The sequence below is a fragment of the Hypanus sabinus genome, unplaced genomic scaffold (genome assembly GCF_030144855.1).
Source record: "Hypanus sabinus isolate sHypSab1 unplaced genomic scaffold, sHypSab1.hap1 scaffold_125, whole genome shotgun sequence".
NCBI lineage: Eukaryota > Metazoa > Chordata > Chondrichthyes > Myliobatiformes > Dasyatidae > Hypanus > Hypanus sabinus.
The window spans coordinates 285956-358044 of record NW_026779314.1 but is presented as its reverse complement, the minus strand read 5'-3'; the positions used below and the strand labels follow the sequence as shown (position 1 = coordinate 358044).

Sequence of the window (72089 nt, the reverse complement as noted above, 5' to 3'; positions counted from 1 at the left end):
AATGAGCAAACACTGAGGGAATGTGAGTGACTTAAAAGAGCTCGGACACTGACAGTACATTATAGCAACTGGGTCTGAGAGACTTAACTGATACATTCATTCTCACCTCAACTATTCCCTACTTTATTTTGTACAGATACCATAAATTCCAGTGTATAAGCCTAGTATTAGGCCCCAAATTTTGGTCCTAAAATCAGGAGGTCGGCTGTTACAGAGGGTGCCAACTTTGGAAAAACGAATACAGGGAAGACAGGTCGGATTTATTGGTTGTTTTTGAGTCAAATTCATTCCACTCTCAATGCATGAATTCTTTGGTTTGTTTAAAATCACATCTAGTGGCTGGCGCACGGAGATCAAACCACTGGGGATGACTGCAATCTCTGTGTTTTCAGCTTTCAGTGCTGCTTTTGTCTCACCTGACAAGTGAGCTTTGAACACGTCCCAGACAAGTAGCGACTTTTCCTTCCCAAAACCTTCCGAATGTCAACGCCACACCTCTTTAACCCACTTTGTCCATCCAGCAGCGATTTTGAACGTAAACAACAACACCTCGCAGGAATTTTCTGAGTAATCTTTGTTTTTTGTCTCAAGATCGAGTCTATTCATAAATCGGGTGCACCAAATTCGCGTAGCTTTGAAATTTTCACTGACCTCATGGTGTTTTTCGTCCCATTGAACTCGTATCATTTCTCTGGTAACAATGTATCCGGATGATCGCTGGTGATTCACCCACTCTAAGAGATTTTCTTCCAGTTCTGGCCACTGGCGTGTTTTCCCGTGGTTTGCACATTTCATCTTTGGCATTTCCCTCAGCGTGTCCTCTGCCTTTCTCCACTCTCTCACTCTCTCTCGTTTACACTAAACTTCTTAGCAGCTGCAGAATTATTTGTTCCTTTGGCAAAATCAACAACCTTCAGCGTGAAGCCAGCACCATATCGCACTCGTTTTAATCTTTTGTACATGGCGGTCGCAAACTCAATACTGAATACATGTACTGATCCCGCCACCCCGTGTTATGTTTTAACGAGATTACGATCGGTGCAAAATGGTTTTGTGGGGGTAATATTTCAGAGGCTTCTTCACCATTGGTGACCTAATCCAAAAGTTTCCTCCCTGATTTATTTATTAAGAATTTGCTGATAACGCTCTTCACTGTGTAAGCCTGTTTTCTTAGCAGGTACCGGTTCACAAAAATTTCAGGTTCCGGATCCTGCAAAGCTGAGTACAGGCATTGTTTCTGGTTAAATCAAAAACCTTTATAAAAGGGGACAGCTTATACAAAGGTAACATGAAAAAGTCCCATTTTTAACCTTGAAAATGGGGGTCGGCTTATACTCCGGAATATACGGCATGTGACGTCTAAAGGACCAGTGTTTGAGTAAATGAGACTCACCAGACTTGTTCCCGACTGAATCAATGGAAACCCTGAGTCAAAAGGGTTTCTCTCTAGTCGGTGCTCTCAGTCCTCGTGCTGGTTCGCTTGCTGCTGCTCCCTCATCTTCATTCGTGGTTTGCTTCCAGTTGTGGGTATTTCTTCCAATAAATCTCTCACCGCAGGTCTAACTTTAACACGAACGATAATGAAGCATGTTAACAATACAAATGAGAACAAAATATTTCTGCTTGCTGAAATCTAAACATTGAAGACAAATATAACGGTCTCAGTGAACAAATCTGTAATTGTCCCTGACACGTCACCGAACCTGATATGGGATAGGAAGGAGTCATTGTTCAGTCATGGTAAGATATGAGATGTCGGGACAGAATTAGATGATTCGATCTATCGAGTCTGCTCCACCACTCAACCATGGCGGAGATTTATTCCAACACCATATTCCTGCCTTCCTTCTGTAACCCTGAACCTACTTAGCAATCATCAATATATTAATCTCTGTCATAAATATACCCAAATAGCAGCCTCAACCAACCTCTATGACAACAAATTCCACAGATCAGTCATCTTTTGGCTGAAATTGTTTTTCTCATCACAGTTTTGAAGGGAAGTATCTTTATTCTGAGCCTGTGCTGTCAGATCACAGACTCTCTGTCTAATGGAAACATCCTTTCCATGTCCACTGTATCCAGGCTTTCCAGCATTCGGTAGGTTTACTTAACCACACATCCCTCCGCAACTCCCACCGTCCCTCTGAACTCCATTGAGCACAGGTCCAGAACCATCAAATGCTCCTCATACATAAAGCCCATCATCCCTGAGATTATTCACGTGTACCTTGTTAGCAACAACTGCACTGAACACAATCCCAATCATAACAGACAATCAGGAGATTTAAACCATTCCAGAGTGAAAGCAATAAAAAGAAACTGGATTCACCAAAATCCCTCAAAAGTAAGGAACTGCTGTGGGGATAGCAACAAATTTAAAGATTCAGGTTCACAATCATTTGTCAGAATGGATTCAAAATTTATCATTTTTGTGCAGATCTCCAGTAACCTGAGTGTCTGTTTGATTTCCACTGTCTGACAGACAGGTGACAGCAAGGAGGAATTTGCAAACACAGTTCAAACACTGAACCCCCCCCCCCAGATCTATTTCCACTTGTTCAAACACAGAACAGCCCATTTACTCACAGCCTGTCCTTGTGAGGGATGGAATACAAACTCATTTTCTCCTCAGATTAGCTGCATTGCGTCCAAAGAAACTCCAGAAAAAAAAACACTAGATCCCAGACCAGAAACACTCGCTCAACACCTCATAAACCGGGGCAGCTTGATCCCCGGGTCCAGTTTACTTGGATCTAAACAGGGGTGCAGTGCACCTCCGGACCTCACCGGAGCAACACTCCAGCACATCTGTAAAAAACACTAGATCCCAGACCAGAAACACTCGCTCAACACCTCATAAACCGGGCAGCTTGATCCCCGGGTCCATTTTACTTGGATCTAAACAGGGGTGCCGAGCACCTCCGGAGCTCAGCGGAGCGCCACTCCAGCACCTCTGTAAAAAACACTAGATCCCAGACCAGAAATACTCGCTCAACACCTCATAAACCCGGGCAGCTTGATCCCAGGGGCCATGTTACTTGGATCTAAACAGGGGTGCAGAGCACCTCCGGACCTCACCGGAGCACCACTCCAGCACCTCTGTAAAAAACACTAGATCCCAGACCAGAAATACTCGCTCAACACCTCATAAACCCGGGCAGCTTGATCCCCGGGGCCATGTTACTTGGATCGAAACAGGGGTGCAGTGCTGCCGGAGCTCACCGGAGCACCACTCCAGCACCTCTGTAAAAAAAAAGTCAAATTAAACAAGCGGGGAATTTAACAGCGGCCGCATATTAAATAGAGGGCATTTTACAGAAGTGGGGGTTGGGGACAGGGGTTGGTGGATGGGGGGGTGGGGAATGCCACTAATAACATTAAGATAAGATGTTCGATAGTTTTTGGTGAAATCCTGGAGCCGTGACTGTGGTGGTCCGTGGATTACTCGCTAATACAAAAGTAATTTTTTCTCACTTATAACCCTATGGCTTCTAAGCAAACGACGTTACTCCACTTGCTTGGTAATTATATTTTATGATTATTAGTGAATGCAACTGTGCAATACTTTGTCATATTATTAAATTAAGTGTTATTTGTTTTATTGTACCAGTTATATACTGAAATGCAGTGATTGGCTATAATCTTGTTAATGTCTTAACTATCACCGTATTTCTGTGGAGCTCTGGAATTCATATATATTTCTTTGTTTAGAGTTTGATATTATAAAAAGCCCAATTTGTGTACGTGCTCATCACATGAATGGTGCAAGGAAGTTACCCAGTACATGAAAGGAGCAGGTACACAAATTAGGTGTGACATACAAGGGGTGATTGATAAATTCGTGGCCCAGGCGGAAGGTCGATTTCAGAAAAACTAGCAATTTTCCATTATCTGAAACAGAAATACAACAAAAGTTACTGACTTCAAACTTTCTGTATAATCACTCAAAGAGTTAAACTGCAAGTGCATGTACCATGAGCTGTATAACTTTAGCCGTTCTAACAGAGGCCACAAACTAATCAATCACCGCTCGTACAGCTAAAAGATTGGCATTGCACCCCTGCTGCAGCCGTCCGGCAGAGCTCGGGTCCGGCCCTTTCCCAAAGCAAGTGGCCCCCAATGTACAGAAATCCGCCGAGGTCAGACCCCATTCACCCCCGCTCTAGTCGGAGAACTCCCAACAGCTGGAGTCGGCACTGCGCATGCGTTTAACGAGAGGTTTTCCGCAGCACCACCGGTGGCCGGAGGTCTACACATCGTCGCCAGTGGCCGGAGGTCCCTACAGCGCCTCCTGTGATCGGAGGCGGGAGGGACAACGGAGAGGCCAAGTCTGCAGATAATACACACAAAATGCTGGTGGGACACAGCAGGCCAGACAGCATCTATATGGAGAAGCACGGTCGACATTTCGGGCCGGGACCCTCCCTCTGGACTGAGAGTGGACGGGAAATGGTCAGAGAAAAGAGGTGAGGGTTGGGGATGGGGCATGAGCTGGGGAGTGAGAGGTGGATCCAGGTGAGGGGGGAGGTGGGAAGGTGGAAACAGTGACAGGGGGGGAGGTGAGTGTTTGGTGTAACACGGGGCTGCAGAAGATGGTAATTAATTCCACAGAGGATTAACAAAGAGGTTAGAGCGTATTTGTTATAGAGAGTGCAACGAAGATTCACCAGACTGATCCCTGGAGTGGTGGGTCATCATATGGAGAAAGACTAAATGTGATAATCCTTTCACTTAGAGAATCCAGGACTGAAGTGAACACTTTGAAATGCACAACATCATAACCAGTTGAACCAGGGATCCCAGTCATTGAAAAAGGGGATGGACTGTCCCAGACTGAGCGGAGGGGGAATGTCTCCACTTTGAGGGTGGTAAATGTCTGTAAATTCCCACCACAGAGGGCGGTGAAGACTCAGTGATCGTCCTCACATAAAACAGAGTCCGGCAGATGTGTGGGGATCGAAGGGATCGAGGAAATGAGGATCGGGCAGAAACATGTGGCTGAGATGGCAGAGCAGCCGCCATCTTGTTGATGATTAGAGGGGCTGAATGGCCTCCTCCTGCTGTTTCTCACTTGATGTCTCAGTGTTCCTGTCCAGTGAGGCTGGAGGAATGTGAATAGACTGATTTAAATGAAACCTGCGCACTTCCTGTTTGGGTCTGATTTGTGTGTTGTACCGTGATGTCAATCGAGCCCATGACTTCGTGACCATAGCGGTGGAGGGAATGGGATGTTTCTGATGTAAATATTAAATAATGTGGGAAATGCGGCGGATGGGGCGGGCAGTATGTGAGGGTGAGGAGCGGAGACACTGGTTCAGGTGGGAGACCCTCCACCCGTCACCTGATCCCGTTTCCTGTTCACGTTTCTCTGCAGATCTGCAGCATCAGCGGGTCACTGCTCTACATGTACGTGTAGCTTCATCTTTCACCCATTCAGCCAAGGCAGTGAGATCCGGATCTGTCGCTTCCTGTCGTTGTGGGTGGACAATGTTCTCTTCCTGCAATACGTTCAGCATGTTTCATCCCACTGTTTCACCTGCTGAAGTGCAGCCGATGTTTCTGGATATGTGACCCATTTATGTGAGAATTTCGCCTTTTGATTTATCTGAGCTTCTCATAAATGTGTACAGTTCAGCTAAGCTTCACTGCAGAATTTACAAAGCAACAACCCAGTCAGTCAAATAGTTCCACACAATTAAAAGTTTATTACATTCTTTGTACTACATATATAATTTATCTATTTAATATGAATCAGGTTCTACTGCTGCCGCAGAGGCAACAAATTTCATGACATATGCCGGTGCTATTAAACCTGATTCTGATATTGATATGGGAGACCCTCCACCCGTCACGATCCCAGTTACCGCAGATCGTAATGCGAGGTTGAAGCCTTTTTTATTTATTTGCATTCCTCAGAAAAGGCAACTGTTAAGTTTCCTTCTGTGGTTCCAAAGCAGAAGCTCACTCTGTCTAATGTTTCCACACAATTAAAATGGGGATATTGTTTATTATCATCACGTACTGAGCTACAGTGAAAATCTTGCCTGACGTACCATCCACACAGATCAATACATTATGACAGGACATTGAGTTGATATACGACAAGACAATAACTGTAACAAAGCATTATGGCTGCAGAGAAAGTGCAGTGCAGATAGACATATGGTGCAGTGTCACGTCGAGTCCATTTTATCATTCATTTGGCTTATAGCCACAGACAGGAAGCCGACCTTGAGCCTGGTGTTACGCACTTTAAGGCTTTTGTATAGCTTCCTTGAAGGGAGAGCAGGTTTGCAGCAAGAATGTCCAGGTTGTGAGGAACTTTGAGTTCATATCCTGCTTTTCTGAGGTAGGGGGAGTGTAGGAAGAGTCAATGGAGGGGAGGCTTGTTTCTCTGATGTTCTCGGCTCTCCAAAGTTCTCTACAGTTCCTTGCAGTAAAGGGCAGAGCAGTAGCCATACCAAGGCGTGAAGTGTCGACAAGAAGCTCAGAGACCACAGCCTGCCTTGTGCAGCTGGATCCTGGTCTTCCTGTCAGATCGCCGGCAGGTGCTAAGAGTGGCCTCCCTCACTTCTGTCTCTCTGACCCTCAGCACACGTACCCCACAGGGTTGTCTCCCTGGCCCCCTTCTTTACTCTCTGTGCACCCACGACTAGTGTCGCCACTCACAGCTCCAATCTGCAAATTAAACTTGTTGACGACACTACATTGATTGGCCTAATCTCAAATAATAATTTTCAATCAATCCCCTGACAAGACTTGGTCCAAACAAACTTGCCACCCTTCTTCAGGAGATCAGTCAGCGGAAGAGCGATACCAGCAAAGTTCTTACGGAACTTACAATAATATCCAACCATTCCCAGAAACCTTCCAAGAGCCTTGTTACCAGTTGGAATAGAAACTTCAGAAAATTGCCTGGACTTTTGCCTGAACAGGAACCAATTTGCTTTGACCTACAACATTGCCAAGATAGGTCACAATGGCATAGCCATATTCACTCTTAGGTGAGTTAACTGTAAGGTTGGCCTGGGAAAGCCTGTCAAACAGCTTTTCTACTGCAGAGATACGGTCATTCCAAGTGTCTCTCCCCGTGACAACGTCATTAGTACAAGTATCTGTGTGTTCCAACCCTCGAATTACAGAATCAATCATTCTCTGGAATGTTCCTAGAGCATTTTTCATTCCAAACGGCAAAACATTGTATTCGTACAACCCAGAACGTGTCACAAACACGGAAATTTCTCTACCTCTGTCGGTCAATGGAACACACCGATACCCTTTCAACAGATCAAACTTTGTAAGAAATTTAGCCTTTCCAGCCTTATCAATGTAATCATCCAACCTAGGGATAGGATATGCATCTGTTTTTGTTACTGTATTTACCTTTCCATAATCAGTGCAAAATCTAGCAGTGTTATGCATATATAGGTGTAAAGATATATTTCACAAACTTAGCTGGTAAATGATGCAGTCTTACGCTGGTGTGGTAAGGATATTCAGTTCACGGGATTGAAGTGAGTGAGAGATTTTGCATCCAAACAGGTGTTGTCGACCCTCTTCCAATGTCCTCCAAATCTTCCAAGTTAGCCAAACATGACCAAATTAAGAGCACCGTCTTCAAGTAACAATCTACCAACCCAGGCAAGGGTTTCTAGCAGATTTCACAGGGTTGCTCTTACATGCACTAATAGTCACAGACTGATTCCTCCTAACTTATCCTCAACCCCACCCCACCCCCCCCGTGGGCATTTAAAACATCAGTGACAACTCTTCCCACTAGCCGTTGTGTGTCTGCGTGTCCTATGAAACAAACAGCAACACTCCTTTAAATACCATTGTGCTGAACACCAGCTGTCCATCATGCAGGCACTCCGCTCTATCTGTCTCTGTAACAAGCTGCTTGTTCTCGTCTCTCTCTCTCTCTTTTACAGACATGGTTCTTAGAGGCACAGTCCATAATCACAGGCCTAATAATACCATTGTTCAGCATATATTCAATTTCTTGCTCAGCCAATTTACACTTTTCTACCTTTGTGCAATATGGGTGTTGTTTAATCAGTTTGGCTGGACCGAAATCTACGTCGTGTACTGCGACCGTGGTTTGCTTGGGAACATTGGGAAATAAACCTTTAAACTTCAGAATTAATTTCTTCAGCTGTTGTTGTTGTTTTGGCTGCAGATGAGCCAACTTGTTATCAATGCTTTCTTGAACAACCGAGTTCATTAGCCTAACTGGGACCACGTTTGGCGTGTGAAATGTCTCAGATGGGTCAATTGTTTCATTGTCAGGGTTGCCAGATTCATATGTTTTGATAACAACACCCACAGATGGTGTCTGCTTGTCAAAATAAGTCTGTATCATATTTATGTGTACCACCTGTGTTGGTTTGCATCGGTCGGGTGTCTCAATAACATAATTCACGTCATTAACTTGAGAGACTATTTCATACGGTCCATTGAGTTTCGCCTTAAGTGGATTCATCCACGTTGGAAATAAAGCAAGCACCTTACCCCACACCTGGTATTTTCTTTCACAAGCCTGTTTATGAAACCAAAACTTCATTTTGCTTTGAGAAATCTATACGTTTTGTCTTGCTAGGCTACAGGACTGGTGTAGTTTGTTTTTGAACTTCAAAACATAGTCTAACAAATTAACATGTACATCCCATCAATCCACTGTTACTTTAATAAGGTCAAAGGTCCCTCACTCTCTGACCAAGTACAAGTTCAAATGGACTAAAGCCCATTAATTCCTGTACTGACTCTCTCACTGTGAACAAAAGCAATTATATTCCTTCATCTCATTATTTTCCATTTTCAACAAAGTATGTACTATTCATTGTTTTGAGGGTGGAATGAAATCTATCTAAAGCCCATTGTGATTCCGGATGGTACACAGATGATGTAATCCCTTTAGCTCCCAGTTCATAAACCACCTGCTGGAATAAACCAGATGTAAAATTACTTCCTTGATCAGACTGGATTGCTTTAGGCAAACCAAACAGAGTAAAAAAAAAACTTGGCAAGAGCCTTCGTCACAGTTTGAGCTTTAATATTCCTGAGAGGTAGTGCCTCTGGGAATCTGGATGAGGTACTCATAATAGTGAGCAAATACTGATGGCCAGCTTTAGTCTTTGGCAATGGGCCAACACAATCCACTATAACTGGAAAAGGGTTCACCGAATGCAGGTATAGGCTGGAGTGGGGCCATTGGTGTGACCTGATTAGGCTTATCCACAACTTGACAAGTATGATAGGTTCTGCAAAAGGTCATAACATCTTTCCTCAAATTAGGCCGTAAAATTCCTTCATAATCCTGTTTACAGTTTTATTCACTCCAAAATGGCCACCTAAGGGCATACTGTGGGCCAAAGTTAACATTTTTATCCTATGGACTTTAGGAACTACAACTTGGTGAACAATTGCCCATTCCTCACTCACAGGTATAGCAGGTGGCACCACTTCCTGATTAACAGTCCATCCTTGAAATAATACCCTACTTGCATTTTCTTATTATCATCATCTGAGAGAGCGGTTTCTTTTAAAACTTCAATCTCAGGGTCTCGGTTCTGTTCTGCTATAAACTCCTTTCTAGACAGGGATAAGTCTTTCTCATCAGACTTACTACCTGAATCCTGTTGAAACACTGAAGGCAGAAAAGTCCGACAGGTCAACATTACCTGAATCCCGATTTTGACTATCATGGGTATCAGAATCATGCTGCACAGAACCGTCTGCGTCGGCAGACTTTTTAGCCATACTTGGGAGTTACTACACAGGAAGAATAAATGTTAAAATCCATCTGTCGGTCATCAGTGGTTGGCTTAGTTGTCAACTGCACTGCAGGAACAACTTTATCATCTGCCAGGTCATTCCCTAACAGCAAAGTAACATCTTCCACCGGTAAACTGGAGCATAATCCAATCTGGAAACCAACCGTGACTGTAAAGTTACCTTGTGCAATGGCACAGAAGCCCCAATGCCTTTAATAAAATGCTGCTCCCAATGCCTTTAATACGATTTACCTCACCAGTGTTAGTCTCATCACCAAACGTTAGAACACTGTCTAATGTAAGTGACTGAGAAGCCCCAGTATCTCAAAGAATTTTCACTGGTACAGGGGTTGACCGTTCCTTTACTTCAGATACAAACCCATCTGACATAAAATGATCGAATCCGTTCTTAACTCGGTCAGACCTCTCAGTTCTTAACTGACCTTCAACAGAATGTTCAGAAGCCTGTCGGTTTATAGGTGCTTCAACATATTGAACATAGGCATTTGGGACTGCCTCCTTTTTTCTTTTTCTTATTCAGGATAGAACAGTTAGCCATCATATGAGCAGCTTCTTACAATAGTAACAAGTAAGACCAGAATATTTCTCCTTCAGCTGCTTCCCTTCATCCTTACTCGTGTCACTAGTCCCAGCTTTAATTTCTGGTTTACCCTGGTGATCCCTGCTACTCTTTTGGAAACTCTTATTCTGGGTAAATTTAACATTATAAGTTAAAACAAACTCATCTGCTAATCTAGCAGACTCCTGCAATGTAGCAGCATCCTTTTCATCTACGTATGTCTTTATGTCATCAGGGACACACCTTTTGAATTCTTCAATTACAACCAACTCTTTCAAGCGGTTAAAATCATCATTTATATTTTTATATGTGCACCAGCCAAAACACAAACTTCTCACAAGAAAATTCCATATAAGTCTGGTTCACAGATTTCCTTGAATTTCTAAATTTTTGCCTGTATGATTCTGGGGCCAACTCATAAGCTTTGAGCACAGCCTGTTTCACTAGGTCATAATCAGCTGCTTCATCAACTGTCAAGGCAGAATATGCTTGCTGAGCCTTCCCCTTAATTACACATTGTAAGAGAATAGGCCAACCCTTTTCTGGCCACTTTAAACTATGAGCAACCTTCTCAAAATGCTGAAAGTATTTATCAACCTCTGCCTCGTCAAGTGGAGGTACCAATTTAACTTCCCGACTGTGCTCAAACTTATCACCAGAGTCTAACACCAGACCCCTTTGCTGTAATCTGTCTATCTTCTCCAGCCGAACACCCTCTGTCTTTATGCTTCCTCCCTGTTTTTCTGCCTCTCTAGCCTCAAACTGCCTCTGCCTTTCCGCAGCCTCCATCTTTAACTTTTCTAAGTTGTATTGGAGCTCAAGTTCACTCGGTTTACTTTCAGGAAACACCTCCAACTCCTCCACTTTAAACACACCTCAGATACATAATGTTCAGCTATAATCCTCTGCATCTGTGCCTTTCTCATTGTCAATTTCACCTTAGCAAGTTTAAACCTTTTCACAATACACAACAACACGATCCTTCTGGTGTCCTCTAATGCCTCAGAAGTTGGTGCTTCCAGACATTTATCAACATCCATTGCTGCTGTTTTTGCACGCACAAATAAATCAAAAGGGATTTCCCCAATGAAATCAATAATGAATTAATCAACACGCCCTCAAATTTGTTCATATCCCAGATGCAGGCCCCAATTTTGTTATGAACAAAAATTTAGAATCTAAAGCTTTAGAAATGAACCAGCAGCAATAGACTACTTTAAAACCACTATCTTTATTAGTATCTACTTATAATAAAGTAATTTAAGCAAGATAAACAAAAGTTAACACTGTTATGTGTATATATGTGTGTAAATTGTTACGTACCCCGTAACAGGGTCACTTACCAGCAAAGATAGAGGTCCGTTGAAGTCTGATGGTACCATTTTTAACAGTATTTATTGATAAAAATACAGAAAAATAATATCAATGCAAACATACAGATAATATACGTCATCAATACTAAATCTAAAAGCGCGGGTATAATAATAATCAATAAGAAATAACTCTATTGTTGTGTAGGGGATAATGTATTGTCCGATACAAATGTAAAACTTATTCAAATTCATGCAGGCTGCAGCCTTTTGTTGGAGTCAGGAGAGAGAGAGAGATGTTTTAAACTTGCCGGCTTTCCTTTTTATGATGTCGATCCTTCGAGAGTTCCGTTTTTGAAGTCGGTCCTTTAGCTAAGCCGTTCCGTGGAAAACTCGTCATCCGGGCAAGGATGGACACACACACACACACACGAGTCACCACCGGCTGTCACTATTAAACGCTGTCACGGGATTTTTATCGTTTCTCCTGGTGCGTCTAAAGGGGTTGTTCCCCAGACCCTCTTTTATCCTTACTCACGGGGTCTCAGATGTCAATCAGGTTGGGATGATGCAATCCCTCAGCCAGCCCCCTCGGCTCATTCCCTGAGGGCTTCAAATAAATAGTACGGTACTGAATACACAGTTAGGTCTCCAAGAGACAATGGCCGTTTCCCGGGGCCAGGACATTCCAAACCCCATGTGGATTCTGCGTGTCTTTCTCTCATATCCTGGGTCTCCTGACATGAATTAATAGCGATCCTGCGATTCTCAAAAAGGAGGGGGCTACTTTGTACACTTCTGCTGCTCAGAGTTGGGGCACAGGCGTAACACCCTCTTGTTTCAAACCGTTTTAGTAATACAGAGTCTTACAGGATTTTAGAATCTAACAAAGCTTTTTTTTGCATTACAGAGTAATAAGGTTATACATTCAATTCGGCATCTAAACTGTTAACGATTACATTTTCACTTCCTTTAATAACTCAAAGTCTTATAACTTACTAAAGTCTTGTAGCATCAGACTTCAATTTAATAACCACCTGTGCTGTCTATATTTAGTTTATAGTATTTTCGCTAGTAATTCATTCGATAGTATTTTCTAGTTAGAATTAGAAGTGTTTAATATATATTCATAGCATGTAAAATATATCGGCATGCGATGACGTCACATCCGGTTTCGCCGCGACTTGTGGGAGAGTACCGGTTTGAAATTAACGCGAGGGTGGGTGCTCACCACAAGGCACACCTGAGCAGAAGTTGTTTTGCAGGCATTCGAAATCACAGTGAGAGCAACGCCTTTTCACCATATGTTAATGTGAAGAGTGAACAGTAAATGGTTAATCTTACTTCAAACTGGTTTCATTGACTGTGGTTTATCTCGACGTTGAATTCGGCGTTCCGTTACACCCGAAGGAGAACGTTACAGTGAAAAAGCGGCATTATCAGGTGTTTCAAGTGCTGCAATGTCAGCTCGATCCAGCATCAAGTCGATGGCGCCCAGCGACAAGGACAGTAGAGCGGCATCAAGTAAGTCCACCCAGGCAAGAGCCAAGGCAGAAGCCACCAGGATGCGACTGCGTTACGCCAGACAAGAAGCAGTTTTGAAAATGGAACAGGCCACCAGAGAAGCCGAAATCCAGAAGTAAAAGGCTGCCAGAGAAGCCAAAATCCAGAAGGAAAGGGCCGCCAGACAAAGTGAAGCGGCCGCCAGAGAAGCCGAAATCCGGAAGGAAAAGGCTGCCGGAGAAGCCGAAATCCGGAAGGAAAAGGCTGCCGGAGAAGCCGAAATCCAGAAGGAAAGGGCCGCCAGAGAAGCCGAAATCCAGAAGGAAAGGGCCGCCAGAGAAGCCGAAATCCGGAAGGAAAAGGCTGCCGGAGAAGCCGAAATCCAGAAGGAAATGGCAAAAATATCGACAGAGTTGCAAGTGCTGCAGCTAGAAAGAGAAGAAGAAGCTGCCAAGGCGGAAGCAGAGTACATAGAAGAAGCTGAAGGGACGCATGATCTGACCGAAGTAAGATCTACTTTAGAAAGGACCAGATTGGAACGCACAAGCGACTACGTACAATATCAAACAGACTGGCAGGCTCGTCTCCCCTCTCCATACGTATTCGATAACTTCCCCAGCTACGAGGAACCTCAGAGAGTCACGATTGCATCACATCCATACGAGGAAGACAATTTACCCTCGCGACTCCGTGATGAAGTCAAGAATGAAAGAGCTGACAACCAATACTTCTCGACACCAAACTTACAGGCTCTGGCAAATCAGTTCTGGTCTCGCTGGAGACAGGAATATCTACCTTTGTTGCAACAGAGACAAAAGTGGACAGAACCCCGCAGGAATCTTCAAGTTGGAGACTTAGTCCTGCTCAGGGACAAGCAAATCGCCCGCAACCGCTGGCCAATGGCCAGAATCACTGCCAGATTCCCTCGCGGGGATGGACATGTCAGGAAGATCGAATTGAAGACTACCGACCAAGGCGATGTGAAAATTTACCAAAGGCCAGTTACAGAAGTTATTCTACTTCTACCCAATGACTGATTAAGAGACTAAGTTTTGTACTCTGTTCATTATGACCTTACGAAGGTCAAGCGGGGAGTGTGCTGTCTTTACGACAGTTATTTAGTTTATAGTATTTTCGCTTCGTAATTCATTCGATAGTGTTTTCTAGTTAGAATTAGAAGTGTTTAAAGTATATTCATTGCATGTAAAATATATCGGCATGCGCTGACGTCACATCCGGTTTCGCCGCTTCTTGTGGGAAAGTACCGGTTTGAAATTAACGCGAGGGTGGGGGCTCACCACGAGGCACACCTGAGCAGAAGTTGTTTTGCAGGCATTAGAAATCACAGTGAGAGCAACGCTTTTTCACCATATGTTAATATGAAGAGTGAACAGTAAATGGTTAATCTTACTGCAAACTGGTTTCATTGACTGTGGTTTATCTCGACGTTGAATTCAGCGTTCCGTTACACCCGAAGGAGAACGTTACACCACCTATTTTTATTTATTTCCTTCAGTAAACAAAACTAAAGAGTTGTGATCTTAGCTTATGTGTGTACTACAAAAGTTCATGCAAAATACTAATCTTTATGTTACTATCAAAATTAACAGTCAAGCTTCCATGGGGGTTGTCTTTATTATTCACATACTTTGGCGAAATCCCTTAAAACCGGCTTCTGCTATTTAAAAATGGTGTCCCCATTAACCCTCGCCTCTTCTCCGGTTAATTTCCTCGTGGTGATCTTGGGCACCCTGGTGAAATAGGCTTTCGCCCGCTCCTTTCATAGGAGTTATTTTATCAACAATGTGTTCCAAACTTAGACCATCTTCCGAATTTCCACCCAATGCCTTAATTTTACGCAAGTTGCTAGTTTCCTCTTCAGGACCCTTCAGGCTATTAGTTTTCAGTTTAAACTCTTTGTTCAAACAACATTTCAATTTCTGCCTTTTCACACCACACTCTGGAATAACAATAGCGTGTGGGGCTCCTTTACCTTCCAACTCAACCTGTAATTGATTCACAGGCTTTGTGGTACCAAGCCGTTGTCTCTGTAGCTTGGTTGCTGCTTCTGTTATCAGTACAGCCTTTAAATTCTCTTCATTCAATATGGGAACTACACATTTCCCTTTACCTTCAATAATAATATTCAACTCACCAGCTTTGATCTCCTCATTAACTTGAAACACACCTTCGAGCACAAACACCTGGGAACTCTCACTTCCCACTATTATCAAGGTTAACCCTTTATTCACTGAACTAAGCCCATCTGACCCACAAGAACTGCATTCCTTTTCAACTGAATCAAATACCTCAGACTTTATCTGATCTCCATTACTAGGTTCAGTACCACGTGCATCCACATCTTGGACACACAGAAACGAGACATTTGCCTCTTCCAGGCTTTCAATATGCGTACCCGGTCCAAATTCTAAATTCCCCTGTTCCTCCCAGCTACTCTCTGGGCAATTCCCTTCCGGAATAAACTCAACCCCATGGGTTGAAACAACCTCATCTGCCAACTCAGCAGACTCCTTCAAGGTAAGGGTACCCTTTTCATCTAGGACTGCCCTCATTTCATCATCCGGAACACCGTTAGAATTTTCCACTTCTTCAAACAGTTCTGCCAAACCAGACAGATCATCCATGTCCAACCCTAGACATTTTAACAGCTCTGTCTGTTTCTCATCTTTATTTCGTGCCTCTAGAACTTTTCTCCTCGCTAAGGGCAGGTCTACCTCCTCTCTCTTACTCTCTTTCACTTTACTACTCTTAGTTTTACCACCCTCTAAACCCTCGTGGTACAGGGTTGGGAATAACGTCTCGGCCAACTCGATACTGGCTGGATTTAAAGTGCTCTCGTTCTCAGCTGCCTTTCTCGACATGCTGCGAGTGATCGCGTATGCGGGATAGATCTTGGAATCTGGGGCGGGGCCTCCACCGGCTGTCTCGTCAGCTTCATTGCTGACCAAACCCTACCATCGGCGAAATCATTACCCAGAAGGGCGTCCGCGTCAGTTCTCGGGAATTCTGATCGCACACCCATTTCAACTGGTCCAGAGACTAGCTCACAATTCATAATGAACCTATGCAAGGGCACCACTTCCTTCCCTTTTCCTATTCCTTTCACAGCTACCATTCCCATCTTGCGACCAAAATCCAGTACCTTAGGCTAATCAATGACAGTTCAGCCCCCGTCTCTCTCCAGATTCGCACGGGAACTGGTGGGTGTCCCTCTCTCACAGACCCGGTTCCATTTGACATACAAGTCTCAGACCCTTCTCGTACTCTGTCTACCCAGGGCTCTCTTGTCGATTTACTGATTATCACGGCACATCCAATAGGGACTGCTGCTTTCCCCTTTCCTATCTCCTTCCTCGGAGCAAAGCAGCTAGATGCAATATGTCCCCCCCTTTCCATAATTAAAATAGGTCAAGCCTGGAAATCTCTGGCTGTCTTGCCTCTCCTCCCCAATCTTACCAGTAACTGCCGGCGGGAACTCTGCCTCAGCCAGCGGGCTTTCTCTATCGTTCCCACGATCTCTCTGGGAACTTTTATTCGAGGTAAACTTTGTCTTGTGGGTTAGGGCATATTCATCTGCGAACCTAGCAAATTTGGAGATGGACGTAATAGGCTTCTCATTCAAATACATCCGGATATCCTCCGAAAAACCACTTTTAAATTCTTCAATCAGAATTACCTCCCCGAGACGCCAAAAATCCTCTTCCACTATTTCTGCTGTACACCAACAATCCAAGAGCACACCCTTCTCATAGGTAAACTCGGTATACATCTGATTCCACCCTTCCTTTAGATTTCTGAACTTTTGTCTATACGCTTCAGGTACCAATTCGTAAGTACGGAGAATGGCCGCTTTTACTTAGTCATAATTCTCCGCCTCGTCCTCCTCCATAGACAACGCCACATATGCCCGTTGTGCTTTCCCTTTTAACACACTTTGTAACAACGCCACCCACTGCTCTTTGGGCCAATTCTGATACACTGCCACCTTTTCAAAAAGCAAGAAATAACTTTCAACATCCCTTTCCTCGAATGAAGGTACTAACCTCAACTCCCGACTAACATTAAACCGCTCCTCTCGGTCTGACCCTTGAGCTCTTCGCTCTTGCCTTAACTTTTCCATATCCAAGTCATTTTGCCTCTTTCTCTGCCTCCTCATTCTCTCTCTCCTTTTCCTTTTTAGCTGCCTCCAGCTGTTTTAACTGAATTTCATGCTCTCTTTGCTTCTCAGCTCTGTCCTGCTCTTTTTTCACCTCTAACCCCTTTAGCTGGAGCTCATGCTCCCGTTTCACCTCTAACTCCTTTAGCTGGAGCGCATGCTCCCTTTGTTTGTCGGCTCTTTCTTTCTCCTTCTCAGCTCTGCCTTTCTCCTTCTCAGCTGCTTCCAGCTGCTTTAATTTAATTTCATATTCCAACCTTAATTTCTCAAACTATAATTGAGCCGTCCCACTAGCTGGTACCTTTTCAGGGATATTTTCCAATACCTCAACTGTAAACACATTCTTCACAATACAATACTGAGTTATGGCCATTCGCACCTCTGGCTTTTTCATTGACAACCTCACCTCTGCGAGATTTAGCCCCTTCGCCATATTTATCAAGTCCAATTTGGTGGCCGCCTCTAGCGGTTCCAGAGTCGGGTTTTCTATAAATTCATCCACATCCATCTTTGCTGGTTTCCCGTCTGGCTACCCGTGTACCAGATGCAAGTTTGGACTCCTTTTCCCGATTCACTGGCCTCCCAATTTGATGTCAAATCTCAAGACGAGAACCCCAAGTTGTTACGTACCCCATAACTGGGTTACTTACCAGCAAAGATAGAGAGGTCCGTTGAAGTCTGATGGTACCATTTTTAACAGTATTTATTGAAAAATATACACAAAAATAATTTCAATGCAAACATACAGATAATATACGTCGTCAATACTAATTCTAAAAGCGCGGGTATAATAATAATCAATAAGAAAAAATTCTATCGTTGTCTAGGAGATAATGTATTGTCCGATGGAAATATAAAAGTCACTCAAGTTTGTGCAGGCTGCAGCCTTTTGTTGGAGTCAAGAGAGAGAGATGTTTTAAACTTGCCGGCTTTCCTTTTTATGATGTCAATCCTTCGAGAGTTCTGTTTTTGTAGTCGGTCCTTTAGCTAAGCCGTTCCGTGGAAAACTCGTCATCCGGGCAAGGATGGACAGACGGGATTTCTATCGTTTCCCTGGTGCGTCTAAAGGGGTTGTTCCCCAGACCCTCTTTTATCGTTACTCACAGGTTCTCAGATGTCAATCAGGTTGGAATGATGCAATCTCTCAGCCAGCCCCCTCAGCTCTTTCCCTGAGGGCTTCAACTAAATAGTACGGAACTCAATACACTATTCCATCTCCAAGTGACAATGACCATTTCCCGTGGCTTTGTATCGCTGAGGGGCTGGGACATTAAAAACCCCATGTGGATTCTGCGTGTCTTTCTCTCATTTCCTGGGTCTCCTGACCTGAATTCATAGCGATCTTGCGATTCTCAAAAAGGAGGGGGCTACGTTGTACCCTTCGGCCCCTCAGAGGTTGGGGCGTAACAAAATATAACTCCCAAACTATTGAGCTTGGGGGAAACAAGGCTTGAGAGTCTTGAGATGGTAAAGTATGGAAGTTCAGTTCATCCACGGAATAGGTAACGAGAGAGAGATATTTGTAATCCAGGGTAAATGTCGAGAGAAGGCAATTACGTCGAATTCCAAAGGTTCCATTGTAGTAAAATGAGAGAACAGTTGCTGTAGATTTTATGCTTCATCGTTCCAAATCCACATACGAATTATCACCGAAAGTGACTTGTCACAAGGGGTATCATCTTCAAGTGTATTATCACACCACACCCCGCCAAGCGTTAACACAAAAGTAGTCTTCACAGGATACCTTAAATCTGATCCACACCTATGGATCAAACAAGGTGACAACCACACATTCGATGCATGGTGAATCAATACTTAACCCACACTTGTGGGCATAGGAAAGCTCTAAACAGTGACTCTTGGCCACTAGTTCCCTGGTTTCGATACTTCCATTTTTCCTCCTTTAACTCCGTCTGACTCTGAGTGTCTGATTCCTCGGTTAAAACTAAACAAGCTGTGAGTGATGTAAACAAGCTGCAAGCCAGACTGATTTGCCTTCTTAATCACTCTCTCTCTTAAAATGTATGTCCTCAGCAAGCAAAAGCAAGGGATTAATAACAATGAGAACTGACTGGTGTGCCAGTAGTTGGGATGACTGAATGAATCCTTTCCAACATTCTGAGCAGGTGAATAGCTCAGAATGTGTGAACTGACTGGTGTTTCTGTAGGGTGGATGACTGAGTGAATCCCTTCCCACAGACTGAGCAGGTGAATGGCTTCTTCCCAGTGTGAACTTTCTGGTGTCTCTGTAGGGTGGATGAATCAGTGAATCTCTTCCCTCATTCTGAGCAGATGAATGGCTTCTCCCTAGTGTGAACTCGCTGATGTCTCAGTAGGTGCGATGACCGAGTGAATGCCTTCCCGCATTCTGAGCAGGTGAATGGCTTCACCCCAGTGTGAACTCGCTGATGACTCTGCAGGTTGGATATCCGAGTGAAACCCTTCCCGCAGTCTAAGCAGGTGAACGACTTCTCCCCAGTGTGAACTCGCTGATGTCTCAGTAGGTGGGATGACAGTGTGAATCCCTGCCCACAGTCTGAGCAGGTGAACGGCTTCTCCCTAGTGTGAACTCGCTGATGTTTCAGTAGGTGGGATGACCGAGTGAATCTCTTCCCACATTCTGAGCAGGTGAATGGCTTCTCCCCAGTGTGAACTCGCTGATGACTCTGTAGGCTGGATGACCGACTGAATCCCTTCCCACATTCTGAGCAGGTGAATGGCTTCTCTCCAGTGTGAACTCGCTGATGTACCTTCAGTTGGGATGAGCAAGTGAATCCCTTCCCACATTCTGAGCAGGTGAACGGCTTCTCCCCAGTGTGAACTCGCTGGTGTATCAGTAGGTGAGATGACATAGTGAATCCCTTACCACATTCTGAGCAAGTGAACGGCTTCTCCCCAGTGTGAAGTTGCTGATGACTCCGCAGGTTACTTGACTGAGCGAATCCCTTCCCACAGACTGAGCAAGTGAACGGCTTCTTCCCAGTGTGAACTCGCTGGTGTTTCACTAGAGTCGATTCCAAAGTGAATCCCTTCCCACAGTCCGAGCAGGTGAATGGACACTCCTTGGTGTGAAATCGCTGGTGAGCCTTTAGGTCAGATGACTGAGTGAATCTCTTCCCACAGTCTGAGCAGGTGAATGGCTTCTCCCCAGTGTGAACTCGCTGGTGACACTGTAGGGTGAATAACCGTGCGAATCTCATCCCACAGTTCGAGCAAGTGAACGGCCGCTCCCCGGTGTGAACTCGCTGGTGTGTCATCAGGTTAGATGAGGAAGTGAATCCCTTCCCACAGTCTGAGCAGGTAAACGGCCTCTCCCCAGTGTGAACTCGCTGATGAACCTTCAGTTCAGCTGACTTAATGAATCCCTTCCCACAGTCTGAGCAGGTGAATGGCCTCTCTCCAGTGTGAACTCGCTGATGAACTATCAGTTCAGTTGAGTTAATGAATCCCTTCCCACAGACTGAACAGGTGAACGGCCACTCCCCAGTGTGAACCACCTGATGTACCTTCAGGTTAGATGAGAAAGTGAATCTCTTCCCACAGTCTGAGCAGGTGAACGGTTTCTCCCTGGTGTGAACTCGCTGGTGTACCTTAAGTGTCGATGAGAAAGTGAATCCCTTCCCGCATTCTGAGCAGGTGAATGGCTTCTCTCCAGTGTGAACTCGCTGATGACTCTGCAGGTTGGATAACTGAGTGAATTCCTTCCCACAGACTGAGCAGGTGAACAACTTCTCTCCAGTGTGAGATTGCTGGTGTCTCTGTAGGCTGGATGAATGAGTGAATCCCTTCCCACATTCTGAGCAGGTGAACGGTTTCTCTCCAGTGTGAACTCGCTGATGACTCAGCAGGCTGGATGACGAAATGAATTTCTTCCCACATTCTAAGCAGATGAATGGCTTCTCCCCAGTGTGAACTCGCTGATGACTCCGCAGGCTGGATGACGAAGTGAATTTCTTCCCGCATTCTAGGCAGATGAATGGCTTCTCCCCAGTGTGAACTTGCTTATGATTCTGCAGGTAGGATGACCGAGTGAATCCCTTCCCACAGACTGAGCAGGTGAATGGCTTCTCCCCAGTGTGAACTCGCTGATGTACCTTTAGGTCAGATGACCGAGTAAATCCCTTACCGCAGTCTGAGCAGGTGAATGGCTTCTCCCTTGTGTGAACTGACTGGTGAGCCATTAGGTCAGATGACCGAGTGAATCCTTCCCCAGAAATTTAGCAGATGACCAGCTTCTGACTGGTGGGTCCACAGGTGGGATGACAGACTAAATATTTTTTTTACACACAGAACAGGTGAATGACCTTGCCCAATGTGAACTTACTGATGTACCTTCAGTTGAGATGACTGACTGAATCCATTCCCACAGCCTGAGCAGAAGAATGGGCTCTCCCCTGTGTAAAATAATGGAGGTGCCAGTTGGTCAAATGACTGAGTGAATCCTGCCCCGTAGTCTGATCAGATAGGAAGGTTGATTGAATCCCTTGCTTCACCTCTTAAATATCTAGACAGAGACAGCAAAACTGGTGTGCCATGTTTGAGCTTCTGGGAGACAAATTCCTTCTCGTTTTTAACCTGTAAAAAGATTTACAAAATGCATCAACGGGAGTAGGACAACACTTCAGATGAGATTACTTGAGTTGCCAAGGTTTGATCCAGCATCACACTGTTATAGTGAGGTTCCACCCAAGTTGGACAGAGAAATCAACTTCTAACTGGGCACAGTGCTGGTATCTGGAATAACCATCAATTCCCTGATGCTCTTCTTGTTTCTATAGGAATGGGGCATTTCTGCCATCTCAAATCTGTGACCTGGCTCAGTTTGGCTCTCTCCATTGGTATTATTCCCTGTTCCTGCTGAGCTGCATGGGTGCCTGGCCACACAGTAACTGAAACATTCTCACACAAATAGTCTTTCTTAATGGGCAGCTGGAATTTTCCCATATGTATTATTAACTTAAAGTGCCACAGTTTTAATGCCTTATAAAAATTTCCTGCTGAGAAGAATAGTTGGTCCACACAGCTGTTCAATGGACACAGAGTGAATCTTTGAATTATTTCAGGCCCTTGCAGAAAAGTACCAACACAGAAACAGGCCCTTTGGACAATCTAGTTTGTGCTAAACTATTTAAACTGCCCACTCCCACAACCCTACCATTCAGGTACCTACACAAACCTCCTTAAATTCAGCTCGAATTCTCCACTTGTGTTGGCTGCTCATTCCACACCCAGATAACCATCTGTGTGAAGAAGTTTCCCCTCACATTTCCCCTTAACATTTCACCTTTCACCCTTAACCCATGGCTTCTGGTTGTAGTCGCACACCATCTCCGTGGTAAAAGCCAGCTTGCATTTAGTCTATCTATGCCCCTCTATCACAATCAAATCTCCCCTCAATCTTCTACATTCCAAGGAATAAAATCCTATCCTGTTCAATCTTTCCTTGTTACCAAAGTCGCCCAGACCTGGCAACATCCTTGTGAATTTTCTCTGAACTCTCAGAACCTCTTTTACAACTTTCATGTAGGTAGGTGACCAACACTGCACAAAATATTCCAAATTAGGCCTCACCAATACCTTCTACAAGTCAACATAACATCTACCTACTGTTGATAGTGCTTTGGTTCATGAAGGCCGATGGGCCGAAATCTTTCTTTCCATCTCTATCTAACTGTGGCACCACTTTCAATGAATTACGGACTTGTATTCCCAGGTCCCTTTCTTCTACAACACTCCTCAGTGCCCAACCAGTCAAATACAACACCTCACTCTTGTCTGCATTGAATTTCATTTTCCATTTCGCAAACCATTTTTCCAGCTGGTCCAGGTCGCACTATAAGCCATGATCATCTTCCTTGCTGTCCACTACACCCCAATCTTGTTGTCATCAACAAATTTACTGATGCAGTTAACCACAGTAATCCAGATTACTGATATAGATGACAAACAACATCAGATCCAGCACTGATCCCTATGACACACAACTGGTCAAAGGGTTCCAGTCAGAGAGGTAACCATCTGCTACCATACTCTGGCTTCTCCCAAAGACAGTGTCTCGTCCGATTTACTATCTCATCTTGAATGTTGAGTGACTGAACCTTCTTGACCAACCTCCCATATAAGACTTTGTCAAGTGCCTTGCCGAAGTCCATGTAGACAACATCCACTGCCTTGCCTTCATCCACTTCCCTGATAACTTCCTCGAGACTCTATAAGATTGGTTAGACATGACCTACCATGCACAAAGCTATGCTCTCCATCCTTAATCAGTCCACATCGATCCAAATACTTATATATCCAGTTCCTGCACATATGTTAGAATAACTTTCCCCCTACTGATGTCAAGCTTACCAAGGTACAATTTCTTAGTTTATTTTTAGAGCCTTTCTTGAACAGCAGAACAACATTGGCTGTCCTCCAATCTTCCAGTACCTCACCTGTCACTAAGGATGATTTAAATATCTGTGCTTGGGCCCCTACAACTTCTGCACTTGTCTTCCACAGGGTCCGAGGGAACAATTTGTCAGGCACTGGGGATATATTTCTGGTAATTTTCCTTCATACGGCAACAAGATTACCTCTGTAATCTGTACAGTGTCCATGAAGCTGATGCTACTTTGCCTCACATCTACAGACTCTGTGTCAATCTCCTGAGTAAATACGAATGCAGAAAAAATCTCCCCAATCTATTTTGTCTCCTCATATGGATTACCATTCTGATCTTGCAAAGGATTAATTTTTTCCCTTGCAATTTTTTGCACTTAACATATCTGCAGAATCCATGCCTTCTTTCATCAGTGTTCACTTGAATTTCCTGTATCTCATAAGTAGCCCATTTGTTCCTATCTGCCTGTATGCACCTCCTTTTTATTGATCTGGGAGTGATCAAAACACTATCAAAACAAAGGGATGATACAGCTGCATGTTGGGGGGTGGGGGTAAGTGGGGTTAAACTAAATTTGCAGGGGGAATGGATGCCTGAATAACAGAACAGATAGTGGAGGGGTTTTGAAGACAGGTGTTGTTCAGAACTCAGACAAAGTCAGGAATGAAAAACATTGAGCATGATGCAGTGAATATGCTGAGCCCTGTATATCTCAATGCAAGGTGCATGATAGGAAAGGTGGATGTGTTCAGGGAATGGATCAACACATGGAATTAAGACACTAGGATCTGGCAACTGTGGACTGGGACAGGCTGCTTTATGGCAAAGGTGTGCTTGGTCAGTGGGAGGCCTTCAAAGTGAAATTTTGAAAGTACAAAGTTGGTATGTGTTTGTCAGAATAAAAGGTAAAGATAGAAACTGCAGGGAACCTTGGATTTCAAGATATATTGAGACACTGGTGAAGCACAAAATGGAGTTGCATAACAGGGATCGGCAGGCAGGTTCTTTTGAAGTGTAAAAAATACAAGAGAACACATAAGAGATAAATCAGGATGGCTAAGAGAAGACATGAGGTTGCCCTTGCAGAAAAGATTAATCATCAAGGACTCCAGGGATAGATTAAGAGCAAAAGGATTGTAAGGCACAAAGTTGGTTCACTGTAAGACCAGAATGGCAATCCACGTATGGAACCAAAGCAGATGGGGGAGATCTTAAATATGTTTTCATCTCTATTTACTCAGGAGATAGACAAAGGTTCTATTGGAGTGTGAAAAAGCCACATTAAAATCATGGACACTGTACAGATTAAAGAAGAGATGTTATTTCACTGTTCAACATAGAACATTGAGCATTGAAATCTACATCATATTCCAGGCCATTCAGCCTACAACATTGTGCCAACCACGTAACTTACTCTAGAAACTGCCTAGAATTTCCCTAGCAAATAGCCCTCTATTTTTCTAAGCTCCATGTGCCTATCTAAGAGGCTGTTAAAACACCCTATTGTATCTGCCTCAACCACCGCTGCTGGCAGTGGATTACACGCACGCACTATTTTCTAGGTAAAAAATTTACCCTTGCCATCCCCTCGGTAGCTATTTCCAAGCACCTTAAAGCTATGCCCTCTCGTGTTAGCCATTTCAACCCTGGGGCAAAAACCTCTGACTATCCACACGATCAATGCCCTTCATCACTTTATAAACCTAAAAAAGTCTCTGAGCATTAGAAAGTAAGTTTGCTTTGAGGATCTGTTAGAATTATGAGGGTATAGATAGGGTAAATGCAAACAGCTTTTTCCGCTGAGGTTGGGTAGGATGACAACCAGAGGTCATGGGTAAGTGGGGAAGGTGAAAATTTAACGGTACCATTTGGGAAAGCTCTCTAATGAAATGGTCATGAGAGTGTAGAATGAGATGCCAGCAAAAGTGGTGAATATAAGCCCGGTTTCAACAATAAGAGAAGTTTGATAGGTACTTGGATGGTAGGGGCATGAAGGGTGATTGTCCCAGTGTAGGTAGTTGAATTAGACAGCTTAAATGTGTTCTCGGCATTGACTAGGTGGGCCAAATAGCCTGTTTCTCTACTGAACTTCTCCATGTTTCTATGACAGAGAAGCTGGCCAAACTTGTAAGGGGAAAGGTAGCAGTGACAACAGAGCAGCAATGGCTGGAGTTTCTGGGAGCAATTCGGCAGCTGAGTGATCAATGCAGCCCAATGAAGTGGAAGCATAGGAAAGGCAGGAGAACACAACCATGGCTAAAATGAGAAGCCAAAGCAACATAAAAACCAAAGAGAGAGCAAACAACCAAGAGCAAAAACTATTGGGAAGCTTTTAGAAACCAACAGAAGATGACAAAAAAAAAAGTTAGATGAGCTCGCATGGATTTATGATTTGTAGTCATTAATGAGTCTTGGTAGCACTCAACAGTCTGAGGCATTCAGAAGAATAAAATATCCGGGGCCTCAATATCTCTTGAAAACCAAGTTTCCCTGCATCAGTTACCTTTCAACTTTTATTTTGACAGACACATACAAACTCAACACCCTCAAAATTTCACTTCTGAAGGCCTCACACTTACCAAGTACTCCTTTGCCAGAAAACAGCCAGTAACAAACCACACTTATCAGATCCTTTCTGATACCATCAAAATTGACCTTTCTCCAATTTAGAACATCAATCCATGGTCCAGACCTCTCTTTTTCCATATTTACTTTTGATTCTCATGGCATTACGATCACTAATTTCTGTCATCAGCCCTGGATCATTTCCTAACAGCTTATTGCACACTTCTACGTTGGGAATCCTACGCACTGATTAAGGGCACATTTGACAAACTTTACCCCATCTAGTCCTTTTACATTATGGGAGTCCTAGTCAATATATGGAAAGTTAAAATCACTTACTGCATCAACCTTTGTTTCTTGGCATGGTCTGCAATCTCTCTAAAAACTTGTTCCTCTAAATCCCTCAGACTATTGGGTGCAACAAAGTCCCAATCATGGCTACAATATCATAATTCCCTGCCCTGAGCTCATCTGGCTTTCCTACGATGCTTCTTGCTTTATGATATACACAGCTCAGCACACTCATCGCACCATGCTCAGCCATTTGATTGCTGATTCCATCTGAGGACTGAACAACATCTGACCAAGCCTTTAAAGGCGGGAATCTGTCCCCCCAGTTTAACTCCCTACTGCTCCAATACTTACCAACTAAGTTAGCCAACATGATTAAAACAAATAACATGGATGGTCTGACAATGACCAAAATCGAATGTGACGAGCTTTAACATATTGTTGGGACCTGACTTTCAAATCCCAATCAACCCTGAAGGGAACTAATATTAAAGGTGAAGATGTTCAGTGGGAAGAAGGACACAAGAGGGCGATATCTGGGGATCAGAAATGGGAAGAAAAACCTACCAAGAGACAGGTGGGGACAACAACCCGTTTTCAAATTAACAAGCTAGGATGCTTCCTGCCGTGAGTACCATCCCTCAGGAAGAGCCCAACGGAACATTGCAAGTTGCTGGAATTCCAATTCCGTTTATGATTGATATGCCGGCAACCACAGCCACTCTCAATCAGGAAGTAATATCGGAAAATGGATTCCAGCTATCAAACACTACAATCACTCTGTCTGGGTTCGAAGGCACGGAACGCACGTATTCACATACACAGCCACTGCAGGTGGAATTCCAGGGGGATTGAGTAAAGCCAGTATTATTTGCCCCTCTAGGGACAAAGTTCCCAGTCACGTTAGAGCAGTTAAAGGAAGAGAGAACATTGTACTACTGGCCGAAGTTCCGGATTTCCTTTGGTGACAAACAGGACAGGTGGTTCCCCATACACCATGAGGGTTTGCCTTGGGTTCAAGCCAAAGAGCCTAGGGTTCCTTGCCTACACCCTGATGAAACAAGCCTCCAGCACCGAGGGAGGCTGGCCAGACTTGGCCGCATGCCAACTCTGATACTGGAAGGACTCAGGTGAAGACAGGACATCTGGTAAGACACTCTTTTAATATTGACTGAACCCAAGAGGCTGTACCCCATCTTTGCACAATTTCAGGCCATGAAATTGGCCTTGCTTGTTAATTTCTAAAACTGCCCCCCATCTGGATCACCATGAAAAGAGGACAGAGATTCCCATCCATTCTGCTATATCCCCTCAAGCCCGAGGCAATGTTTTATGAGAATGGAAGCCCTTTTGTGGATCCAGCAGGGAAACAATATTCTGGTGATGCGATAGTAACTGACAGTAAAGTAATTGAGCGGGATTCTTTTGAAACAGCCGTCTCATCCAGAAGCCTGAGCTGTTTGCTCTGACTTGTGCCTGTATCCGAACAACAGATAAAAGTGAGAACAATTACACGGACTCCCGTTATGCATTTGGAGATGTACATGACTACCGGGCTCTCTGGGAACATGGGGATTCCTGACTTGCTCTGGCCACCCCATTAGTAATGCCACCTTTGTAAACAACTTACTCACTGCTCCGCAGCTACCTTGAGTTCTGGCCATTATTAATGTGCGGCCCACACCCGCATGTCCAAACAGGTCACTAAACCCAATGCTTTAGCAGATTACACAGCGAAAAGTGCTGCACAATCCTCGATAGTTGTAGTCTCCTCGGGTTCCCATCAAGCAATCCTCCATGACTCAGGCAGAACAAGTTTGCCAGACATGCGAGAGTTACGTACTTCTCAGGGGGACACCTGTGAGGAGGAGTGCAAGCTGTGGTCCCAGATGGGGTGCCAGAAAGACCCCGACCCAGGTTTTTGGATCACCACAGTGGGACAGGTTTGTGTTCCTACACAGTTTTCACCTATATTGGTCAATTATGTACACACCTGGAAAAGGAGGGATTGGTTGCTAACCTGCACCCTGCACACCGGGTACGACTCCCTTGACCATGTTCGTGTCTACAAGTTGATGTTACTGAATTGCCTAGAGTACATTGCTATAGATACTGCTTAGTTATTATAGATGCATTTCATAGATGGATTGAAGCTATTCCAACTACCAATAATACTGTTATGACTGCTGTGAAGGTATTATTACGGGATATAATTCCCAGGTACGGCCTGCCAGAGATGCTGAGCTCTGACAATGGCCCACACTTCGTGGCGAAAGCAAGCGAAGGGGTGTGTAACAAACTAGCTATCAAGCAACAATTCCACTCTGTACACCACCCACGGGCCGCTGGCTTATTGTAAAGTGTCAATGGCGCTCTGAAGAGTAAGTTGGCCAAACTAACAGCGGAGACTGGACTCACTTGGTTGAAGGTCCTACTGTTAGACCTATTCCACATGAGGGTCACCCCACAGGGGAAATCAGTGTTGTCACCAGCTGAAATCATTTATGGGCGGCCCATGAGGACACCCTGTGGACCAAGACCTTGTGCACCATTGTTCTCAGAAAGTCTACCAGGTAAATTGGATATGCATACCCTAGGGGAAGAGATGGGGAAATGCATATGCCAACTAAACAAACTTTTCCAAGCATTACATTCACAGGTACGATTGGCTTACAAGGAAGAGAACTACCACGCAGAGAGGAGTGACTATCCCACCCAAGAACCTGGGAATTTTGACCTGACCAAGAACTGGGATTGAGGGAAACTCAGAACTCGGTGGAGAGGAGCATATTAGGTGTTACTGACCACTCCACGGCTCTGAGACTGAAGGGGCAATCTCGGTGGATATATCGAACAGACTACAAACGTGTTACTGAAGGAACTGAGTAGAAGGGCTCTCTCGGAATAAAGGAAAATGTATTGGTTGATAGTGGTGTGTCGAACCTCGAGGTTTCTTGCCATGGACTGTCATTTTAAGAGAGAGTGCCTGAGTGACGTCATCCGCCAGCTTTCTCGGCTGCTGTTTTATTCTTACTGAGGGAGAGGGAGGGGTGGAACTATTTGACTCTGCAGCGTGTTTACACTTGCTCACAGCTTGTGTTTACATAGCTTGCAGTTTGCTTTATTTAAGCAAGGACAGTCAGAGACGGACAGTCAGACGGAGAGAAAGAAAGAGGATGGAAGGTTCGAAACAAAGGACCTAGTGGCCGAAGTTCGCTGTTTGAACCCTCCTGTGCCCACAGAACAATACTGAATGTGTGATTGTCACTTTGTTTGATCCACTGGAGTGGATCTTTATGTTTGGCAGTGTCCTGTGAAGACCACTTGTGCCAACCCTTGCCTGGGGGTGGTAACTCACTGGTACAGGGTACCCCGTGACAAATCACTGTTGGTGATAATTCCTATAATCCATATGGGGATTTTGATGGAGTATCCCGTGGCTACAACTTTTGTTAACCCTTAACTGGATTTGGGTGCGTTATCTGGTGACCACTTGTGAGAAAGTTATTCTGTGGAAATCACTGTCGGTAATACTTTGTGTGTTGGATCTGGATTGAGAGTACCTTGTGGAATCTACCTGTGTGTTAACCCTTGCCTGGGTGGTAGTTCCCTTTGAAGACGGTACCCCTGTTATCAGCTAGTTTTGGTGATAATTCAAATGTGGATTTGGAACGAAGACGGATAAGATCTTCGGCGACTGTTATCCTGTTTTATCACCGTGGAACTTGTGGAATTGGAAGCAATTGCCTACTCTCGACATTCACCTTGGATTACAAATATCTCTCTTTCATCATTTATTCGGGGGATGAGCTGAACTTTCATACTTTACCATCTTCAGACTCTAAGCTTGGTATTCCCTGAGCTCAATGGTTTGGGAGTTATATTTACACATATGTATACACATAACACTGTTAACCATAGAACACTACAGCACAGTACAGGCCCTTCAGCCCTTCATGTTGTGCCGACCCATATAACCCTTAAAAAATATACTAAATCCACACTACCACATAACCCTCTATTTTTCTTTCATCCATGTGCCTGTCCAAGAGGCTCTTAAATAGCCCTAATGTTATAGCCTCCAACACCATCCCTGGCAAGTCATTCCAGGCACCCACAACCCTCTGTGTAAAAAAACTTACCACTGATGTCTCCCCTAGACTTCCCTCCCTTAATTTTGTACATATGCCCTCTGGTGTTTGCTATTGCTGCCCTGGGAAACAGAGACTGACTATCCACCCTGTCTATGCTTCTCATAATCTTGTAGACCTCTATCAAGTCCCCTCTCATTCTTCTACTCTCCAAAGTGAAAAGTCCCAGCTCTGCTAACCTTGATTCATATGACTTGTTCTCCAAACCAGGCAACATCCTGGTAAATCTCCTCTGCACCCTCTCCATAGCATCCACCTCCTTCCTATAATGAGGTGACCAGAACTGAACGTAATACTCTTAAAGTGCAGTCTCACCAGAGATTTGTAGAGTTGCAACATGACCTCTCTACTCTTGAACTCAATCCCCCTGTTAATGAAGCCTAGCATACCATAGGTCTTCTTAACCACCGTATCAACCTGTGCAGCAACCTTGAGGGATGTATGGATTTGAACCCAAAGGTCCCTTTTGATTGTTTTGATTAAGTTGTTATAGTATAAGTAGATACAAATAAAGATAGTGGTGTTAATATCAAAACCAGACTCCATGTCTGGTCTATAGCTGCTGGTTCAATTAAATTGTTACAGGTATGTAACACTGGTATTCGTGTTTATGTCTTTGAGAGGGATCACCCCAGCATCCAGGGTCCCCATGTTAACACATTTCTGTATCTCTGTCACACCGATGCCGAACAGGTAGTACTAGGGGCCTGCTGGGTTTGTGCCGAAATTCTGCAGCATAGTAAAACTATGACTCCAATGTCAGTAATCCTGCTCAACCAGAGTGAGGAACTCTCAGCCTGGGCTTTCACAAATAACGCCAGGGGAAGAGAGATGAGGAACTGGGGTCCAGTCAGAGATGACTGTGGCTGTCAGTATTCTGAGGGATGGTATCTCAGGCTCCCACCAAACACAACTTCCTAGACTGGGAAACATGCATCCTGACCATACTTGCAGGTGCCCAGCAGCGGAGAGGAACAACTGAGACTGAGTGATTTTGGATGATCCCTTTTCTCTCCTATGGAGTAGCCAGGAATCCACCAAAGATAATCAATTTGGCTACAGCACTTGAGGAGCTGGCCACAATACTGCAGGGGCTCTGACAGAAACACAGGCCCAAGAAAACAGACAATTCCACTGAAACGAGTGCAATCCAGCAAACAGTCGTACAGAATCATTTGGCTTTAGATTTTATCCTCACTGAGAAAGGGGGAACCTGTGCTATTAGTGACATAGAATGCTGCACCTATATCCCTGATGAGTCTACCAACATTACATCCCTTTCCGAGCACACTGCCAGGGAGATTGATTGCATCAAGAAAGTAGGGCAGGATTTACACAGGTTCACCGAAGGGTCGAAATGTTAGTATTTGAAGGCCTGTTTGGTAATATGTGAGGCATGATATTGCATTATGGCTTAATAGTTGTGCACATCATTGTTATATTTAATGTTGTGCACTGTTTTTATCCATTGATAAGTCAATGTTGTACACGGTTGCTTTCTCTGTGAAAAAATTACTGCTTGATCATGTAATGATCAAAAGGAGGGAGTGGTGAACTATGTAAAAGGGTTAACACTTCCTTAAACAATAGCCGCCTGTTCTTCTGAAAGACATTGCTGATGATCAGCCAAAGTACTAAGCCTTGCTGAGCCATATTTCTTCTTGAGGGTAGCTAGCTAGGGTTTCTGGATGTTTATCTGAATTGTGCACTCATGCGTAGAGATAGGACAGCTTCAATCTGTCCTGTGTGTGTAAGCCGTTATGACTATTTTGTAATTTATCTTAAGGGGCTGTAATATAGTAAATAACCAGCCTGCCTTGTGTGGTGGGTATCTGGGTACCTGTGGTGTAAGGGGAATTGTTAGTCAGTTAGTGGATTGGGCGGGAACAGTCACAGACTGTTCCTGTTTGAACGACTAACTGAGTAAGTCCCTGGTGCTTGGAGTAAAGAGTTTGTATTTATATGGTCTTTGAGTGACTTTTTCCAGATTCGACTTCCACAGAATGGCAGTGGTTTTAAAGGGCTGGGCTGCTGGAAGCACATTACCAGACCTGGAGTGATTGCAACTGGATCTGACAGAGGCATAACTGGTTCTTCTGGGCACATTCAGTCTCCCTCCAACTATTTCTCACCTTCCTTTGTACAGGTATGTAATGTCTAAAGGACTGTGTTTGAGTAAATGAGACTCACCAAACTTTCTCCTGACTGAATCACTGGAATCTCCGAGTCAGATGGATTCTCTTCAGTTGATGCTCTCAATCCTCGGGCTGGTTCACTTGTTGATGTTCCCTCATCTTCAGTCGTGGTTTGCTTCCAGTTGGGTTTTTTATACCAATAAATCTCTCACCGCAGGTCTAACTTTAACATGAAAAATAATGAAGCACATTGACAATAGTAAGGAGAACCAAACATTTCTGCTTAATGCTACTAAGAGCAAAACTCATTGAAATTTAAATGTTGAATATAATGATCTCAGTGAACAATCTTTTATTGTCCCTCACACTTCACAAAAAGATATGGGAGAAGAAGGAGCCATCATTCAGTCATGGTAAGACACAAGACACAGGAACAAAATTAGTTGATTCGATCAATCTGGTTTGCCCACCATTCAACCATGGCTGATTTTCATTCCAACACCATATTCCTGCCTTCCTCCTGTAACCCTGAAGCTACTTAGCAATCATCAATATATTAATCTCTGTCATAAACATAACCCAATGGCAGCCTCAACTACCCTCTGCAGCAACAAATTCCACAAATCAGACATCCTTTGGCTGAAGAAATTTTCTCACCTCAATTTTAAAGGGAAGCGTCTTTATTCTGAGCCTATGCTGTCAGATCACAGACTCTCCGTCTAATGGAAACATCCTCTCCATGTCCACTGTATCCAGGCTTTCCAGCATTCGGTAGGTTTACTTAACCATACATCCCTCCACCAACCCCACTGTCCCTCTGAACTCCATTGAGCACAGGTCCACAACCATCAAATGCTCCTCATACATAAAGCCGATCATTCCTGAGATTATTCTTGTAAACCTTGTTCGCAACACACCACGTGATCGTGAGTCACAAAGCGGAGGGCGGGGCCGATCTGCGGCGCACAGTCTCACGTGACCTGTTGGCGGGCCTCCCCTTTCAGTGCTGAGAAAATAGACAGCCTGGGCTCCTGGTTTGGATCGCTTAATGCAGATTCCGTGAAGCCGATACATTTCTGACAAGCCCAGATAACTGGGTACTAAATGAGTAATAGGCCCTCATTTCGGGGCTCAAGGCCAGCATTGGATCTCCCCGCCCGGGATCGGTCTCAATACTCACCGATTCTTCTGCCCCCAGACAGTGATCCCAAATCCGCAGAACGCAACCCACCTGGAGACTGTGAGCATGTGCAAAGATATAGGCGCATCATCCGGAGGGCGGGGCATCGGAAGCGACGCAGAGTTGCAGCTCATCTGTGGTTAAATGGGAGGGGCAAATCGGATCACGTGACTCCTCCTCGCGCGCGCGCTCTCTCTCTCTCTCTCTCCACCCACCCCCCACCCCCTTCCCGGGGCAGTGACTCCAGCTGTCCATTACTCTTTGGAAAGAAGCAAACATGCCACTCACATCTCCTCTCACCCTAAATGTATTAGACATTTCACCCCCAGGAAAAATATATCGTCTGTCCACTCTATTTATTCCTCTCGTAATCTTATAAATGTCCAGTCTCACCCCAGCCTGCGCCGCTCTGGAGTAAACAACACAAGTTTGTGCAACCTCTCGTTACAGCTCATGCCCTCTAATCCAGGCAATATCCTGGCAACCCGATTCTGCGCCCTCTCCAAAGCCCAGATATCCTTGTGAGAATGGGGGCGACCAGAACTGTATGAAATACTTCAGATGTGGTCTTAAAACTGTGTTACGAACTGTTACGTTTTAGAGACGAACCAGCAGCAATAGAGTTCACACTGGAGTCTGGTTTTGATGTTAAAACCACTCTCTTTATTAGTATCTACTTATAGTAACAACGAAATAAAGGAAAGGTAACAGTGTTATGTGTGTATATGTGTAACTATAACTCCTAAACTATCGAGCCTGAGGGAACAAAGCTCAGAGTCTTGAGATGGTAAAGTAGGAAAGTTCAGTCATCCCCGGAATAAATGATGGCAGAGAGATATTTGTGTTCCACGGTGAAACGTAGAGAAAAGGCCGTTACTTCGACATAACCGTCGTCGAACATTTTATCCGTTGAATCTGTCCATATACGAGTTATCAGCGAAAGTGACCTGTCACAGCAATACCGTCTACCAGGGGTTACCGTACAACATACCCAGGCAAGGGTTAACACAAGGGACAACCATACAAGTTCGTTGCGGTTCTGTGCACCAATGATCAACCCACTCTTCTGGGCATAGGAGAGTTCCAAGCCACAGCTGCAACAAACTGAAGCTATCAGCTTTTCCAGTCTCTCCTTCTCTCTTTAGACTGGCCGACTGCCTGTCTGCAGATCTCTCTCTCTCTCTCTCTCATGGTTAATCCACAGTCAGCGCTGTCAGCCTGTGACTGACGTCATAGTCCCGCCTCCTCACGCCGGCGCTCTTAAAGAAGCAGTCACAGAACGACCGCAGGCTCGTAACGGCTGCAACACAACTTCCCGACTTTTGAACTCAATGCTTCAACTAATAAAGACAACCACGCCATTTGCCTTCTGAACCACCCGATCAATCTGTGCAGTCTCTTTCAGGGAGCGTTGAACTTGGAGTCTGAGATCCCTCTGATCATCAACAGAGTTCAGGATTTTTCATTTAACAGTGTACTCATTGTCTCATACATTCCACCTACCGAGCTGCCGAGATTATCATCACTAATCAAATCTCACTGAGATTTCTCAGGTCCTGTTGAATTTATTGCCAAGTGCACAAGTACGGGAAGGTACAGGTACAGAGAATCACTGACTTGTGGCAGCATCACAGGCAAGTACATTCAGATAACACACGGAACAAACAATGATACGATTCTCTGTCAGTAACAATCTATTATCTATAAATATGTCATTATCCGTATTTTAAATACAATACGTTCTGTCATATTCAATATTAAAATGTGCAATAACGGACTTGGAAATGTTGAATTTGGTCCCTGTTTCCATTCCTCCTGTAATCCACCACCAGCTCCTTTGTTTCTGTCACAATGAGGGAGAGATTGTTATCTTGACACCACTGTGTCGGGGTGATGACTTCTTCTCTGTGGGCTGTCTCGTTATTATTTGAGATTAGGCCAGTCAGTGCAGTGTCCTCACATATTTAATAAACTGATTGGAGCTGTGGGTGGCGACACAAGTCATGGATATACAGAGAGTAAAGGAGGGGGCAAGGAGACACCCCTGTGGGGTATGTGTGCTGAGGGTCAGAGAGACAGAGGTGAGGGAGCCCATTCTCGCGATCTGACAGGAAGTCCAGGATCCAGCTGCACAAGACAGGGTGAAGGCCGAGGTCTCTGAGCTTCTTGTCGATACGTCTCGCCTTCGTATGGCTACTGCTCTGCCCATGACCGCAAGGAACTGCAGAGAACTTTGGTGCGCAGAGAACATCAGAGAAACAAGCCTCCCCTCAATGGACTCTTCCTACACTTCCCCTGCCTCGGAAAAGCAGGCCATGTACTCAAATAACCTCATAACCTGGACACTCTTGCTGCAAACCCGCTCCCCCATCGGGGAAGAGATACAAAAGCCTTAAAGCGCGTTCCACCAGGCTCAATGTCGGCTTCCTGTCTGTGGTTATAATCCAAATGAATGGTCTTCAGTCCGATAAAATGGACTTAACCTCACAATGTAACTCGACGTGACCCTGCACCAGCTGTCTATCTACACTGCACTTTCTCTGCAGCCATAATGCTTTGTTACAGTTATTGTTTTGTCGTATATCAGCTCAATGTACTGTCGTAATATATTGATCTGTGTGGATGGTACGGCAGGCAAGATTTTCACAGTAGCTCGGTACGTGATAAGAAAAAAACGAATTCCCCATTTTAACTGTGTGGAAATATTAGACAGACTGAGCGTCTGCTTTGGAACCTCAGGAGGAAACTTAACTGAACTGTTGTCATTTCTTTGGAATGCAAATAAATAGAAAAGGCTTCAATCTCGCATTCCGATCTGCGGTAACTGGGATCAGGTGACCGGTGATCAGTTTACCACCGACAGATGCCGGGGGGGGGGGGGGGGGCGGTGGGGGGACATAATAATCAGAAAGTCCCTAGTCGCAGCCGTATAAATAAAATGTGATATCAGTAGGTGTGTGGTGCATGACAATACACAATCGGTGCCGGAGTAGGCCATTCGGCCCTTCGAGCCTGCACCGCCAGTCAATGTGACCATGGCTGATTATCCACAATCAGTACCCCGTTCATACCTTATCCCCGTATCCCTTGACTCCGCTATCTTGAAAAGCTCTACTTAACTCTTTCTTGAAGACATCCAGGGAATTGGCCTTCACTGCCTTCTGCAGCAGAGTATTCCATAGATCCACATCCCTGTGGGTGAAAATTTCCTGAACTCCATTCTAAATAGCCTACCGCTTATTCTTAAACTGTGGCCTTTGGTTCCGGACTCCCCCAACATTGGGAACATGTTTCCTGCCTCCAGTGTGTCCAATCCGTAAATAATTTTATCTGTTCCAATCAGATCCCTTCTCATCCTTCTAAGAATGTGAAGAAGATAGACAACCTGAGCAAAGTCACAGACTGATGAAGGGGAGGAATGGTCCATTTTGATACAGAGGGAAGCGGAGAGTTTGATATTGTTCCTGATGCCGGAACTGTAGCCAGTTAGAAGATGAAATCTTGTTCCTCCAAATTGTTTTGAGCTGTGACAGAGTTTTTTTTATCAGAAGACACCATGGAGACTAAAATTATCTGAGTTGAAATGTCCTTCACCCACTGACGTGCTTTGTAACGTTTTAACAGTGTAGAGAAGTCAAAGGATTTGTGTATGGGAATCTCAAACACAACAGCACGTTAGTTCCGCTGTATCTGTCAGTTCGCCAGTACTTGAATGCCACCGATCCTTGAATGTGGAGGCAGAGATGTTGGGGACGACAGCGCCCCACTCGCTGCAAGGAGAGCCCGAACACGTGTCCATGTCCGTGATCTGATTTGATACATTGCCATGACTTGATAGCAGTGTGACGTCATTCACTGACGAAAGGTCTCGGCCCGAACGTTGACTGTTCGTTTCAACGGATGCTGCCCGACCTGCTGAGTTCATCCAGCTTGTTTGTACGTGTTGATGTCATTCACTGGCTCTCATTTTGGAAGGGATTCAGTCGGCCATCGCAGATACACCAGCAGCTTCGCACTGGGAAGCGGCCGTTCACCTGCTCCGTTTGTGTGAAGAGACTCATTCAGTTAACCCACCTTGTCATGCTCCGGTGAGTTCACAATAAATAGAAGCCACATTTCTGTCCGGAGTGAGCAAAGAGTTTTACTCAATCATCCCGGCTGCTGCAACGCCAACAACTTCACATAGGGAGGAAGTTCAAATCAGCTCCGTGTTAAATGTTTAACCATCACGGTGACAGAAGGCAGCTGCAGGTTCATGAGGGACTGTTACTGTCAGATTCTGCAGTTCTTGCGACTGCTCATCGCACCCAGGACTGAACCCTGGTCACTGAGCATTGGAGGTTTCTGTTCTGCTGATGTTAGCCTTGAACTAGACTGGTGTTTAATATTGTGGATCCGTGAAAGATAAATCAGTTCTGTATTCACTCCACTGTCTCAGGTAGTTACTGTCTTTACCACACTCACAATGTACGCTAGAAAAGCCACTCGGCCTATCTTACCCCTGCCCATGTTTCTGTTCCATATCAGTACATCAAAACCTATCCGTGCCATTCCCCTATCACTCTCCCTGAGATGATAGGTTTCAACTAGTCACCACACAGTGGGATAGGAGATTTCCGTTGAATTTCATAGAATCATAGAAGTCTACAGCATATTACAGCTGTGCCGACCATGTAAATTACTCTGGTAACTGTCTAGAATTTCCCTACCGCATAGACAGCTATTTTCCTGAGTTCCATTTACCTCTCTAAGAGTCTCTTAAAATACCCTATTGTATCCGCCTCTACCACCGGCGCTGGCAGTGCATTCCACACAGGCACCACACTTTGTTTTAAAAAACTTAGCTCTGGCATCTCCTCTGCAGGTACTTCCAAGCAGCTTAAACCTATTCCCCCTCGTGTTAGCCGTTTCAGCCCTGGGAAAAAGCCTCTGGCTATCCACACGACCAATGCCTCTCATCATCTCATACATCTGCATGAATCTCCTGCATGATTTTCTCCGGGCTGAACAAGACGATGAGCTCAATGTGGTTTTGACGTTCTTCAGGGCTCCGGACGAAGTTGGTTAAACTCCTTCTTCCCCGCTCTTTTCAACGTTTTGGGTCATTTTCACCAATTTTAAAGGACTGTGCCTCAGACAGCTGGGTTGTTGCAATTGTTACGTACCAGCAGCAATAGGTCACTAATGGAGTCTGGTTTCGATGTTAAATCCACTATCTTTATCAGTATCTACTCCAAATATAAAAGATTAAACGAAATAAACAGAAGTTAACAGCGTTATCGTATATATATGTACGTACGTAGAGCTTCCAAACTATCAAGCTTGGGAAACAATGCTTAAAGTCCTAAAATGGTAAGGTAGAAAAGTTCAGTAATCCACGGAATACGTGAGAGAGGGGAGAGATTTATAAATCCAACCGAACATGTAGAGAGAGGGCAATTACGAAGAATTCCACACACATTCCACGCTGGGTAAACGAAATATCAGTCGCCAAAGATCTTATCCGTTGATTCGTTCCGAAATCCACTTCGAACTATCACCAGGTGACAGTGACAGGAATACCGTCTTCAAGTGGTTACCACAGAACATCCCGATTCCAGGTAAGGGCCAACAAAAGTGATACCACAGTATACTCCAGCAAATTCACAAATATGGATTATACGAAGTGACAGTCACACATCCGTTGTGCACGGCGTGCCGATCATGAACCCGATTTTCTGGGCATTGCAACCCATAGCAGTGACAAGCGGAAGTTCCAACAACTTCTCTCTCTCTCTCTCTCTCTCTCTCTCTCTCTCTCTCTCTCTCTCTCTCTCTCTCTCTCTCTCTCCCTCTCTCTCTGCCGCAGCTTGTGTCTGACGTCACAGTCCCGCCTCACTCAGACATTTAAAGCGACACTCACAGTAAACGAACCTGCGGTCTCGCAACACAATGCATCTCTAAAGTCTGATAGTTGACTAGCTAGTGAATCTTCCATGGTGCAGTCGGAAACCAAAGAGTTGCCAGCCTTAGTCAGGGCTTTGGGGCTCCAGAGAGAGATGGGGCCTGGAGTTCACGAGGAGGAGGTGGAATCAAACCAGCAGGCTGTGGCTACAAAAGAAAGATCGGAAACATTTGGAAACAGGTTGCCCGAAAAAAAAAAGGTGGTTAATTTCTGGAAAATAGTAGTGGAAATTAACAGATCAGGTAATAAATGTGGAGAGGAATAAATAGACAACGTTTAGGCGGAGTTCCTTCTGCATTTTGTGTGTGTGCGTCTCTGTATTTCCAAAATGCAGAATCTCCTGCGTTTCAGATCTGCATTTTACTTTGGCATGAGATACACGTTGATACTGAGTATATTGTTTATCCGAGCCGCTTTCTGCGTTAAAACAGCTGCAGATTTTTCTATACACACGAAAAAAAATGAGGTACGGACATTAAACCAGTGCTTGCAGAAATGTTTAATGGCACCGTGACTACCCATAAGCCCCTGCGTTATAGTTTTTGGCCGGCATTGAAGCACAGATGAAATGCGCAGGCGTCAGGGTTGTGGCGTCTCTGAGTATGACGCATGCGCACAGTACTCAGAAGGCCTTTGAAATATCGTGTGCAGGTAAGAGCGATTTTCTGTCTCTTTACCTTAAACACCGATTTCGGGGCAATTCCTGTGACCCGCAACCCCAGGAGAGTCCTGCTCTCTTCCCTCTCTCTCAGCCCCCGATCCGTACACGGGCCCCAGGGAATGGGAACCGATGGTTCTCAGACAGAGCTGAGCTCCAGCTTGGGAACTCAGAGAAAGGGCACAAAATCTTTTACATCACCAGTTGAGAAAATCACCTTTGTTCTACCTCCAATCGCAAGCAAGAGAAAATCTGCAGATGCTGGAAATGCAAGCAACGCACACAAAATGCCGGCGGAATTCAACATTAGCACTTTTTTCCATAGATTCTGCCTGGCTTGCTGAGTTCCTCCTGCCTTTTGTGTGTGTTGCTTGTTCTAACTCCTCTTGCTCTGGACTTTTCTACCAGTGAGAACATGTTTTATCTCATTCTGTCTGGGTACATAATGATATCAAACACCTTTGCCCTGGCAACAAGTAGCATTCACATCACAGATGTGCCAGACTACAATGAGACAGACTACTGCCCTTCCCTTCATATTCATTGGCATTGCCATCACTGAGTTCACCACTGTCAGTCATTTGGGGGTGGGCTCAGGGGAAATATTTATGTCCAATATAGAAACTGTTGTTACCTGTGTGGATTGTGGTGATGCAAAAGTTGCTGGAGAATTTGCAAGTGGGAAGAAGTGGAGTGATATTTGGAAATCTGACTTTTTAAAGTGTAATTTAGCAAGCAAACCACATATGAACAAAGTGCAAAAGCTCTGGTGAGAAAATCCTTCATTACCCTGTTACGTACCCCGTAACTGGGTGTCTTACCAGCAAAAATAGAAGTATCCGTTTATTTTCAAAACAGTGTTTATTAGTAAAATATACAAATCAATATCAACAATGCAAATATACAGATAATACACGTTAGCAATACTAAACTTAAAAGTGTGGGTATAATAATAATCAATAATAAACAAGCTATCGTTGTCTAGGGGATAATGAATTGTCATATGTGAGTATAAAGTTCAGTTCATACAGGCTGAGGTAGTTGTTGGTTGATGTGTTGTAATTGTTGGAGAGAGAGAGATTGAGCAAACAGTAACAGCTATTGTCTTGCAAACCTTCCTTTACGATCTTGATCTATTGATGTGTTGTTGTGGCCATTCAGGTATGACCCCTCTCACCTTTAGCTAGACCGTTCTTCCATGGTGGACTCGTCACCCAGGCAAGGGTGGACACACCCACAAGCCCCCACCGGCCTCGCTATAAACACTGTGAGTTAAAATTCTTCATTCGGTCTCTGATGTCACCAACTTTTCTCGTGGGTTCCAACACTTAAACAGTGCTCACTAGTGTGTCGCTTGGTGCGTCTGAGAGGTGTATCCCCAGACCTCACTTTTATCCCTACTCACAGGCTCTCAGGTGTCAATCAGTTTTCAATGGCTGAGCCCATCAAACCAGCCCACTCGGGCTGTCCACTGAGGAATTTTTATGAACAGAATAGTACCAAGTAAACAGCCCTCTCCGGAGCCGTGAGTCTTACAGGAGTCATAATCTGGTCTCTCTCCCCCGGTGTTATCTAGCCCCTGTCTGAAGCAAATGTTCCATTCCAATATGTTTTGCTCCATCTCTTTCTCTCTCATTAACAGGCTGGCAACAGTAACGGTTTGTAATTCTCCCAGGGGAGGGGGACATGGGCAACCCTGCACCCTTCTGCCCATCAGAGCTGTTCATCCTTTGTAACAACCTGTTCCAGGCCTGTTAAACCAGTTGCGTGAGAGTGCAGATGAACTCGATTGAACCCAGAGGAGATCAAAGTTCCTATCGACAGTGATTTGCTAGCTATTAAAATGAATGCCTCTCCATATAAAATTCACTGTGCACATCTTGTCACTGGCTAAAAATGCACAGTACAAGATTTATGTGCACACTGGTCATTACAAATTAGGGGGGACATTGGTGGGTAGGTGAGGAGACCTCCAGTGTCCTTGAGGCCCTCACCTACAAGATGTGCATCCAGCTGCAGCTTGTAACCCTGCACTTGAAGGAGTTGGAACTTGAAATGGATGAATTCTGGATCATCCAGCAGTTGGAGGGCGTGATAGATATTACATGAAGAAAGGTGAGTTACACAGAAGGTGCAGGACACAGGAAATTGGGTAAGAGTCAGGAAGGGAAATGAGGTTAAATAGCCATCGCAGAGTACTCTTGTGGCCATCCCCCATAACAACAGGTGGACCACTTTAGAAACTGTTGAGGGGAGTTGCCTGGCAGAGGAAAGTCAAAGGGGTGAGAGGGGATTGGTGAGTTAGGGGAGCAGAACAGGAAGGGGTCTAATATTCTAGCAGTGAGGCTTGCTAGAGCTAGTGTGGGGGAGGGTGATGTAAATTGTAAGGGGAATAGGAGGCAGAATGACAGAACAGATAGTGGAGAGATTGAATTGAATTGACTTTATTATGCGCATCCTTCATATACATGAACAGTAGAAACCTTTATATTACATCTCCATCTAAATGTGCAATGTGTAATTTATAGTAATTAATAATAAATAGGACTGTCAATACAACATGAAAGTGCAATTGTATCAGCATGAATTAATCAGTCTGATGACCTGGTGGAAGATGATGATCGGAGCCTGTTGCTCCTTTTGCTTTGGTACTGTTTCCTGGATGGTAGCAGCAGGAACAGTTGGTGTTTGTGGTGAATTGGGTCCCCAAAATCCTTTGGGCCCCTTTTACACAGCTGGCTTTGTAAATGTCCTGAATAGTGGGAAGTTCACATCTGCAGATATGCCGGGCTGTCCACACCACTCTCTGTAGGTTCCTGCGATTAAAGGAAGTACAGTTCCCATAACAGGCAGTGATGCAGCTGGTCAGGATGCTTTCAATTGTGTCCCTGCAGAAAGATATTAGGATTTGGGGCCCCATCGCAAACTTCTTCAGCCGTCTGAAGTGAAAGAGGTGCTGTTTTGCTTTTCTCACAACATAGCCAGTATGTGCAGACAAAGTGAAATCTTGGTGATTTTTATACCAAAGAACTTAAAGCTGTTCACCCTCTGAACCCCAGATCCATTGGTGTCAATGTAGGTTAGTCTGTCTCCATTCCTCCTGTCGTCTACAATCAGCTCCTTTGTTTTTATGATAATGAGGGAGAGTTTGTTTTCTGACACCAGTCAGATGTTGTTCAGACCTCAGACAGAGTCAGCAATCAAATGGTTGAGCATGGTGCGATGAATGTGCTGAGCTGTGCATATCACAATGCAAGAAGCATCGTAGGAAAGCCAGATGAGCTCAGGACAGGGAATTATGATATTGAATCAATTACTAGGACTTGTTTCCACCCAACAGTCTGTGGTGTTTGGAGGAACAGATTTGTCGGGAGATCACAATAGACAATAGGTGCAGAAGTAGACCATTCGACCCCTCGAGCCTGCACCACCATTCTGAGATCATGGCTGATCAACTACTATCAATACCCGGTTCCTGCCTTGTCCCCATATCCCTTGATTCCCCTATCCATAAGATACTATTCTAGCTCCTTCTTGAAAGCATCCAGAGAATTGGCCTCCACAACCTTCCAAGACAGTGCATTCCAGGCCCCCACAACTCTCCTTAACTCCTTAGTTTTTCCTTAACTCTGTCCAAAATGACCAACCCCTTATTCTCAAACCATACCCTCTGGTACTGGACTCTGGAACATATTTCCTGCCTTTATCTTGTCCAATCCCTTAATGATCTTATATGTTTCAATCAGATCCCCTCTCAATCTCCTTAATTCCAGCGTGTAAAAGCCCAGTCTCTATAACCTCTCTGCGTAAGACAGTCCAGACATCCCAGGAATTAACCTCGTGAATCTACGCTGCACTTCCTCTACAGCCAGGATGTCCTTCCTTAACCCTGGAGACCAAAACTGTACACAATACTCCAGGTGTAGTCTCACTAGGGCTCTGTACAAATGCAAGAGGATTTCCTTGCGCTTGTACTGAAATTCCCTTTGTAATAAAGGCCAATATTCCATTAGCCTTCTTCACTGCCTGCTGCATTTGCTCATTCACATTCAGTGACTGATGAACAAGGACTCCTAGATCTCTTACCTAACTCTACACCATTCAGATAATAGTCTGCCTTCCTGTTCTTACTCCCAAAGTGGATAACCTTACACTTATTCACATTAAACGTCATCTGCCAAGTATCTGCCCACTCACCCAGCCTATCCAAGTCACCCTGAATTCTCCTAACATCCTCATCACATGTCACCCAACATACCACCCAACTTAGTATCATCAGCAAATTTGCTGATGTTATTTTCAATGCCTTCATCCAAATCGTTGACATAAATTGTAAACAGCTGTGGTCCCAATACCGAGCCCTGTGGCACCCCACTAGTCACCACCTGCCATTCCGAGAAACACCCATTCACCACTACCCTTTACTTTCTATCTGCCAGCCAGTTTTCTATCCATGTCAATGCCTTCCCCTCGATGCCATGAGCTTTGATTTTACCCACCAATCTCCTATGTGGGACCTTATCAAATGCCTTCTGAAAATCGAGGTACACTATATCCACCAGATCTCCCCCATCTAACTTCCTGGTTACATCCTCGAAAAACTCCAACAGATTAGTCAAGCATGATTTAACCTTGATAAATCCATGCTGGCTCAGCCCAATCCTATCACTGCTATCTAGATATGCCACTATTTCATCCTTAATAATGGACTCTAGCATCTTCCCCACCACCGATGTCAGGCTGACAGGTCGATAGTTCTCTGTTTTCTCCCTCCCTACTTTCTTAAAAAGAAAGATAACATTAGCCATTCTCCAATCCTCAGGAACTGATCCTGAATCTAAGGAATATTGGAGAATGATTACCAATGCATCCGCAATTTCCAGGGCCACCTCCTTTAATACCCTAGGATGCAGACCATCTGGACCTGTGGATTTGTCAGCCTTCAGTCCCATCAGTCTTCTCAACACCATTTCCTTCCTAATGTTAATGTGTTTCATTTCCTCTGTCACCCTATGTCCTTGGGTATCACAGACCATGCCAAGAAACAAAGGTTGATTCAATAAGTGATTTTAACTTTCCATATTTTGACTAGGACTCCCATAATGTAAAAGGACTAGATGGGGTAGAGTTTGTCAAATGTGCCCTTATTCAGTACGTAGAATTCCCGATGCAGAAGTATGCAATAAGCTGTTAGGAAATGATCCAGGGCTGGTGACAGACATTAGTGATCATAATGCCATGAGATTCAAAGTAAATATGGAAAAAGAGAGGTCTGGACCACGGGTTGAGATTCTAGATTGGAGAAAGGTCAATTTGGATGGTATCAGAAAGGATCTGACATGTGGTTTGGGACAGGCTGTTTTCTGGCAATGGTAAGTGGGAGGCCTTCAGAAATGAAATTTTGAGCGTGTGGAGTTTGAATGTGCCTGCCAAAATAAAAGCTGAAAGGTACCTGGTGTGGGGAGCCGTGCTTTTCAGGAGATATTGAGGCCCGGATCATTTTGTTCCTCTGAATGCCTCAGACTGTTGGGTGCTACCAAGACTCATTAATGACTACAAATCATAATTCCAAGCCTTGAGCTCATCTGACTTTTTTTTTTACTCATTATCTGTTAGTTTCCAAAAGCTTCCCAATAGTTTTTGCTCTTTTGTTTGCCCTCACTTTGGCTTTTATGTTGGCTTTGGCTTCTCATTTCAGCCAACGTTGTGTCCTCCTGCCTTTCCAATACTTCCACTTCTTTGGGATGTATCAATCACTCGGCTCCCGAATTGTTCCCAGAAACTCTAGCCATTGCAGCTCCATTGTCCCTCCTACATTTTCCCTTCCAAACAAGTTTGGACAACTTCTCTGACATAGAAATATGGAGAAGTTCTGTACAGAAACAGGCTATTTGGCCCATCTAGTCAATGCCGAAAAAACATTTAAGCTGTCTAATACAACTACCTGCTCCGGGATCATCACACTCCATAACCCTACAATCCAGGTACCTATCAAACTTCTCTTAATCGTGAATTTGAGGTCATATTCACCACTTGCGCTGGCATCTCATTCCACACTCTCCCAACCATTTCAGTAAAGAGCTTTTCCACACTATCCCGTTAAATGGTCACCTTCCACTTACCCATGACCTCTGGTTATCATCCCACCCAACCTCAGTGGAAAAAGCTGTCTGCATTTACCTGATCCATACCCTCATAATTTTCTATACTTCTCACAAATCCTCAAAGCAAGGTTTAATTTCCTTGTTTATATTTAGAGCCTTTTTTAGGTGTATAAAATGATGAGGGGTATTGATCGTGTGGATAGCCAGAGGTTTTTTTCTCAGGGTTGAAATGGTTAACTTGAGGGGGCATAGTTTCAAGGTGCTTGGAAATAGCTACCATGGGGATGTCAGCCATAAGTTTTTTATACACAGAGAGTTGTGGGTGACGGTAGCGGTGGTCGAGGCAGATACAGTAGGGTCTTTTAACAGCCTCTTAGATAGGTACATGGAGCTTAGGAAAATAGAGGGCTATGCGCTGGGGAAATTCTGGGCAGTTACCAGAGTAAGTTACATGGTTGGCACATTTTAGGCTGAAAAATCTGGAATATGTTGTAGACTTCTATGTTTGAAGTTGAACAGCAAAGTAACTTCTCTTCTTTAAACTGTACATGTCTAGGATTTTAATGCCACTTTCCCACACTCCCATAGACCCTTTGTCCATCTCCTGAGTAAATAGAGATGAAAAATTATTTAAGATCTCGGCCATCTGCTTTGGTTCCACATGTGGGTTGCACTCTCTCTTGGAGGCTGCTTCGAGGGTCTCTCTCTCCTGAAGCAAATACAGTTCTCTTTATATCATGCAGTCACGTACACAGATACCTGTGGGTTCACCCCCCTTAGTTTCTCTACAGATGGGTATTGTTAACTTTATCAGTCATAAATTGTTTGTATAACAGTTTTATTTGCTACTATGTCTGGATGCAGACAGACACAGGCCCACCACCCAAAGTCTGCTGCCCTTGTAAATAGTCACTCGCTCTAATTGCTTATCTTGCAGGAGCCATGAGAAACACAAGGCACAATGTGCTTCTCACACCAAGGCTGCTCACCCGCTCAGCTTATCTCATGGGAAAGCAATTGTGCCTTTATACTCTTATTCTCAAGCTCATGGATGCTATGACCTTTAAAAAAAATAGCCAGGGTCACAAGTGGCCTACGAGATGCTAACTTCTTAATATGACAGTGATATCTTAATTCCAGGTGTTGATCCACGCCCTTAACACATCCACCTGTCCTACACTGTTACTTGTATTGAAATATACCGGGCTCAGCATATTCACAGCACAATGCTCAACTTTTTCATTCCTGACTTTGAGGACAGAACAACATCTGTCTCCACCACCCCTCCAATATCTGTTCTGTTATTCAGGCTCCCATTCCCCCTGCAACTTTAGATTAACCCCCCCCCCCTTACCCCCACCTCCCACTATGCAGGTCTATCAGCCCTTTGGCTTTCCTCTCCCAGATCTATAAAAAGGAGGTGCATACCAGCTACAGGTAAATAGGAAGAAATGGGGTACAAGAAATTCAAGTGAATACTTATGAAAGAAATAAAAGAAGGCATGAGATTGTCCCAGCAGACAAGGTGAAGGGAAATCCTCAGAGATTCTGCAGATGCGTTGAGAGCAAAAAGATTGCAAGCGAAAAAAAAAAATCATCTGAAAGATCAGAATATGAGGAGACAAAATAGATGGGGGAGATATTTTTCTGCTTCCGTATTTACACAGAAGATGGACACAGTATATAGAAGTGAGGTAAAGCAGCATCAACTCCATGGACCCTGTACAGATTACAGAGGTGGAGGTGTTTGCTGTCTTAAGGGAAATTACCATGGATAAGTTCCCAGGGCCTGTCAAGTTGTTCCCTTGGACCCTGTGGACGACAAGTGCAGAAATTGTTGGGGTCAAAGCACAGATATTTAAATCCCCGTTAGTGACAGGTGAGGAACTGGAGGATTGGAGGACAGCCAGTGTTGTTCCACTGTTCAAGAAAGACTCTAAAAATAAACTAGGAAATTATACATTGGTGAGCCTGATATCACTAGTGGGAAAGTTATTGGAAAGTGTGTGCAGGTTGCAGATATTTCATTTTAAAATCTTTTTTTAAATAAATTATTATTGATGATTAACAAAAAAGATACATTAAGTCGATATGTCATTATGTACAATAAAAAATTAAATTAGCAAATAACTGATTAACAAAGCTAAGCAATATATCAGTAATAATAAGAAAAAATAAATTTATAAGAATATTTTTTGAAAGAAAAAGAAGCAAAAAAATACCCTGTTAACTAAAAAAAACCCTGAAAGAAAAAAACAAAAAAAAGCATTAGCAGCAGAACCCCAGAGCTATACATCATACACGCTTGCATAAAAAATAAACATCAATCCACTAACTCAAATCCATTTAAAGAAAAATCAGAATGAAACCATATTAATTAACTCAAATCAGATGATAGAGGTGGGCAAATGAACTCCACCTTTTCTCAAAATCAAATTGAGAATCAAAAGTTTGACTTCTGATTTTCGCCAAACTAAGACATAACATCACCTGAGAAAACCATTGTATCAACGTAGGAGCAGAAGCATCTTTCCATTTCAACAAAATAGCCCTTCTGGCCGATAATGTGACAAATGCAATTACATGTTGGTCTGATGGAGAAATACCATGAAAATATTGAGGGATTATGCCAAATAAAACAGTCAATTTATTAGGTTGTAAATTAATTTTTAAAACTTTAGAAATTGTAGAGAAAATAAACTTCCAAAAATGTTTCAGTACAGAACATGACCAAAACATATAGGAGCTGGATATACAAGTATTTGGATCAATGTGGACTGATTCAGGATAGGCAGCATGGCTTGGTCCTGTCTAACCGATCTTACAGAGTCTCTCGAAGAAGTTATCAGGAAAGTGGATGAAGATAAGGCAGAGGATATCTACGTGGACTTCAGCAAGGCACTTGACGAAGTCTCATATGGGATGTTGGTCAAGAAGGTTCAGTCACTCAGCATTCAGGATGAGATAGTAAATTGGATGAGTAAATTGGGAAAAGCCAGAGTGTGGAAGCAGATGGTTGCCTCTCTGACCGGAGGCCTGCGCCTAGTGGTGTGCCACAGGGATCACTGCTGGATCTGTTGGTGTTTGTCATCTATATCAGTAATCTGGATGTTAACATGGTTCGCTGGATCAGCAACTCAGTGGATGAAACCAAGATTGGGGTGTAGTGAACAGCAAGGAAGACTATCACGGCTTGCAGTGTGATCTGGACCCGCTGGAAAAATGGGTTATGTAATGCAAAATGGAATTTAATTGAGACAAGTTGCATTTTGGTAGGACCTAGGTCTTACACAGTGAATGGGAGGGCACTGAGGAACACTGTTGAAGAAAGGGATCTGGGAATACAGATTCACTGGGAATTCACTGCAAGTGGTGTCACAGTTTGATAGGGACGGAAAGAAAGATTTCGTCACATTGGCCTTAATAAACCAAAGTACTGAGTACAGGAGATGGATGTTATGTTGACTTTGTACAAGACATTGGTGAGGCCTAATTTGGAGTATTGTGTGCAGTTTTGGTCACCTACCTACATGAAAGATGTAAAAGAGGTTGAAAGAGTTCATTGAAAATTCACAAGGATGTTGCCAGGTCTGGAGCACTTGGGTTATAAGGGAAGATTGTACAGGTCAGGATTTTATTCCTTGTAACATAAAAGACTGAGGGGAGATTTGATTGTGATAGAGGGGCATAGCTCGGGTAAATGCAAGCTGGCTTTTACCACTGAGATGGGGTGGGACTACAACCAGCGACCATGGGTTAAGGGTGAAAGGTGAAACGTTAAGGGAAACATGAGGGGAAACTTCTTCACACAGACGGTCATCTGGGTGTGGAATGAGCAGCCAGCACAAGTGGTGCAATTTCAGCTTTTAAGATCTTTGTATAGGTACCTAAATGGTAAGGGTATGGGAGTGTGCAGTTGAAGTAGTTCAGCACTAACTAGATGGCCAAAAGGGCCTGTTTCTGTGTTGTAATTTTCTATTACTGTAACAAGAACCTGAAATAATACAAAAATTCATTCTAAATCCTTTTAACAGCTGTGAAGACCAACCATTCATCTCAGCAGGAATTTTTTTTTATATATGGCATTAAAACTGTGGCACGTTAAGTTAAGGAAAATCCCAGTTGCACATCAAGAAAGACTATTTGCATGAAACTGTTTCAGTTACTGTGGGGCCAGGCACCAATGCTGCTCAGCAGGAACCGGGAATAATACCAATGCATAGAGTCAAACTGAGCCAAGGTACAAATTGGAGATGGCAGAAATGCCCATTCCTATAGAGACACAAGAGCATGAGGAAATTGATGGTCATTCCAGATACCAGCACTGTGCCCAGTCAGGAGATAATTTCTCTCTCCAACTTGGGTTGAACCTCACTGTAACAGTGTGATACCAGTTCAAACCTTGGCAACTCAAGTGATCTCATCTGAAATGTTGTCCTACACCCATTGATGGATTTTGTAAATCTTGTTACAGGTTGAGAATGAGAAGGAATTTATCTCCAAGACTCTCAAACACGGCACACCAGTTTTGCTGTCTCTGACTAGATACTTAAGAAGTGGAGCAAGAGATTCAATAGACCATCTGTCCTTCACAGACTGTGGGGAGGGATTCACTCGGTCCTTTGGCCAACTGGCATGTCTGTCATTTTACGCAGGGGAAAGGCTGTTCACCTGCTCAGACAGTGGGAACGGATTGACTCGGTTATCTCGATTGAAGGTACATCAGCAAGTTCACACTGGGTAAGGCCATTCACCTGTTCCGTGTGTGGGAAGGGATTCAGTCAGTCTTCCCACCTGTGCACACACCAGTCAGTTCATAACACACCAGGCAGAGGCTGGTCATCTGCTGAACTTCTGGGAAAGGATCCACTCAGTCATCTAACCTAATGGCTCATCAGCGAGTTCACACTGGGGATAAGCCGTTCACCTGCTCAGATTGTGGGAAGAGATTCATTCATTCATCCAGCCTACAGAGACATCAGCGAGTTCACACTGGGGAGAAGCCGTTCATCTGCTCAGAATGTGGGAAGGGATTCACTGATTCATCCAGCCTACAGAGACATCAGCGAGTTCACACTGGGGAGAAACCGTTCACCTGCTCAGAATGTGGGAAGAGATTCACTCAGTCATCCACCCTACAGAATCACCAGCGAGTTCACACTGGGGAGAAGCCATTCACCTGCACAATCTGTGGGAAGAGATTCACCCAGTCATCCACCCTACTGAGTCATCAGCGTGTTCACACTGGAGAGAGGCCATTCACCTGCTTAGACTGTGGGAAGAGATTCACTCATTCATCCACCCTACTGAGTCACAAGCAAGTTCACACGGGGGAGAGGCCGTTTACCTGCTCAGAATGTGGGAAGGGATTCATTGATTCATCCAGCCTACAGAGACACCAGCGAATTCACACTGGGGAGAAGCCGTTCACCTGCTCAGAATGTGGGAAGGGATTCATTGATTCATCCAGCCTACGGAGACATCAGAGAGTTCACACTGGAGAGAGGCCATTCACCTGCTCAGAATGTGGGAAGGGATTCATTCAGTTATTCCACCTACAGAATCATCAGCGAGTTCACACTAGTGTGAGGCCATTCACCTGCACAATCTGTGGGAAGAGATTCACACAGTCATCCACCCTACTGAGTCATCAGCGAGTTCACACTGGAGAGAGGCCATTCACCTGCTCAGACTGTGGGAAGAGATTCACTCATTCATCCACCCTACTGAGTCACCAGCGAGTTCACACTGGGGAGAGGCCGTTCACCTGCTCAGACTGTGGGAAGGGATTCATTGATTCATCCAGCCTACAGAGACATCAGCGAGTTCACACTGGGGAGAGGCCATTCACCTGCTCAGAATGTGGGAACGGATTCACTCAGTTATCCAACCTACTGAGTCATCAGCGAGTTCACACTGGAGAGAGGCCATTCGCCTGCTCAGACTGTGGGAAGAGATTCACTCATTCATCCACCGTACTGAGTCATCAGCGAGTTCACACTGGGGAGAGGCCGTTCATCTGCTCAGTCTGTGGGAAGAGATTCACTCGGTCATCCGAACTACAGAGTCACCAACGAGTTCACATTAGGGAGAAGCCGTTCACTTGTTCATTCTGTGGGAAGGGATTCACTAAGTCATCCACACTACAGAGTCACCAGCGAGTTCACACTGGAGAGAGGCCGTTCACCTGCTCAGTCTGTGGGAAGAGATTCACTCAGTCATCCAACCTACAGACTCATCAGCGAGTTCACACTGGGGAGAAGCCGTTTACCTGCTCAGAATGCGGGAAGAGATTCACTCGCTCTTCCACCCTACAGAGACATCAGCAAGTTCACACCGGGGAGAAGCCGTTCATCTGTTCATAATTTGGGAAAGGATTCACTCAGTCATCCCAACTACTGGCACACCAGTCAGTTCACAATGGGGAGTGGTCGTTATTATGAATCCCTAGGTTTTGCTTGCTGTGGACTGTCATTTTAAGAGAGAGAGACAGAAATTAGGATGGTGAGTCAGTCTGACTTGCAGGTTGTTTAATTTGCTCACAGCTTGTTTAGTTTTAACTGAGGACAGAGACACTCAGACGGAGAGGAAGGAGGAAAAGTGGAAGGATCGGAACCCGGGAACTAGTGGCTGAGGGTCACTGTTTGGAACTTTCCTGTGACCACAAGGGTGGGTTAATTATCGATTCACCATATATCGAATGTGTGGTTATCACCTCGTTTGATCCATAGGTGTGGATCGGATTTGGCGTATCCTGTGAAGACCACTTATGTGTTAACCCTTGTCTGGGTTTGATGTGATAATTCACTTGAAGATGATACCCCTTGTGACAAGTCACTTTCAGTGATAATTTGTATGTGGATTTGGAACGATGAAGCATAAAATCTACAGCGACTGTTGTCTCGTTTTACCACAGTGGAGCCTGTGGAATTCGACATAATTGCCTTCTCTCGCCATTTACCCTGGATTACAAATATCTCTCTCATCACCTATTCTGTGGTTATACTGAACTTTCATACTCTAACACATCAAGACTTGAAGCCTTGTTTCCCCCAAGCTTAATAGTTTGGAAGTTATATTTACACACATATATACACATAACTTCTGATTTTCTTGCTTAAGTTACTGTATTATAACTAGATTCTAATAAAGATCCTTTTATCATCAAAAACAGTCTTCAGGTGTCGTCTATTGCTGCTGGTTTGTTTCTAAAGCGTTACGATTCATAACAAAATTGGGGGTGTGTCCTGGATATGAACAGATTTGGGAGCATATTGATTGATTAATTATTGATTTCATTGGGGAAATCCCTTTTGATTTATTTGTGTGTGGAATATCAGCATCAACAGATGTTGATAGATTTCCGGAAGCCTCAACCTCTGAGGCATTAGAGGATGCCAGTAGGATTGAGTTGTTGAGTATTGGTAAAAGGTGAAATTGACAATGAAGAGAGCACATATGAAGAGGATAATAGCAGAACATTATTTACCTGAGGGTGTGTTTAAAGTGGAGGAGTTGGAGGTGTTTTCTGAAAGCAATCTTAGCGAGCTGGAGGTCCAGTACAAGATAGAAAAATTAAAGATGGAGGCTGCAGAAAGGCAGAGGCAGTTTGAGGCTAGAGAGGCAGAAAAACAGAGGGAGGAAGCAGAAAGACAGAGGGTGTTAGAGCTGGAAAATATAGAGAGATTGCAGCAAAGGGATCTGGCATTAGACTCTGGTGATAAGTTTGAGGCCAGTCAGTAAGTTAAATTGGTAGAACAAACATGAGGAAAGTGGTTCGACTGTGGTTCTCCCTATAGATGCTGCCTGGACTGCTGTGTTCCTCCAGCATTTTGTGTGTGTTAGTTAAATTGGAACCCCCTTTTTACGAGGCAGAGTTTGATGAATACTTTCAGCTGTTTGAGAAGGTTGCTCAGAGTTTAAAGTGGCCAAAAGAGGACTGGCATATTCTCTTACAAAGTGTAATTAAGGGGAAGGCTCAGCAAGCATATTCTGTTTTGACAGTTGATGAAGCAGCTGATTTTGACATAGTGAAACAGGGTGTGCTCTAAGCTTATGGGTTGGTCCCTGAAGCATACAGGCAAAAGTTTAGACATTTTGAAATCTGTGAGGCAGACTTATATGGAATTTGCTTATGAGAAGTATGTGTGTTTTGACCACTGGTGCACATATAAGAATATAAGTGATGATCTTAACAGCTTGAAAGAGTTGGTTTTAATTGAACAATTTGAAAGATGCGTCTCTGATGACATAAAGGCATATTTAGATGAAAAGGATGCTGCCACTTTGCAGGAGTCTGCTAGATCAGCAGATGAGTTTGCTTTAACTCATAATGTTAAAGTTACCCAGAATACGAGTTTCCAAAAGAGTAGCAGGGATCACCAGGGTAAACCAGAAATTAAAGCTGGGACTAGTGACACGAGTAAGGATGAAGGGAAGCAGCTGAAGGAGAAATATTCTGGTCTTACTTGTTACTATTGTAAGAAAGCTGCTCATATGATGACCAATTGTTCAATTTGAACTTGCATTTGGTCAGAGAGTGAGGGAGCTTTGACCTTGTTACAGGAACAGTGGATTGATGGAGATGTACATGTTAACCTGTCAGACTATGTTTTGAAATTCAAAATCAAACTACACCAGTCCTGTAGTCTAGCAAGACAAAATTTAAAGATTTCTCAAAACACAATGAAGTTTTGGTTTGATTAGCGGGCTTGTGAAAGAAAATACCAGGTGGGGGATAAGGTGCTTGCTTTATTTCCAATGTGGGTGAATCCACTTAAGGCGAAACTCAATGGACCGCAAGAAATAATCTCTCGTTAACTATGTGAATTATGTTATTAAAAGACCAGACCAACGTAAATTAACACAGGTAGTACACATCAATAAGATAAACCCTTATGTTGACAAGCAGGCACCATCTGTGAGTGTTGTCAAAACATATGAACCTGGCAACCCTGAGAATGAAACAGTTGACTCGTCCGAGACTTTTCACAAGCCAAACACTGTCCCAGTTAAGCTAATGAACTCGGTTGTTCAAGAAATCATTGATAACAAATTGGCTCATCTGCAGCCAAAGCAACAACAACTGCTGAAGGAATTAATTCTGAAGTATAAAGATTTATTTCCTATCGTTCCCAAGCAAACTACGGTCACAGTATATGACGTAGATATTGGTCAATCCAACCCAATTAAACAACACACATATTGCATGAATGTAGAAAAGTGTAAATTGGCTGAGCAAGAAATTGAATATATGCTGAACAATGGTATTATTAGGCCTGTGATTATGGACTGTGCCTCTAAGAACCATGTCTGTAAAAGAGAGAGAGAGAGAGAGACGAGCACAAGCAGCTTGTTACAGAGACAGATAGAGCGGAGGGCCTGCATGATGGACAGCTGGTGTTCAGCACAATGGTATTTAAAGGAGCGTTGCTGTTTGTTTCATAGGACAGGCAGACACACAAAGGCTAGTGGGAAGAGTTGTCACTGAAGTTTTAAATGCCCTCGCGTGTGGGGTTGAGGATCGGTTATGATGAATCGGTCTGTGACTATTAGTGCATGTGAGAGCAACCCTGTGAAATCTGCTGAAAACCTTTGCCTGGGTTGGTAGATTTCACTTGAAGATGAAGCTCTTTAGTTGGTCGCATTTGACTAAATTGGAAGATTCGAAGAACATCGACACCTGTTTACTTGAATGCCAAATTTCTCACTCACTTCAATCCTGTGAACTGAACTGAATATCCTTACCACACCAGCGTAAGACTGTATCATTTACCGCCTAAGTTTGGGACATATATATTTAAAACTATATATGCATAACACTGCTAGATTTTGCACTGATTATGGAAAGGTAAATGCAGTAACAATAACAGATGTCTATCCTATCCCTCAGTTGAATGATTGCATCGTAAGGTTGGAAAAGCTATATTTCTAACAAAGATTGATCTGTTGAGAGATTATCGATGTGTTCCGTTGACGGACGGAGGTAGAGAAATTTCTGTGTTTGTGACACCATCTGGGTTGTACGAATACAATGTTTTGCTGTTTGGAATGAAAAATGCCCCAGGAACATTCCAGAGAATGATTGATTCTGTAATTCGAGAGTTGGAACACACAGATACCTGTTCTACTGACGTAGTCACTGGGAGTGACACTTGGGAAGAGCATATCTCTGCAGTAGAAAAGCTGTTTGACAGGCTTTCCCAGGCCAGCCTTACAGTTAACTTAGCTAAGAGTGAACTTGGCCATGCCACTGTGACCTATGATGGCTATGTTGTAGGTCAAGTCAAGTTGGCTTCTGTTCAGGCAAAAGTCCAGGTAATTTTCTGAAGTTTCTATTCCGACTGGTAACAAGGCTCTTGGAAGGTTTCTGGGAATGGTTGGATATTATTGTAAGAACTTTGTAAGAGCTTTGCTGGCATCGCTCTTCCGCTGACTAATCTCCTGAAGAAGGGTGACAAGTTTGTTTGGACCAAGTCTTGTCAGGAGATTGATTGAAAATTATTATTTGAGATTAGGCCAATCAATGTAATGTCGTCAACAAATTGAATTCACAGATTTGAGCTGTGAGTGGCGACACAAGTCGTGGGTGCACAGAGAGTAAAGGAAGGGGCAAGGAGACACCCCTGTGGGGTATGTGTGCTGACGGTCAGAGAGACAGAGGTGAGGGAGCCCATTCTCGCGATCTGACAGGAAGTCCAGGATCCAGCTGCACAAGACAGGGTGAAGGCCGAGGTCTGTGAGCTTCTTGTCGATACGTCACGCCTTCGTATGGCTACTGCTCTGCCCATGACCGCAAGGAACTGCAGAGAACTTAGGAGAGCCGAGAACATCAGAGAAACAAGCCTCCCCTCCATGGACTCTTCCTACACTTCCCCTGCCTCGGAAAAGCAGGCAATGTACTCAAAGCTCCTCACAACCTGGACATTCTTGCTGCAAAACCGCTCTCCCTTCAAGTAAGCGATACAAAAGCCTTAACGCGCGTACCACCTGGCTCAAGGTCGGCTTCCTGTCTGCGGTTATAAGCCAAATGAATGATAAAATGGACTCGGCCTCACAATGTAACTCGACGTGACCCTGCACCAGATGTCTATCTGCACTGCACTTTCTCTGCAGCCATAATGCTTTGTTACAGTTATTGTCTTGTCGTATATCAACTCAATGTACTGTCGTAATGTATTGATCTGTGTGGATGGTACATCAGGCAAGATTTTCACTGTAGCTCAGTACACGATGATAATAAACAATATCCCCATTTTAATTGTGTGGAAATATTAGACAGACAGAGCTTCTGCTTTGGAACCACAGAAGGAAACTTAACTGTTGCCTTTTCTGAGGAATACCAATAAATAGAAAATGCTTCAATCTCACATTACGGTAACTGGGATCAGGTGACCGGTGATGGGTCTCCCATATCAATATCAGAATCAAGTTTAATTGCACCAGCATATGTCATGAAATTTGTTGTCTCTGCGGCAGCGGTAGAACCTAACTCATAACAATAACCAAACCAGAAATGTGGAGGATTCATTTAAATCAGTCCATGTTTATAAACACTAATTTCTATTCATATTCCTCCGGCCTCACTGGACAGGAACACTGAAACAACAAGTGAGAGACAGCAAGAGGAGGCCATTCAGCCCCTCTAACCATCAACAAAATGGCGGCTGCTCTCTCATCTCACCTGTTTCTGCACAATGCTCATTTCCTCGATCCCTTTGGTCTGCACATTTCTGCCGGCCTCTGTTTTATGTGAGGACGATCACCGAGTCTTCACTGCCCTCTGTCGTGTGTTTTTAGGGACATTCCCCACCCTCAGAGTGGAGACATTTCCCCTCATCTCAGTCCGGGGCAGTCCATCCCCTTTTTCAGAGACTGGGATCCCTGGTTCAACTGGTAATGATGTTGTGCATATCAATATGTTCACCTCTCAGTCTTAAGTGAAAGGGTTATCGCATTTGATCTTTCTCCATATGATGACCCCACCACTCCAGGGATCAGTCTGGTGAATCTTCATTGCACTCTCTATCACAAATACTCTCTAACCTCTTTGTTAATCCTCTACGGAATTAATTTCCATCTTCTGCAGCCCCGTGTTGCCCCAACCACTCATCTCCCACCCCCGTCACTATTTCCACCTTCCCACCTCGCCCCTCACCTGGATCCACCTCTCACTCCCCAGCTCTTGCCCCATCCCCACCCCTCACCTCCTTTCTCTGACTATTTCCCGTCCACTCTCAGTCCAGAGGGAGGGTCTCAGCCCAAAAGGGTCCATTTCCCTCCACAGATGCTGCCTGACCCACTGAGTTCCTCCGGCAGTTTGTTCTTTCGTCTGTATAACCCGTGTTAGTATGGGGAGCGGGATTTTACACCATATTCTAGGTACAGTGTCAACAAAACCCAAATAATTGTCACTTTGCGCAGACCATTGGCTCCAATTGCAGGGTAACAGTGTGCCGGTGTTTGCCCCCCAATGTGGTGAATCCCTCTGCTCGCCACCACCATGGGTTTCAGTCATTTCCAGAGATGAGCCCCTCCTGTCCCCACCGGGACAAACATCCTGTCCGCCCCCCTCACACCATCTTCATCCTTTCAGTAAAATCATCCTCCTCTCTCCCGGAATCGCCGATGGGCCGAGCGGTCTCCTCCTACCTCTCAGTGATACATCAGACTCCGGCCTCAGGAGATGCTTCACAAACTCCGCAACTTCCCTTGGACGGAAATGGAAATAAATCAGAAAGCGGACATTTACTTTGGGATTTGTTCCGCCCTGACGGGAGATTGACACTTTAGTGGGAAAGTTTCCGCGAGGCAATGTCCACTTGGCTTGTCTGCCTCCATTACTGGTTGTAACCAGTGATTGACATTGCTTCGCATCAATGGGAGTAGCGCAGCCCCTGAAGCTTTGGTTTACAGCGGTGGGGGTGGGGACGGTCACGCGATTGGTGGCTCAGCCGTTAAACCGATAAAGCTCGAGCTCACCAGCGTGTCGGTGATGTAAGACACCACGCACATGAGGGCAGCCCATGTGTGACGTCAGGCGCGTGAATTCGCGTGTGTGACGTCACCTGTGTGGGAGCGCTTGTAATTAAAACACCTGAATGGACGTTTCTGATCATTCCAGTGGGACAACAACATTAATCTCGGGTTTCATCACTGAATCCAGTGTTGTGAGATATAAAGTCCCCTGATATGTGTCCGGCTGTGCCGTGTTGTTGGTGGAGTGGGCAGCGTGGTGTTTGTCTCGATTCGGGTCACAACACCAGAATTGCCAGCGGGGTCCAGACACAGTGTATTAGTCAACAGAAAACCTCTCGTCCCTGCAGTCTTTGTCTCCTGGTAAACTCAACACCCTGACACTGTGGACCATAGACACCCCTTCCTCTCAGAGTCAGGGAATCATTCAGAGAGCTGATCGCTGGGAGGAATTATATTTATTGGTCATTAAAGTTCGCCCAGATTCGTTTGGACGGATTTGATGTGGAGTTCGGGGTGTCACAGTGAAAGGGCCGGACGGCCGATCTCTCTCCGTTGTACAAACATCTTTCCAGGTGAGGCGACACTTCACCTGTGAATCTTCCGGGGACGCCCGTTGTGTCCGCTGCTCCCGATGCGGCCGCCTCTACACTGGTGACACCAGCTCCTCCGCAGTTGTGCGGGGTAGGGTTGTTTTTTTGGGGGGCGGATCGATGTTATTGTTCCGTTTTGTGCGGGAGGGGTGGGTTTTGGGGGTTGATGATCGGGATGCCGTTCTTGTTGATGTGGGGGGTGGGGTGGGAGTTTGATTTTTCTCTCTGAAAGACTTTCATGCTCTTTCTTTGTTTTGTGGTTCTCTGGAGAAAAAAAAAACGCAAGAGTTGTTTATGGATACCTGCTTTGATAATAAACTGACCTTTGAACTATCCGCTCCCGGCGGGACTTCCCAGTGTCCAAACATTTTCATTCTGATTCCCATTCCCATTCCCGTTCCGACGTGTCAACCCATTGCCTCCTCTTGTGCCAAGTTAAGGCCACCCTCAGGGTCCAGGATCTGCACCTTATATTCCGTCTGGGTAGCTCCTCCCCCTAACCTGATGGCATGAATATCAATTTCTCCTTCCAGTGAACACTCCCCCTCTTCCTCTCTGATGTTTCACGTCCTCTCACGTGCTTATCACTTCCCTCTGGATTCTATTTTCTTCAGCTCTTGAGCTTTCCCATCCACCTGGCTTCAACCTGTCACCATCCCGGCAGGCATTTTCTCGCCCGCCCCGATTTTATTTAGATATTTCCCCCATTCCATCTCAATCTTGAAGGAGGGTTCAGCTGGAAACGTCGACTGTCGACCCTTTTCGATCGATGCTGCCGGGTCTGCTGAGTTCCACCAGCCTTTTGTTTGTGCTGAGCTGGATTTCCTGCATGTGCAGACTTTGTCACGTTTGTGATTTGCCTCTCCGTGTCCCACACGCCTCCGAGCACTGGGGGCGCTGTATGGACCTCCGACCACTGGTGGTCATGTGTACCTCCGACCGCTGGTGGTGCTGCGGAGAACATCCTGATAAACGCATGCGCACTGCCGAAAGCAGCTGTCGTTGGCGGTTCACCGACTCGAGCGGGGGTGAGTGGAGTTTGATCCCGGCGGGTTTGTGTAAATCCGGGCCGGTTGCATTGGGAAAGGGCCGGGCCCGAGCTCTGCTGGACGGCTGGAGCAGGGGTGCAGTGCCAGTCTTTTAGCTACCAGAGCTGTACGAGGGGTGATTGATAAGTTCGTGGCCTAATGTTATACAGCTCTTGGTACCTGCACTCTTTGAGTCATTTTGCAGAAAGTTTGAAGTTAATCAGTTTTGTGCTGTTTCCGTTGCAGATAACTGAAAATTGCTAGGTTTTGTAAAATTGACTCCTTTCATCTTAGGCCATGAACTTATCAGTCACCCCTAGTATGTCACACCCAATTTGTGTACCTGCTCCTTTCGTGTACTGGGCAACTTCCTTGTCCCATTCATTTGATGAGCAGGTACCCAAATTGGGGGTGTGTATATGTATGTGTGTATGTGTGTGTGTGTGCGTGTGGAAAGCTGCCGGAGCTGTACGAGGGGTGATTGATAAGTTTATGGCCTATGTTAGGAGGTCTAAAGTTATACAGATCTCGGTACATGTATGTGATGTTCAACTATTTGAGTGATTATGAAAGTTTGAAATTAATCACTTTTGCCATATTTCTGTTTCAGATAATTGAAAATTGCAAGGTTTTCTAAAATCGACTCGTTCCACCTTAGGCCACGAACCTGTCAGTCACCCCTCTATGTCACACCCAATTTGTGTACCTGCTCATTTCATATACTGGGCAACTTCCCTGTCCCATTCATGTGATGAGCAGTTACACAAATTGGGGGGGGGGGGGGGGTGCTTGTGTGTGTGTGTGTGTATATGAATAGAGCTTTTTATAATGTCAAACACTAAACCAAGGTGAAAGAAATATATATGATTTCCAGAGCTCCACAGAAATACAGTGATAAATAAAACATTAACATGCTTATAACCAATCACTGCATTTCAGTATGTAACTGGTACAATAAAGCATATAACACTTAATTTAATAATAAATCAAATATTGCACAGTTGCATTCACTAATTATCATAAAATATAATGATCAACCAAGTGAAATAAGGTTGTTTGCTTAGAAGCCATAAGGTTGTTAGTGAGAAAAATTTACTTTTGTATTAGTGAGTAATCCACGGACCACCACAGTCACAGCTCCAGGAGTTCACCAAAAGCTATCAAATATCTTATCTTAATGCTATTGGTAGTATTTTCCTCACCAGCCACCAACCCCTCTCCCTAACCCCAGTTTCCTTAAAATTCCCTCTATTTAATATGCGGCCGCTGTTAAATTCCCTGCTTGTTTATTTTTTTACTTATTTTCTAACGGAAGTGCTGGAGTGGTGCTCCGGTGAGGTCCGGAGGTGCTCTGCACCCCTGTTTAGATCCAAGTAACATGGACCCGGGGATCAAGCTCCCCGGGTTTATGAGCTGTTGAGCGAGTATTTCTGGTCTGGGATCTAGTGTTTTTTACAGAGGTGCTGGAGTGGTGCTCCGGTGAGGTCCGGAGGTGCTCTGCACCCCTGTTTAGATCCAAGTAAACTGGACCCGGGGATCAAGCTGCCCCGGTTTATGAGGTGTTGAGCGAGTATTTCTGGTCTGGGATCTAGTGTTTTTTACAGAGGTGCTGGAGTGGTGCTCCGGTGAGCTCCGGAGGTGCTCTGCACCCCTGTTTAGACCCAAGTAAAATGGACCCAGAGATCAAGCTGCCCGGGTTCATGAGGTGTTGAGCGAGTATTTCTGGTCTGGGATCAAATGTTTGCTTCTGGAGTTCCTTTGGAAGCAATGCTGCTAATCTGAGGAGAGAATGAGTTTGTATTCCATCCCTCACAAGGACAGGCTGTGAGTAAATGAGCTGATCTGTGTTTGAACCAGTAGAAATAGACCTGGGGGGTTCAGTGTTCGAACTGTGTTTCGGAATTCCTCCTCGCTGTTACCTGTCAGACAGTAGGAATCAAACAGAAACTCATGTTGCTGGAAATCTGCACTAAAAATAAAAAGTTCTTAATCCATTCTGACAAAAGATTGTGAACCTGAATCGTTAAATTTGTTGCTCTCCCCACAGCAGTTCCTTACCTTTTGAGCGATTCTGGTGATTCCGGTTTCTTTTTATTCCATTCACTCGGGAATGGTTTAAATTTCCTGATGGTCTGTTATACTTGGGAATGTGTTCAGTGCAGTTGTTACTAACAAGTTTCACCTGAATAATCTCAGGGATGATCGGCTTTATGTTTGAGGAGCATTTGATGGTTGTGGACCTGTGCTCAATGGAGTTCAGAGGGACAGTGGGGTTGGTGGAGGGATGTATGGTTAAGTAAACCTACCGAATGCTGGAAAGCCTGGATACAGTGGACATGGAGAGGATGTTTCCATTAGACAGAGAATCTGTGACCTGACAGCACAGGCTCAGAATAAAGATGCTTACCTTTAAAATTGAGTTGAGAAAAATTTCTTCATCCAAAAGATGAGTGAACTGTGGAATTTGTTGCTGCAGAGGTTGGTTGAGGCTGCCATTTGGGTATATTTATGGCAGAGATTAATATACTCATGATTGCTAAGTAGCCTCAGGGTTACAGCAGGAAGTCAGGGATATGGTGTTGGAATAAATCTCAGCCATGGTTGAGTGGTGGAGCAGACTTGATGGATGGAATCACCTAATTCTGTTCCTGCATCTTACATCTTACCATGACAGAACGATGACTCCTTCCTATCCCACATCAGGTTTTGTGACGTGTCAGGGACAATTAGAGATTTGTTCACTGAGTTCATTATATTTGTCTTCAATATTTAGAGTTCAGTGAGCAGAAATATTTTGTTGTCCTTTGTATTGTTAACATGCTTCATTATCTTTCATGTTAAAGTTAGACCTGCGGTGAGAGATTTATTGGAAGAAAAGCCCACAACTGGAAGCAAACCACGACTGAAGACGAGGGAACAGCAGCAAGTGAACCAGCACGAGGACTGAGAGCACCGACTGGAGAGAAACCCTTCTGACTCAGGGTTTCCATTGATTCAGTCAGGAGCAAGTCTGGTGAGTCTCATTTACTCAAACACTGGTCCTTTAGACATTACATACTTATAAAAGGAAGGTAGGGAATAGTTGGAGTGAGCTGAATGTGACCAGAAATACTATCAGACCAGTTGCAATCATTCCAGGTCTGGTAATGTGCTATCAGTATCCCAGCTCTTTAAAGTCTCTCACATTCCCTCAGTGTTTGCTCATTTGAAGAACTTGTATCTTCTGAAGTAGCTTTTGGTCGGTTCTAAGTGTGGGGAGGGAAAGAGGGGTGTTTATATTTACTATCCTGCAAAAGGAGGTAATTGTTTGCAATTACCTGCTGCAGACTCACTGCCCATACCCTGTACATTCTCAACCAGATTATTGACATAGATGACAAGTAGCAATGGGTGTCACCCTGGGGAGCTCCAGGAGACACGGGCCTTGACTCCAATAAACAGCCTCCCATCATCACCATCTGCTTCCTACCATCGAGCTGTTCCCAGACTCTGGGCTCTGTGACAAACACAATGTTAGTAGAAAGATTAGACTGTGAGTAATATAAAGAGATATTTGTTGCTTCCTGAAAGCTGTCTGATGCAATGGACCTGATCCTCCTTTGCTCACAACATGATCTGCCCTAGGACTCTTCCTCCCGGGTCACACTGTGTCCGATAACCCACATCCCCAACCTCCCTCCACCCTGCCAGTAACCCCACAACTTTCCCACCATTTACCCCACACCCATACACGTAAACAGATCCTCGTTACCGACATCCACTCTCACTGCTTGGGGAACTTGAACTAACTGATCCTACATTCCTGGCCCAGACTGTCCAGCCGTCTGGGTGGGTCCCGGCCCTTTCCCACTGCAATCGCCTTTCGATTTATACAAACTTGAAATCAGATCCTTCCTCATCGCTGCCCAACCAGGCTCAGAACTTGTTAAGGAGCCTCATGTGTGGCACCTTGTCAAAGGTCTGAAAATCCAAGTACACAACATCAACCAATTCTCCTTTGTCTACTCTGCTTATTATTTCTCAAAGCATTCCAACAAATTCATCAGGCAAGATTTTCCCTTGCAGAAACAATGTTCAGTCCAGCCTATTTTATCTTGTGCCTCCAAGTGTCCCAAACTCACATCCTTAACAATCGACTCCAACATCTTTCATACCACTCTCAGACTAAGTAGCCTATTGTTTCCTTTCTTCTGCCTCTCTCCCTTCTTGAAGAGTGGAGTGACATTTCTGAAATCTTTATGGGTTGAGCTAAGAAATCGCAGGGGTAAAAGGACCATGATGGCAGTTATCTACAGGCCTCTAAACAGCTGCAGTGATGTGGACTGCAAATTACAACAGGAAATCGGCTGTACCGGATTGGGTATTGTGTAATGAACCAGAGGTGATTTGAGAGATGGAAGTGAAGGTAGTGATAACAACATGATTGAGTTCACTGTGAAATTTGAGAAAGAGAAGCCAAAATCCGATGTGTCGGTATTTCAGTGGAGTAAAGGAAATTACAGTGGCATTGGACAGGAACTGGCCAAGGTTGACTGGAAAGAGACACTAGTGGGAAGGACGGCAGAGTAGCAGTGGCGGGAGTTTATGCGAGAAGTGAGGAAGGTGCAAGACAGATATTTTGCAAAGAAGAAGACATTTTTGAATGGAAAAAGGATGCGTCAGTGGCTGACAAGAGAAGTCAAAGCCAAAGTAAAAGCAAAGCAGAGGGCATATGGTTATGGGGTTCTGCTTCTACAACATGATACAAAACATGGCCAAAGGCACTGTAGGACACAGACAATAATCAAAATTAATACAATCAGACTTCCGAAATGCAAAAACAACCTCCAGAAGCCCTCGAATATGTTGAAGGGCCAGGGCCACCCCCCTGCCTTACTGGTCCCAAAATTATGTAGCTTACTGCCAACATCTTGAATTTTCTGAATCTCTTGGGTTATGTGTTTAGACAAGTCAGTAATATTGGAAGATCTATCATGGATTTAAGTACAGCATTTATTACCTGTGATAGCACAGGTCTCTCCTTTTTCTGCTAATATAAAGTCATGGACCACCCGATTCTGTCGCACTGTTTGGCGAATTTGGGTGTGGTTCCATGCCGCTGCCCTGTTCTTTCTCCCGGCAGCCAGGGGTAGGCCCTATTTCCACAAAGCCAATAAGTTCCATTTAGTGGTTCAGGGGTATCATTAGTTTGACTCTTGGTACAGTTACTACTTCCCACTTGATAGGGTGAACTCTCATTCTGGTTACACCAGCAAGTTGTACTAGTGTTACGTATTCAGGCAACAATAAATATATGAGTTTGGCAAGGGTTTCTTATAACAAACAACACGTTTATTAAGCACAGAAAACAAACCCCCCCAAAAGTAAACGAACACTACCGTAACCGGAAACAGCTGCTGTGCGGCAGCCCAAACAGTTCTTAAAGTGATATTGCAAAAACAGTTCTTTAAAGTGGTATTGCCAAAAGTTCGATATGCTCACAGTCCATTTAAAAGGAGAGACTTTATAAGACGATTTAAATTCTCTTTCACGTCGCTTGGCTTCGATCCCCAACGTCGAACTTCCCATGAAGAATTTACGAAACGAAACGGCTTAAAGGCACTGACCTTTCCTTCTTCACTACCTTCAATCCTTTCTGGTAAAACCCAGGGATTAACACGAAGATAGTCAACAAAATCCTTCCGTATAAGGATCAAACAAACGTTGAAACCCGTTTCACCGTAGAAAGCGATTCTCCTCGACCTTTAACTCTCGAACTTCGATCTTCACTCTCCACTGTCTCTAGCAGAATCGTAAAGAACCTGTTGGCAATGACCTTTTAAACTTTAGGCATTAGATAAAAGCTTCATCCTTCAACTAAACTGCGTCATCACCTAAAACACGCAGTGGCATGAAGTCAACTTGGCAAATCCAGCCACGAACTGCCCCTCCTCACAGGGTGGGGTCTTCCTTTTATAACCTGTAAAAAAAAAAACCTGTCGCATGATCTCTACTGGCGGGAAAATTATGTCATTCCACCATCACAAGACCATACCTCAAGTCCAGTATAGCTTCAACCCCAGTCATGTGACAAGTGTACCACTGTCATGTGTCACAAGCACTTAACACTAGCCACTGCTGGAGACGTAACTCCTACCCCCGGCCATAGCTTGGAGGGGTCTTGTGGAGGAGGTCTACGACTCCAACACTCAAAGCAACACCATCCCCAGTCTCGCCTTCCAGACCTGGATATGGTGCAATTGACAATGCTACCATTACGGCTATCAGAAAACACCAGAACTGAATTGACTGCGCTAGTATTCAGGGGCACCACTGACATAGTCTTACCCTGTTGGAGAATTCTGGCACATACCCAACATGCTCCCCGCTCAACTTGCTTAGCATAGGTGTGGTAGAGGGACAGGAAACTGTTAAACTGGGGGCCTCCCAAGACAGGGGCAGGTTCCCTTAGGGTCATTAAAATCAGCATTAACCAGTACATTATTCTGTCTTATCAGTTCTGCCAGTAACTTGTTTACAGTCCGTTCGATGTATCCGCCGGAGCTGCCCTTCCACCATCACTGCAGGAGGTGTTGTCAGTAGCACTTGGTACAGTCCTCTCCTCCTCGGTCCCAACTTCTTATCATCCCAGTTCTTGAGCAGGACAATTCTCTAGGCTGGATGGTGGAGTAGTCACCTGTAGTTTGGGGTTCATCCTCTCGATAGGCTTGTCGTACCTGTGAATGCAAGCTTTGGAGAGTGTTAGTTAATTTCCATAAGTATTTTCCCATCTCCTCCCCCAAGGTATGAATATCCAATGTTGCGGGTAAGCTCTCAGGGAGGAGCGGCAGACAAGGTCGGGGTCCCCATGGGGTTCTCATGGGCTTCCTGTAGATAATTTCTGCCAGTGATAGCCCTGTCTAACTTGATGGCGTGATTCTCATCTGGAATAGGACTAAGGGTAAAACCTTCAATCAGGTCAATCCAGTTTCTTGTGTAAGTTTTGCCAACTTATCTTTCAAAGTACCATTGGTTCGTTCCAATGTCGCTGCGTTCAGATGATGGGTGCAGTGGAACTGCTGTTTTATAGCAAGTTCTTTACAGATTTCCTCATTTATTTTGGCCCATTGTCCGAACTTATCATTTCTGAAAGTCCATAGTGTTACGTATTCAGGCAACAATATATATGTGAGTTCAGCAAGGGATTATATAACAAACAAAACTTTTATTAAACACTGAAAACAAACCCCCCAAAAGTAAACAAACTTGATGAGTTTGTATCTCCTTAGGTAATCCAAAATAAGTGAAGAATTTTATAATTCTTATAATTTATATTTTTCAATTTGTCATTGTTTTAGCTTTTATATTGGTAAGTGGTACTAACTTAAGTGGCTAAGTGGCTAAGTGGTACTGGCTAAGTGGCTTATATTGGCTAAGTGGTACTGCCTCTGGAAACCTAGACAAAGTACACATAATAGTCAACAAATACTGATAACCAGTTTTTGTCTTTGGTAATGGACCAACACAATCTATAATAACTTAAGAAAATGGTTCACCAAGTGCTGGAATAGGTTGTAATGGAGCTACTGGTGTAACCTGATTTGGTTTACCCACAATTTGACAAGTATGGCACATTTTGCAAAACATCGCCACATCTTTTCTTAGACCAGGCCAGTAAAAATGTTTTAAAATGTTGTCCACAGTTTTCCTTACCCCTTGATGTCCACCGAAAGGCACACTATGAGCTAAAGTCAAAATCTCATTTCAATAATCTTTGGGTACAACTACCTGGTAAACAACATTCCAATCCTCACTTGCAGGAATTGTAGGCGATCTCCACTTCCTCATCAACCCCCCTTTTTCCAAGTAATATCCTAATGGCACCTTCTCAATTTCACTACCTAGTAAAGCTTGCTCTCTTAATTTTATAATCACAGAGTGTCTATTCTGCTCTGCTATCATCTCCTTCCGAGACAGAGATAAATCTTCATAGTCAGATTTCCCCCAAGAATCTTGATCAATCAACGAAGATAAGAAAGTCTCTGACACATCCGCAAAACTCGAATCCTAAGTTGAACAGTCCTGAGTAACAACCTCATTTTGCACGTCAATCTTTTTAGCCATAGCTCTAGTCACAATACAGGAAGAATCTGTGTTGGAATTCAACTCTGGTTCCTCTGACTCCATTGTCAAATGCACTTCAGGAAAAACTTGTCCACCTGCCAAGTCATTACCTAACAATAAAGAAATACCCTTCACAGGTAAGCTATGCTGTAATCGTACTTTAACAAATCCTGTAACGAACCCTGACTTTAAATTTACTTTATTTAATTTACCTCACGAGTATCAGACTCTTTAAACTTAAACACACTGTCTAACATCAGTGATTGAGAAGCTCCAGTATCCCTAAGGATTCTTATTGGCACCAGAGTAGATCCTTCTTTCAAAGATACAAAAGCTTCAGTTATAAAATGATCATATCCCTTCCTAACTTGGTCAGCCTGTAACAAAACCTCATTTGTGTTTATCAAACCCTGTAACTTTACAGGTGCTTCAGTATGTTGCACACAAGCATCTGGAACTGCTTCCTTCTCTTTCTTTTTCAAGCTGAAACAGTTAGCTATGACATGGCCAGGCTTCTTACACTAGTTACAATTAAAACCAAACTGACTTTCTGGTGTTCCAGAAACAAACTGGTTTTCCTTCCTCCTTACCTTTCTCATTAACTTCTGATTTAATTTCTGATTTACCTTGAGTCTCCATGTTATTTTTCCTCTTAAAAATTAAGCCCTGAGGAAATTTATTCGTATGGATTAAAACATACTCATCAGCTAATCTAGTACAGTCTTGCAATTTATCAGTATCCCTCTCATTTAAGTAGGTCCTTACTTCAACGGGAATGCTTCTTTTAAATTCCTCCATTAAAAACAGCTCTCTCAATTTATCATAGTCCCCATTTACATTTATAGAAGAAACCCATCTCTCAAAACACATAGCTTTATCGTAGGCAAATTCCACATAGGTTTTATCCCCAGACTTTTTCAGAGTTCTGAATCTTTCCCTATAAGCTTCTGGGACTAATTCATATGCTTTTAGAATATGCATTTTCACAATATCATAATCAAGTTCTTGTGCAGCAGTTAAAGCTGTGTAAACTTGTTGTGCTTTGCCTTTAATTACACTCTGTAACAACACTGACCGTTTATCTCTCGGCCACTCTGACATCCGAGCAATAGTTTCAAAATGTTGAAAATATCTTTCCACTTCTGTTTCACTAAATGGAGGGACCAATTTAATTTCTTGACTAGCAACAAATGGTTTTCTAGAAGCAGAAGACTGTTTCCCAGACCTTAATTCCTCCATTGCATATGCAAATGCTCTCTGCTTTTGTTCAGCCTCTAATTTACAACGCTCTAACATCATTTGTTCGATTTGTAACTGCATCTCCAGAGCACTTATTGGAAACGACTCTAAAATAGATACATTAAAAACACCCGAATCCACATAGTGTGACGCGATTTTTCTCTGTATGACAGCCATAGATGTAGTCGTCAAAATACTTTTAAGTTGCAATCTACGAGCTATCTCAGAGACCTCAGTTTTTTTTGCCTTCACTAAGAACCCCGCGACTGGCGAAACCAGAAACTCATCAATATTTATTGTTGCCGAATACCACTCACAAGCCAATCAAACAAAAGAATCTAGTATTCTCCTTTTCCAAAACACCGATTCAAAAGTTAGCAACCATCTAAACTCGAACGATCCAATTCGGACGCAGCCCCCATATTTATGTTACGTATTCAGGCAACAATAAATATATGAGTTAGGCAACGGATTATATAACAAACAACACTTTTATTAAACACTGTAAACAAACCCCCCAAAAGTAAACAAACACTAACGTAACCGGAAACAGCTGCTGTGCGGCAGCTTAAACAGTTCTTAAAGCGATGTTGCAAAAACAGTTCTTTAAAGTAGTATTGCCAAAAGTTCAGAAATGCTCACAGTCCAATTAAAAGGAGAGACTTTATAAGACGATTTAAATTCTCTTTCACGTTGTTCTGCTTCGATCCCCGACGTCAAACTTTTCCCACAAAGAGTTTACGAAATGAAACGGCTTAAAGGCACTGACCTTTCCTTTATCACAATCTTCTGCTATCTCGCAGAGATTAACACGAGAACAGTCAACGAATTCCTTCCAAATAAGGATTAAATAAGGTCGAACCTGTTTCACCGTCGAAATAGATTCTCCTCGATCTTTAACTCCCGAACTCCGATCCTCACTCTCCACTGATTCTCAACTAGTAGTATTGTAAAGAAACAGCTGGCAATGACCTTTTAAACTTTAGGCATTAGATAAAAACTTCATCCTTCAACTAAACTGCGACATCACATTAAATCACGCAGTGGCATGAAGTCAACTTGGCAAATCCAGCCACGAACTGCCCCTCCTCACAGGGTGGGGTCTTCCTTTTATAACCAGTTAATAAAAAAAAACCTGTCACATGATCTCTACTGGCGGGAAAATGACATCACTCCACCGTCACAAGACCATTACCTCCAGTATAGCTTCAACCCCAGTCACGTGACAAGGGTACCACTGTCATGGCACAAGTATATAACAATAGCGAGGAGTTATTTCTTTTAGCAATATGTTCACAACAGTCATAGTGGTATCATTAGTTGTAGGAACAGCTTCAATCCATCTGCTAAATGCATCTACTATCACTGAGCAACACCTATAACAATGTACTC

At 44.2% G+C, this 72089-nt stretch overlaps 2 protein-coding genes across 4 annotated transcripts; one reads left to right on the top strand and one right to left on the bottom strand.

Annotated features, from left to right (window-relative positions):
* Positions 1 to 19613: 19613 nt before the first annotated feature.
* LOC132386671 (gastrula zinc finger protein XlCGF57.1-like) lies at positions 19614 to 33908 on the bottom strand. Its single transcript, XM_059959009.1, has 3 exons — positions 33531 to 33908; positions 32929 to 33096; positions 19614 to 21921 (listed from the first exon to the last, which is right to left on the bottom strand). Exon 3 carries the CDS (start codon positions 21525 to 21527, stop codon positions 19626 to 19628), a length of 1902 nt encoding a protein of 633 aa, XP_059814992.1. The 5' UTR covers positions 21528 to 21921; positions 32929 to 33096; positions 33531 to 33908; the 3' UTR covers positions 19614 to 19625.
* A 6695-nt stretch (positions 33909 to 40603) lies between these two features.
* On the top strand, positions 40604 to 53374 carry LOC132386674 (gastrula zinc finger protein XlCGF26.1-like). 3 transcript variants are annotated; one of them, XM_059959014.1, is made up of 2 exons: positions 40604 to 40648; positions 51234 to 53374. In XM_059959014.1, exon 2 carries the CDS (start codon positions 51646 to 51648, stop codon positions 53122 to 53124), a length of 1479 nt encoding a protein of 492 aa, XP_059814997.1. In that variant the 5' UTR covers positions 40604 to 40648; positions 51234 to 51645; the 3' UTR covers positions 53125 to 53374. The 3 variants fall into 3 exon arrangements, with proteins under 3 accessions (XP_059814997.1, XP_059814996.1, XP_059814999.1); XM_059959013.1 differs by having other exon boundaries at positions 40623 to 40648; positions 50794 to 53374; XM_059959016.1 differs by lacking the exon at positions 40604 to 40648 and adding an exon at positions 41814 to 41922.
* The last annotated feature ends 18715 nt before the right edge of the window (positions 53375 to 72089 follow it).

Excerpts from the sequence above, each read along its gene's own strand:
- LOC132386671 (XM_059959009.1), bottom strand. The coding sequence starts at position 21,527 with ATGGCTCACCAGTCAGTTCACACAAGGGAGAAGCCATTCACCTGCTCA.
- LOC132386674 (XM_059959014.1), top strand. The coding sequence starts at position 51,646 with ATGGCTCATCAGCGAGTTCACACTGGGGATAAGCCGTTCACCTGCTCA.